The 72,089-nt window shown below is 40.1% G+C and overlaps 2 long non-coding RNA genes and 1 pseudogene across 3 annotated transcripts; all 3 read left to right on the top strand.

Moving 5' to 3' along the window:
• The first annotated feature begins 9,511 nt into the window (after window positions 1–9,511).
• Window positions 9,512–9,583, top strand: LOC122022073 (annotated as a pseudogene).
• A 30,802-nt stretch (window positions 9,584–40,385) lies between these two features.
• Window positions 40,386–41,677, top strand: LOC122018857. The gene is made up of 4 exons (XR_006121928.1): window positions 40,386–40,992; window positions 41,087–41,188; window positions 41,338–41,402; window positions 41,615–41,677. It is a non-coding gene; the product is annotated as an uncharacterized LOC122018857 (long non-coding RNA).
• Window positions 41,678–48,489: 6,812 nt separating this feature from the next.
• Window positions 48,490–63,116, top strand: LOC122018858. Of its 2 annotated transcripts, XR_006121930.1 has the most exons (4): window positions 48,490–52,272; window positions 52,348–52,440; window positions 53,230–54,038; window positions 63,062–63,116. It is a non-coding gene; the product is annotated as an uncharacterized LOC122018858 (long non-coding RNA). The 2 variants fall into 2 exon arrangements; XR_006121929.1 differs by lacking the exon at window positions 63,062–63,116 and having other exon boundaries at window positions 53,230–54,084.
• Window positions 63,117–72,089: the final 8,973 nt, after the last annotated feature.

The following is a 72,089-nucleotide window of genomic DNA, read 5'->3' as shown; positions in this document are numbered from 1 at the left end:
AACGGGCAAAGGAACTACTAGAACTCATACATAGTGATGTTTGTGGACCATTGCAAGTTCAAGCTAGAGGAGCGTATACCTACTTCGTGACTTTTACTGACGATTTAAGTAGATATGGATATGTCTACTTAATGAGACATAAGTCTGAAACTCTAGACAAGTTTAAGGAGTTCAAGAATGAGGTAGAATAACAACTTGGTAAGAAGATTAAGGCCCTTCGGAGTGATCGAGGTGGCGAGTATCTAAGCCAAGAGTTCATTGATTACCTAAAGGAGTGTGGGATAATTTCTCAACTTACACCTCCTAGGACGCCAGAGTGGAATGGTGTTTCGGAAAGGAGGAATCGCACACTCATGGATATGGTTAGATCAATGATGAGTCATGCAAGTCTTCCAATGTCATTTTGGGGCTATGCCTTAGAAACAGCAGCATACACACTTAACCGAGTTCCAACTAAGACAGTAGATAAGACTCCTTATGAGTCATGGTTTGGAAAGAAACCAAATTTGTCTTATCTAAAGATATGGGGTTGTGATGCTTATGTGAAGAATGAAAATTCTAATAAGCTTGCAGCAAGATCCATAAAATGTATGTTTGTAGGTTATCCCAAAGCTACAATGGGATATTATTTTTATCTCCCAAGTGAGCACAAAGTTATTGTTGCTCGGTATGCTACTTTCTTGGAAAAAGAATTTATTTCTAAAGAAAATAGTGGGAGTAAAGTAAGTCTTGAAGAAATTATAGACTCTACAAACAGGTTGGAAGATGAACAGTTGGACAATGAGACAGTGCCACAAGCACAAGTGTCTCCTTCATCCGGGACTGCTCAAGAAACACGAGATCAACGTAAGTCTACAAGAATACATCGAGAGCCAAACAGATATGGTTGGCTTGTAATCCAAGATGAGGAAGTGCTACTCATCGAAGATGATGAACCATCGACTTACGAGGAAGCAGTTGCTTCAAATGATTCTGAGAAATGGCTGGAAGCCATGAAATCTGAAATGGACTCCATGTACACCAACCAAGTTTGGGAGTTGGTTGATGTGCCAGTTGGGGTAAAACCCATAGGGTGCAAATGGATCTTCAAGAAAAAGATTGACATGGATGGGAACATAAGTACCTATAAAGCTAGGCTTGTGGCAAAGGGTTTCAATCAACGTCATGGAATTGACTATGATGAAACATTTTCGCCCGTTGCAATGCTTAAGTCCATTAGAATTTTGCTAGCTATAGCGACTTACAAGGACTACGAGATTTGGCAAATGGATGTTAAAACTGCTTTCCTAAATGGAAGGTTACAGGAGGAAGTATATATGGTACAACCTCCCGGTTTTATAAAATCCGAGAACGCCAATAAAGTATGTAAGCTCAAGAAGTCCATTTATGGACTAAAGCAAGCATCTCGGAGTTGGAATCTGCGATTTGACGAAGCCATTAAAGATTTTTCTTTCGTCAAGAATCCAGAAGAACCTTGCGTTTACAAGAAGGTTAGTGGGAGCAAGATTACGTTCCTAGTGTTGTATGTTGATGATATACTTCTTATAGGCAATGACATCCCTAGCCTAGAATCTACCAAGACTTGGTTGGGAGAGTGTTTCTCAATGAAAGATCTTGGAGATGCAACCTATGTCTTAGGTATTAGAATATACCGAGATAGACAAAGCAGGTTACTAGGGTTGAGTCAAGGTGTATACATTGATAAAATGCTGAATAGATTCGGTATGCAGGACTCCAAAAGAGGATATTTACCAGTGTCACATGGTGTGCATCTTTCCAAAGCTATGTGTCCAGGAACACAAGAGGAAAGAAGTAGAATGGACAAGATACCTTATGCTTCGGCTATAGGGTCCATAATGTATGCTATGATATGCACTCGACCAGATGTCTCGTATGCATTAAGCATGACGAGTAGATATCAGTCAGATCCTGGAGAGGGTCATTGGACTGCGGTAAAGACTATCCTCAAGTATCTTAGAAGAACAAAGAACATGTTCTTAGTTTTTGGAGGAGACGAGGAATTAGTCGTCAGAGGATATACTGACGCAAGTTTTCAGACAGATCGAGATGATCTGAAGTCGCAACAAGGATATGTGTTTTGTCTGAATGGTGCAGCTGTTTGCTGGAGGAGTTCCAAGCAAGAGACAATTGCAGATTCAACAGCTGAGTCCGAGTACATAGCAGCTTCAGAGGCAGCAAAGGAAGCTGTGTGGATTAAGAACTTCATAGCGGAGCTTGAAGTGGTTCCTAGCATTGTTGATCCAGTTGTGCTATACTGTGACAATAATGCGGCCATAGCACAGGCAAAGGAGCCAAGGTCTCACCAACGATCCAAGCATGTACTAAGGAAGTATCACCTCCTTAGAGAGATTGTTCAGAGAGGTGATGTGTTGGTTAGCAGAGTAGATACCAGCGAGAATATCGCAGACCCACTCACAAAGGCCTTACCTCTACAGAAACATGAGACCCATGTGAAGAGCCTAGGACTGAGAGTCCGTAGTGTTTGGCAATAGTGCAAGTGGGAGATTGTTAGTGTATGCACTTATGTGCCAAGACACTACTTATGTATTTTGTGGATAAATAATAATTATTTAATAAATGCAAGAATTTATCATTAATTATTTACTTTTCTGTACGTATATGATTAATGATAAAGTCCCACAGATTAATGGGTATATTAATCTGAAAGCAGTCCTTGATCGGATAGATATCTAGAGGGGACATGGATATCTAGATCAACGCTGAGTATGACTAGGTCGAGATAGACCGGAGGGATGGATATCCAAGTTGTACTTGGGGGTGCCTTGAGTTTAGAGGTACACTGGACACGATCCGCTCAAGAGGAGACCACATATTAAGCATCATTGGTTATTCCTCTTATGAACGAGTGTAACTGATCTTTTGACTTGAGACCTTCATTTATTTTATGCGTGTAGTTATGTGCTTTGACGCCGTTAAAAGCAGTCTTTAATCGGATTGTGATTAATACGGTAGTTGGGTGTATGACAAAGCGTAGAGAGAATAGTGTTGAGTCAATAGAGGATTCATCGCTCTCTTGGATTAGGAGTTAACATCCTGGCCGCTTGATAGAGATATTAGTGACTCAAAATCCATGGCCATGGGAGGAATGATTTATCATTCAAGAGGAGTCTATTATATCTTGGAAATCAAGTAAAACAATTAATTTGATAATGATGCATAATGTATCGAATTAATTGGGATGTAGGCTTTAGATGAAGAGATTGAATTACACAGTAATCGGTTCATAGTGGTTTACAGTTTATGACTGATATTAATTTTATCGCGTTGGGTGGCTAAAAACTGTTGCTAGACGGTTACCTTAGTCTGTGTATGGATTTACACTGCCTTCGTGTATAAAACCTAGAGGGTCGCACGCATAGCACGTAGACATGAACAAGAGTATCGGAAGCGAGTCGAGATCAAGATCAAATATGGATTTATTTGATACAAAGAAGAGAGAATTCGAATAGCCATAATCATGATGATTAATGGAGAATTCGAAAAGTCATCATAATGATAATTAATGAAGAATTTGAAGAGTTATCATAATGAAGGTCATAAATGAAGAATTTATGGAGTCTATAACTCTTCATCTTCCTTATTAATGAAGATCATAAATGATGAATTAATTGAAGACTTAACTCTTCGTATTCCTTGGAAGCTATAAATAGTCATCCTCGGAAAGATTCAATGTAAGGATTTCATTCTCTATGTTTCTCCTTCGTCAACTTCGTCTTCCACCGGAAGAGATCGGTAGTGCTTCCAAGACTTTGTCGATCCAAGTGGCTAGCACCTAACGGATCGTGTCGAGTTCGTGATCTAGTGCGCGTGGATACCGCTAGAGGAGTCACACGTGGGGCTCTTATCTGTCTTATTTGTCCGTGATATTATTCACACCTATCGAGGACTCGAGGTATGTTATATATAATTTTGTGCAAAACTATATGTACCACGAAAGATCCATAATTTATTATATGTCTTCCGCTGCGCTCCGAACCCAACACTTCTCCCCTTCTGTCTGGTCACACGACCGTGCAAGGTTGCACGACCGTGTTCTTCGGCTTGTTCCGGTGCATTGATAATCGCCATTTTTGCTCCGAAAGTTATCCTTGTCAACACAAAACCAAACAAAGAGCAGATATCCAAACAAAAGAGTATATATAATGAATACAAGATGAAAGAGGCAATCATGCAACGAATATATATGCATAAAGTACGTGAATGTGTGCTAAAACATGCGTAAATGATCATAATATTTGCGCACATCACACCCCCAGACTTGATCCTTTGCTTGTCCTCAAGCAAAATGCTACAAACTATGTTCCTGAGTTCCTGTAGTGTTTCATAATCCCTAGTGCATTCGCCTAACTCTATCAACTAATTTCATTGATAAGCATGACTGTGGAGTAACTCAAGTATGACCTAAGCATAAGTCCTTTGTGCTCGGTGCAGTAAGTAGCTCAAATTCTTCAAGTTTCAATTCTCTGTCCTAGTTAAATTATAATACAATTGAGTTCCTAATGTTCCCGGTGATAGACACTTACTTGCCACACACTTGGTTCGTTTTCCTTAAATTACACAAGGTCTCAAATGGTGCTTCTCGGAATCAAGAGAAACATAACATTCATTTCCCAAGTAATCTAACTCGGTCTCAAAGGGGTGAATTGTTACTTTCCACTCACGACAACTATTTTTTATCCCTTATTTTTATTTTTATTTATTTTTAGGTGCTATAGAGGTGTAGCACTTGTTACACATGCGATACATATATTGTGATTTAGATTTTTCCAAATGAGCTTCCATGATCCGAGGTTACCCAGTAACCAAAATGTAAATAAGGAATCACCAGGGGAACAAAAGTACTAAACAATTAGGATGAATCATAACTATTTCAAAAATATGTCTACCATTCAAGCTTAAGTACTTAAGTGTAGTGAAAATAAGGCCCTTATGGTTAGGCCAAAACTTATACCAAACTCCGTATAATACTTAGCTTATTTTATGCTACTAAAGATAGAGAAAGAAGATACACCAAACATACTAACACCATCTGGAAACTCATGAACTAAGAAAATGCTAGCTATTTTGCTATCGGACAAGTAGCAGAAAAAGTAGACGGTTGATGTTCTCAAATATGGCACAAAATTAAAGATAGGAAAGAAAAATACAAATGAGGTGTAAGTAGAAACAAATCAAATGTGAATAAATAAACAAGACTAAATAAAACAAAGCAAATAAAATATACAAAAACAAAAGAAAGACTCGACTCGACTCAGGTTGTGCAACAACACCCCCCTAGACTTAGACTTTTCATCGTCCCGATGAAATCAATACGGTGGCGGGGGTGGGGGATAAGGAGGTCATCGATGTGAGCCAGGGGGAAATCTAGGCATACCAGGAAGATGACCAAGGTGTTGATGATATTGATATAGGGCATCTACTTGTTGTCTAGTGATATTCATATCATCCATAAAATTTCTCATCCTTTCCTAGTCAACATTATAATCCTGAACGAACCCTGTCACCTGACTATAGAAGTCCCTAGTGAACTGAAAATGGTCCTGTACCTCCCTAAACTGGTCGTTAGATAGCTTGAAGCGACCCTCCAATAATCGTTGTTGGGTATTTTGCTTCTCATGAAGGGAGCCTAAAGAGGAACGGAAATCAGAAAAATCAAATCTAGAGGATCCCGTGCCATAAGTAAAAGAGTGTCTAAGAGATTCCAGATATCTGGAAGGCTGCAGGAATCCTAATGACGAGGGCTCTTGGTGGTACTCGGGTTCTTCTACAATAGAAGGTACAGTCTCGGGGTGTATATCAGTAATCACCCAATTCGCGGAGGTCGCGAACTGAAGTGCGCTCGGGGCAAGGAAGGGTAATGGAAAACCATTGGTTTTAGGGAAAGCAAACTCATTCTCATCTCGACAAATCATCTTCATAGCAAGACAAGAATCGATGTCGATCTTGTCATTACCATGAATCACCTCTAATCCATCAAGTGCACAACCTAGATTGAATGCTACTTGGGTGATTAATCTTCCAAACACTATCATCACCGAAGATGCCTTAGGTGCCTTCCACAAAGTTTGCAAGAAATGAAATCCCAAATCAAAATCAACTTTATTTAACATCGCCCAAAGAGAATAGAGTTATATCTTCTTAACCACCCCATCGCTCTCTCCTCGACCAAAGATCATTTTACTCATCACTTTGTGAAGGTATCTAAAGGTCGGGTTTTGCATCCGAGATTCTTTGGCTCTAGAGGGTTCATAAGGGTCTTGTGATTCGGTAATTGACATCCAAAATTCATTCCACTTAATACCACCATCAAATCCACATGAACCACCAGTAGGTAACCCAAAACAATCATTAAAATCACTAAAAGTCCACCAAACTTCTTTATTCATCATTCTAAAAGTTATGACCCCTGCGTAGTCATCCTCAGAAGGGAATTTAACATCTATCGAGCTCAAAAATTCAAGAACTAGGCGGAGGTAAGTCGGTGCATGGGCGTACATTATATCGTTCCAATCTAAAGTACTAATCATCCAATCTATGTCATCCCTAATTCCTAGCACATCTATAGTAGTGGGATCCATATATTTAGTGCATAAGATTTTTCTAGCGACAAGAATATCATATCTAGCTTGTTGCTCATGATTTCTAAAAATAATATTGAACTCGTTTTCGTTACCTTCGTCGCGTGCCACCTGCTTTCTTTTGCCCTTCGATGATGAAGCCTTCCCCTTGCCTTTGTCGCCTCCTGGTGCGTCTCCTTCACCAGATCCACCGCTTCCTCGACGAAGTCTCTTCAAGATCTGTGACATGGTGCAAGGCTTTGAGGAGTTTCTTGTGGAAATGGGTCTTGAGGATGGAAATAGTGAGGAGAAGGAAGGGAAAATAGGGAAGTTTCTTCTCTCTTTTTGGATTTGTGGCTTGAGGAAGTTTTAGATCTAGACGTAGATCTAAGCAAAAGTGAGCTCAAGAGGTGGGAAATCAGGGTTTGACGAAGTGTAGTAGAGAGGAGGAGGCTTTTGGGAGAGAGGGAGATGGAAATAGGGGTTTTTGGAGGGCTGGGAGGCGCACATGGGCAGGGGCACGACCGTGTCTTATAAACACAGCTGGGTCAAACGGGATACTGCACGACCATGCCGATTGGCACGACCTTCTTCTTTCTCCCCTCAGTCAAAGTGGCACGGCCGTGCCAGTTGGCATGACCCCTATCTTTTTCTCCTCTATATGAGTCACACGGTCGTGCCAGTTGGCATGGCCTGGATCTTCTCCCTCTCTGACAGGGCTGCACGGTCGTGCCAATTGGCACGGTCCGTGCCTCTTTCTTCTCTGCACAAGCCACACGGACATGGATAGTTGCACGTCCCGTGGCTTTAGTCTCCACGTTGGCTTCACACGACCGTGTGAGGTCACACGACCAGCTCCCTTAAGCTCATAGTGATTCACTCTTCATCATTTCGGCTCCTCCATCGCCTCCATGCCCATGAAAATGCTCATGGCCAGCTCGTGGAGGCTATACACATCCTGAAAATGAAATACCCAAAATAAAATACCAGACTAAAACTCACCAGAGAAATAGAACGACAAAAAGGAATGATGAACTAAAATGAAAGAAAAACTCTTGGGTTGCCTCCCAAGAAGTGCTTGTTTTAGGTCTTTAGCTTGACCCCGTTTCAGTTAATATGGACTAAATCGTGGAAGGACGACTCTCCTCCTAGGGTTAATGCTCCAGCCTGTGCCTTCAGTTTCGCTCGTGCAGGACAAATGTATTTCTTGTTGCTTGCTGGAGGGGAACTCTCATGGAAATTGCACTCCTCGACTTTGTGTGTTGATCTTGCGAAAATTTCCATGAGAAGAGGGGTTGTATATGAAGGAATCTGATAAATCAAATTCGATCTTTTCTTTACCGATCTCCAAGGATAACTTGTGACTTTTTACATTAATGATGGCTCCAGCTGTGGCAAGGAATGGTCTTCCAAGGATAATCGATATCTTAGGGTCTTCCTCTATATCCAAGATAATAAAATATGTGGGAACTATACATCCACCCACTTCAACTAGCACATCTTCCACTATTCCCATTGGGTATCTGCATGACTGGTCAGCTAATTATAGTGCCATAGTGGTCAATTTAATGTTCTGGAGGCCTAGCTAGCTTCTTGCATAAAGCGTACGGAAGTAGGCTAACGCTGGCCCCCAAGTCGCAGAAAGCTCTCGGTATGAGTTCAGAACCAATTTTGTACGGTATGGAGAAACTTCCTGGGTCCTGAAGCTTTGGTGGAGAATTCGTCACAAAGAGAGCGCTGCAATTCTTTGCTAATGCCACGGTCTCGAAGTCGCCTTTTTGCCTCCTATTAGATAAAATTTCCTTTAAAAATTTTACGAACTTCGACATTTAGTGCAGCGCATCTATCAGTGGTACTTCTATGCAGATTTCTTTGATCTTCTTCAGGAATCGGTTGAACTCTTCGTCTTTCTGGGATGCTATAAGCTTCTAAGGAAAAGGGATTGTTTGATTCTGTGGGGTAGCTTAAAGAGTTTCTTCAATCTTTTTAGTAGCCTCTTCTTCATCCCTATTTTGAGTCTGATTGGGCAATAGGAGAGAGGGCTCCTTCTCTGAGTCAAGCTCCTTCTGAGTAATGATTTGAGGATCTCCCACAGTATGTCCGCTCCTCAGCTCAATGCGGTTGCAATGTTCCACTGGATTTAAATCTGGCTTCCCTGGGAATGTACCCTGTGCTCTTGAGACGGACTGAGCTATCTGACTGTCTTGCATCTTCTGGTGTTTTTCAGAGTTTTCCAGCCTCTAAGTCAGTTGTTTGATCTTGTTCCTCATCTCCTTTTGCTCTGAGAGAGCTTCCTCAAGCATCTTTTTAATCCTGGAGAGTTGTGAAGGTTGCTGTTGTTGATAGGTCTGTTGTCCAGATTAGTGGCTCTGTTGCTCAGGCTAATAATTCTGATGTGCTGGTCCTTGATCCTGATTATTCCGGTATGAGAAATTGGGGTGATTCCTCCATCCAGGGTTGTATATATTGGAGTACGGATTATTTTGCCTCTGATTGTAGCTGGTTATTGCATCACACTGCTCAAGTTGGTTCATCTGTGCCTGTATCGGCCCAAAGGGGCAGGTGTCTTGAGCGTGATCCATACCTCCCAAGTGTCGCAAACACATGCTACTGCATTAGCTGTGTTGTTCCCCATGGCTTCAAATTTCTTGGTCAGAGCGTCCAGCTTTGCAGACATTAGTGTAACTGCATCTACATCGAATTTCCCTGACGCTTTAATTGGATTCCCCATAAAAGAGCCACTGGATCTTTCAGATGCCCATTGATGGTGGTTCTGCGCCACATTCTCTATGATCTCTTTAGATTCATTGAGGCTTTTGTTCATCAGTGCTCCTCCTGCTGCAAAATCAAGAGATACCTTCGTGTGATAATTTATCCCATTGTAGAAGGTGTGCAAAACCAACCATTTTTTAAAGCCATGATGGGGGCACTGTCTTAGCATACTCTTGAATCTGTCTCAAGCTTCAAATAATGATTCTGAGTCTATCTGTTTGAAGCTGGCAATCAGGTTCCTCATGTAAGCAGTTTTGCTGGGTGGGTAGAAATTATCCAGGAACTTCTGCTCACACTGCTCCCAGGATGATATGTTGTTCGCTGGAAGAGAGTTTAACCACTGTTTGGCTCTGTCTTTTAGGGAAAACTCGAAGAGAAGTAGTCTGACTGATTCTGGAGGGACCCGTTTCACCTTCATAGTGCCACAGATCTCGTAGAACAACTCTAGGTGGTGGTTTGGGTCCTCATGTGGTCCTCCTCCGAATTGATTTTGCAGGACCATGTGGATTATTGTGGGCTTGATTTCAAAGTTGTGGGCTTCAATGGGCAGTCGAGTGATGCTGGACCGAACCCCTCGTGCATATAGTGTCGTGTAATCTTTCAGCAATTTGTCGGCCATTTCTGAGGATTCTTGTGCTACTTGGAATGCCTTCTGTAGATTTCTTCTCTTCTGAAAGGTTCTGTCAATCTCTGGATCAAAGGGTAGTAGCTGTCCTGAAAGGTTAGCTCTACACATGCAATAATAAGATATGAAATATGATAGCGGAATAAAAAAATAATAAAAAAGAAATGAATACAGAAAATTAAGAAAAGAAAAGAAAAGAAAGCCTAGTCTAAGCCGATATGATTTTGCTAATGTTATAGACGCAGTCCCCGGCAATGACGCCAAAAACTTGTTACGAACCGTAAGTGCACGGATTCGTCGTCAGTAATAAAAATATCGATCCCACAGGGACTAGTTATAAGTACTAGCAATTGTTCACTAAGGGTTAGCTAGACTATCAATGGTTGTGAATAGTCTAAGGAAGAAAGGTCAGGAAGAAGAATCTAGAGCCGGTGAGTCGAAGTGTTCACTTGGTTATGAGGAGTTCTAGGAGGTCGGTTTCATTGTGGTGGTATTGATGTGTCATGTTTTATCCTACACTCGCTGTCCTTTAACATGCAATTACCGGAAGCTAAAGTGACTATTCTTAAGTACCAGAATAAAGAAGGACCCTAAGAAGTCCTTTATGGTTTTCCCCTGTCACTAGGGCACCTCGGCAAATCTTGAGGACACGACTCTAATTGGTAAGTTAAGAATAGTGGTTAAGAACTAAGTTTGGTCTCTCACTTCCTTGAGGAGAATTTGCCTCTCCTTTCAAGGAAGTATCCTAGATGTTCATGAACGGGTTACCCTTGTCACTAGGGCCCCATGGGTGTACGATCTAGGGATAATCCCTCTACGAGGTTAACAAGTTCTACACAATCAAGCAACATGCAATTGAGACAAAGCATAAAAGATCATCCAACGAATATAAGCATAATATGAGTTTACATCAAACGGACCCACAACTACTCCCTAATCCTAGAACAAAGGATCTACTCTATAAGTGTCGGAAAAATACCCAAAGACATAAGGTAGATAAACATACAATCTTCAGACACGGAGAAAGAAAGAAGGAATATGCCTATCCAATGACGACGAGTGGCCTTCGGATCCAATTCTCTGCTTTTGGGGCCGATATGGTGGTGGAAGATCACTAGAGGGAGGTCCAAGACAGTGTAGGACGGCTTCAAGATATTTCTCCAACTGACGGCTTGCTTCCCCCGCTCTCCCCTCGAGAAAAAGGGTTAAAACCGTTATATATACTAGGGTTCAACTGCAGCGACACGGTCGTGCCAAGATGGCACGACCGTGTTCATTCTCTTCTCTGGTGGCGCTGCACGACCGTGCCAATTGGCACGACTGTGTGGTGGCTGGCCTCGGTCCCTAGGGCACGGCTATGCAAGGATGCACAACCGTGTACTTCTTGGTCTCGGCATGGGGTGGCACAACCGTGCAAGGATGCATGCCCGTGTGTTGATCCGCCTCTGTCTTGGCCGCACGACCGTGCAAGGATTACACGGCCGTGCAAGGATTGCACGGTCGTGCACTGCTGCCCTTTTGTCTGGTCACACGGTCGTGCAAGGTTGCACCGCCGTGTTCTTCGACTTGTTCCGGTGCGTTGATAATCGCCGTTTTTGCTCTGAAAGTTGTCCATGTCAACACAAAATCAAACAAAGAGCAGATATCCGTACAAAAGAGTATATATAATGAATACAAGATAAAAGAGGCAATCATGCAACAAATATATATGCATAAAGTACGTGAATGTGCGCTAAAACATGCGTAAATGATCATAATATTTGCGCACATCATATAATTGACAAAATATTTTCTTTAAAACTCTTTCTTGTCGAATACAAAGTATGACTTTATTGAAATTTCTTTTAAGTCCCCTAAAATTTATTTCAAACTTTCTAACTTTTTATGTTATTTTCCTTTTTTTTTGATGTGATCATAGGAGGAGGAATACGTACAAGTTTAGGAGGAGATTTTAAAATTTTGAATTTTAACTTTAACATTTTGAATTTTGCAACATTATAAAATTTTAAAGTTTGCAACATTATACTTAAAGTTCCTAAAATATTATTATTGTAATTTCTTTAAAATACTTTTATTGTATTATTTTTACCCTAACTTGAACAAAGGTTGATGCACATCAAGAAGGGGGAGATTGTTGAGACCCCATGGTAGTTTTGATATGATCAACCAAGTTTAAGCTAGGTCCTGTTATGTTTGAGCCTTGTGTCTAAGTGTGCAGGAGCTTAGCAGCACAAGAAGTCAAGCAGAAGATGCAGCTAACGAGAAGGATGACACGGGAAGGGAGCCGACGGGCTTGGTGCATCCGAGGGGCGAGTGCTGCGGAAGAGTATGTTGGCGCAGCGGGGCCGACAAGAGAGGGTTGAATTGCTTGAAATACTAAAATACTCTTCTCATTCTTTCAACTCTATTTTAAAATGCAATAATAATAAAAAAAATAAAAGTTACAAAGAATAAGGAAGAGACTCAAGATTTACTTAGTTACAACCTAGGTGGTTGCTAATTCAAGGCGGTTGCAAAGCTTATTAAGAATCTCCTTCTCTGAAGGAGAAAAAGTCTTTTACACACAATGAAAGCTCAAATAGTTGCTAGGAAGTTAATACAAGAGTTGATATGTTATTTCCTAGCTCTAGGGGCCTTTTTATAGCTCCTGAAAATCCTATCCGTAGTTTGAGGGTACTTCCAAGGGGAATGGAGGGTGCCTCCAGCGAGGCAGCAACGGATAAAGGTTTATCCGCTGCCAACGACTACTTTAGCCAAGTCGAGGGTGTTGGATCATGACGCACATGAGAGGGGGGGATGAATCACGTAGTTTTTTAAAACTTGTTTTCTTTTAAAAATTAAAAGCAGAGTACGCAATGGAAAATAAAAAAAACATAACACAAGAAAACACAGGTTGTTTTTACTTGGTTCGGAGTCTTCGGAGACTCCTACTCCAAGGCCTAGGTCACGTGGACCTATTGATGGGCAATCCACTAAAAACCTCTTCCGATACCACCGGAAGAGAGAATTGAGTACAAAAGATTAGGTCAAGTGCAACACACTACACTTGCCCTTTTATAGTAATTAAGTACAAAAAGTTACCAACACTCTTATAAATCGAAATGAGAGCTCTTCTTGTGTTGATGTCTATCTGTCGGGTGTGACCAGAACTCCTTGGATCAGTTGTCAGGCTCAGCAGCTTTATAGTAGAGTTGTAGCAGCAATCGGGAGTTGTCAGAAGCTTGAATGGACGTGTAGTAGCTTATATATAGTTGTTGTAGTATAGCTTCCTCGAAACTGTCTTATAAAGGGCTTGGAGGGTGCCTTCCAAAGGCCTTGAAGGTGCCTCCAATGGGATAAAATCTATCCCGACTTCGTTACACCTTATCTGCGAATCAATCAAATTTTATCTGTGGAAGGCACCTTCCATAGCCATGGAAGGCGCCTTCTATGAACAGTATCGAGGCACCTTCCAAAGCCATGGAAGGCACCTTCGGGTACTGTTCACTCGAAGGCAGATTTGCTTTCTTGCCCTACAAACATGTGTCAGTCTAAATACCCTCCAAGACAAGTGTTAGCACCTAGCTCACTCATCAGGATTTCCACCTTCTAACTTTACTTATTAGGACCTGGCTTCACTCACTAGGACTTCCACTACCGAGCTTCACTCACTAGGATCTGGCTTCACTCACCAGGACTTCCACCACCTAACTTCACTCACTAGTACTTAGCTTCACTCACCAGGACTTCCACTACCTAGCTTCACTCAGTAAAGCCCATCTTCACTCACCAGGACTTTCATCCACTACCTATCTTCACTCACTAGGGCATGGCTTAACACACAAGGACTTTCACTTTGCCTAACCTCTAGTTAGGACTTCTCCTTACTAGTCATCTAATCTTGACTAGGCTACTCTCTTCCAAACATCAAGTCCTATTTGGATTAACCCTTGGTCAAACTGACCAGACTTGGGTGCATTATCAAACATCGAAATCCTAGAAGCCAATTGCACCAACAGAGAGTGCCATCCATAGGCATGGAAGACACCCTCTGCTTGAAGCAAGCGGAGGCACATGGGATGCCTTGGAGGTGCCTTCTATTTTTTTAGAAGGCACCTTCAGCAGATTCTCCAGCCTCCATATGGTATTGAGCTGCTCCGATCGTCTGGGTAATTGTGGCCTACCGAAATAGGGCTCACTCGAACCTAATTTCCATCATTTTCCTCGAGCAGGCTTCCGCTCCGGCTTCTCATCCCTCAAATGTCATGTACATTCTTCTTGTCCACCGGTGTACTCTACCGCAGTACTTCGTCCCTCGGATGCATTGAGCCCGTTGGCTCTCTTCCCGTGTCATCCTTCTCACTAGCTGCGTCTTTTGCTCGACTTCCTGTGCTCCTAAGCTCCTACACACTTAGACACATGGATCAAACCAAAATAGGACCTAACCTAACTTGGTTGATCACATCAAAACAACTACGGGGTTCAACAATCTCTCCCTTTTTGATGTGCATCAACCCAAGTTCAAGTTAAGGTAAAACAAATAGATAAAAAAAATTACAAAACATTTTAAATATTAAATTGCAATATAAGAAATTGCAAAAACAAGTATAATGCCATTTGAGTTAGAAATGTTCAAATTGAAAAAAAATCCTCACTCCCCCTAAACTTGTATCTTTCCTCCCCCTTTGATCACATCAAAAAAATACTAAGAAAAAATTCTGAAATTAAATCTTTGGGGGCACCTTAGTAAAAATAAATAAATCTTGCTAGTTAACCAATTTCTAAGTCATAAAATTTTCAAATAATTGACAAATATTAAAAGCATTATTTATCTAATTTAACAAGCTTATTAGTTTATCATTAAATATTTAATTTAGTAATTGACTTCTAGGCTATGACAAGACACTAGATCTTCCTGGTTATTAGATCATCAACCACTTCTAGACAAAGCCTTTTAAAGAATTTAAAATTTTAATTTTTCTGAAAGCCAAAAACAAATGTTTAATCTAAATAAGAGTTTAGAACCCAATACAGGTTTCTTCCTACTGGGCTAATCAAAAATTTAGGGGTATATAATTTTTTGAATTTTTTCTAATTTAGCCTTAGCGATGTTTAATATACCAGTTTTAACTTGCCATGAATTCTAAGTTTTGATTTTTAAAAGTTATTTAATTCTGAGGATGCATCTTTTTTTAAACTGTCGATTTGCATTTTCAAGTTATCATTTTCAACCTTTAAATTATTTAATTATCCTTTTAAATCATCATTCTCTTTTTTTAATTTTGCCAAATCTTTGGTAAGAATTTTAATAAACTGAAAGGACTACTTGGGGGGATAGAGCACGTACCTCACTTACCTTAAGTTCTGATGCTCCCTCTTCATCGTTGCTTTCTTCTGATGATCCTCCCCTTCATCTATGCTCATCTCTGAGCTAGTCTCATCTTCTTCTTGATAGATTGTCATTAGGGCTAGTCCAGCGTATGCTTCGATTTCATATTCGGAGGATGATGACTCGTCTCACGTGGCTTTGAGATTATGTTTGGGTCGAGCTGGCTTTCTATTCTTTTCCATGTCTTTGTTCTTCAGTTTCAGGCATTCATCTTTGATGTGCCCTTCTTCGTTGTAATTGTACCATCAGACGATCCTTCTATTTCGAAGATGTTTTCTCGTCTGCGATTTAAATTTAATAGATTTAATAAATTTATTGAACTTTCTTACCATAAGAGCCGCTTCGACTTCATCGATGGATGCTTCAGAGTCTTGATCTTCCATCTTTGCTTTTAGGGCAACATTGAGATTTATCTTTTCTATTTCTTTAGGCTACAATTCGAGATTCGTGAAGTTCAAAAGTGGAAAATAAATTCTCTAGCGTACTTACCTCAAGATCCTTAGAGATGTAGAATGCATCTACTAAGGACGCTCATTCTAAATTTCTCAGGAAGGTGTTGAGCGCACATCGGATTAAAATTTGATTTGTTACCGATTCTCCGAGATTGTTTAACTGAGTAATCAGTTCCTTGATTCGTGCTTGGAGTTGCGTTACCTTTTCTCCATTGTTTATCCTTAGGTTTGTTAGCTGAGTTTGGAGAATGTCTCGCCTTGCTAACTTTGCTTTCGAGGTGCCTTCGTGAAGTTCTAGAAACTTCTCCCAGAGATCTTTGGCGGGGTCGTAGCTGCCGATTTGATTGACCTCCTGGGGCGGAAGGACGTTGAGTGGATGGAACTTTGCTTTACCGTTCGCCACGGAGTCTGCTTGCTCCTTCTTCGTCCACTGATATTCTTCTTTCTTGGTTCCATACTGATTCGTAGGTGCTACAAAACTATATTTCATTATTAACAGAATTTCGAAATATATTTTGAAGAATACCTCCATTCGGAGTTTCCATTGTGCGAAGTCTTCGTCGAATTTTGGGGGGTGAATGCTTACACTAGCCATCGTCTTGATCTTGCTGCTTTAGTCGGCGGTTAATCCTTCTGAGGCGGTTGGACTCTGATACCACTTGTTGGCACAGTGGGACCGACAATAGTGGGTTGAATCGCCTGAAATACTAAAAATACCCTTCTCGTTCTTTCAACTCTATTTTAAAATGCAACAATAATAATAAAATAAAAGTGACAAAAAATAAGGAAGACACTCAGGATTTACTTAGTTACAACCTAGGTGGTTGTTAATCCAAAGTAATTGCAAAGCTTACTAAGAATCTCTTTCTCTGAAGGCGGAGAAGCCTTTTACACACAATGAAAGCTCAAACAATTGCTAGGAAGTTAATATAAAAGTTGATATGTTATTTCCTAGCTCTAGGGGCTTTTTATATCTCCTAGAAATCCTATCCATAGCCTGAGGGTGCCTCCAAGGGGAATGGAGGGCACCTCCGGTGAGGCAGCAGTGGATAAAGGTTTATCCGCTGCCAACGACTACTTTGGCCAGGTTGAGGGCGCCTTCCATGGGTATGGAAGGCACCCTCCATAAGCAAAAAAAAGGAGGGCGCCTTCCATGCCTATGGGAGGCGCCCTCCACTTGAATCAAGCAGAGGCGCATGAGGCGTCTCGGAGGTGCCTTCTATTCCTTTAGAAGGCACCTTCAGCAGATTCTCCAGCCTCCATATGGTCTTGAGCTGCTCCGATCGCCTAGGTGATTGCGACCTACCGAAATAAAGCTCACCCGAACCCAATTTTCGGTCTTTTCCTCGAGCAGGCTTCCGCTCCGGCTTCTCGCCCCTCGAACATCGCGTACGTTCTTCTCGTCCACCGATGTACTCTTTCACAGTACTTTGTCCCTCGGATGCACCGAGCCCGTCGTCTCTCTTCCCGTGTCATCTTTCTCGCTAGTTGCATCTTCCACTCGACTTCCTGTGCTCCTAAACTCTTGTACACTTAGACACAGGGATCAAACCAAAATATGACCTAGCCTAACTTGGTTGATTACATCAAAATAATCACGGGGTTAACACAGTACACCGGTGGACGAGAAGGACATACGCGATGTTCCGAGGGACGAGAAGTCGGAGCGAAAGCCTGCTCGAGGAGAAGACCGGGAAATGGGTTTGGGTGAGCCCTCTCCCAAATGGCCATAATCACCTAGGCGATCAGAGCAGCAGAAGAGAAAAAGGTGACTGTAAGTGCTACTGGAGGCGCCTTTAAAGGGAGTTGAAGGCGCCTACTCAAGGTGACGTGAGACGAATCATCTTCAGAAGAATTAGATGTTGAAGATCAAAAGTACCACAACTACCTCGCACTCATCGCAATAGGACCAAAATTAGAAAGCGAGTCGGAGCAAAATGATGAGTCCGAAGACGAATCAAGTCACGAGTCCGTACTTATTTTCGAAGGTTCGAACAAGGTATCTTCTATCCTAACCTCAAAATTCTTTAAAATTATCGCATATTTAGATAAAAAATTAATTAAATTTGAAAAACAAAATGAAACATTCTTTGAGGAAAATCAACACCTCAAGGAGCAGATTGAAAGTATAAATCTAAATTAAGTTGTAAAACTTGAGGAGGAAAACACAATATTAAAGAATGAAATTAACAAACTTAAAGGATTATTAGAATCCTTCATAACTTATTCTAAAGACTTGGATTTAATTCTTAAAATCCAAAAAGATGTATATAATAAATCAGGGGTTGGTTACAAATCCAGCTCAACAAATAAAACATTTATATCACTTATAAGTCAAAATAAGAGACAAACTAAAACTTGAATTTCGAAAGCGTGTCTTACCACGCAAGTAGAACTCAATAAATTATATATACCCAAAACTAAAATTTATTATCTAAAACTAAATTCAACTAAAATCCATTAACTCAAAACTAAAGAATCAAATAAAATTAAATAATAAAATAAAGTCAAACAAGTCAAACTCAAATAAATCAAATAATAAAATAAAGTCAAACAAGTCAAACTCATATAAATCAAATAATTACCATCATGTTTATTATAACTATAAAAATAAATGACATAAACCTAAAACATAAAAACTTAATAATTAATGGGGAGACTCTAAATTAGATGGCACCTCCAAAATAATAATTTACCCGACTGAGTAATTAGGATTAGATCAAATAGGGATAAAAGTTTAACTTGAAAAATAGCACTGGAGAAGTTTTGGATGATAGTATGTTAGGGAAGCTCTGTCTATTCATGTATAGAAAGATATGGCTTCGACTTGGTACATTTGACTTAGTGGAACTAACTGAAGCCACCCTCTACCAATCCTAGCTAGTTAGACTAAAGTTTTATTATTAAGTTCAATGGATAGGACTATTTGAAAAATCTTGAAAGCATGGTTACTCTAATGATGTTCAGATGACTCACCATAGCCTAGAAGTTTATCTGAAGAATGTCTATTTATTGAACTCAAAGCTAAACTTGAATCTAATACAAAGTTAAACCAAACCTGAAATTCAATTTAACTCATTTCACAAAACCATAGGATTCCTCTTGTTTGAAAATTTAGACTGGTGAGATGAATAAGGATAATTTAAAAGTAAATTAAATCTAACTAATTAAACTGAAATCAAATAATTAACTCATTAAAGTTTTGTGAAAATAAGTTTAAAAATATTTCTTGTGTCTAAAAAAATCTTAGATTAATGGGAAAGATATTTATTCAGATAATTTCTAAAATTCTAGGAAAATTTATTTACTTATATTTTCTAAAAATTACCTATTTCGTTAGTTTTCCAAAAAATTATTTTTGCCTTAGCCTAGATCAAACCCCTAGAAAGCATGATCCTATAGATCTAGGAATTGAGTATCTCACAAACACACTAGGTTACCCTAATTGTGTATATATAAACATAGAATGGTGTGAGATGCGTATGTATTTTGCCTGGACTTTAGGTGCTTGTATCAGTGCATCAACATAAGTCTGGGCAAAAAATACAATAGAATATTGATCAAATGAAGTAGTCCTTTTTCAGTAAATATCTAATTGGACATAAATACTTGATTTTACTAATCAAGTAAACACTGCTATCTTCTGATAGTTAGTTAGTAACTAAGAGTTAGACTGTTAAGAACCAATAATAGATGAATACTTTCAACTAAGCTTTATTACTACCACTCTTCTTAAATTTTTATCTCAATTAGTCCTCTAACCTTTGTTAACTTAATCTTTGACTTAATTACTAACTTAAATTAATCTTTAATTAATTAATTAAATTAACACAAAATAACCTTTAAACTTGAATTAATTAATCCTTAAATTAATCAATTTAATTAATCATTAATCAAATTCATACTTTTTCTTAAATCAATCTTTAATTAACTTCTTAAGTTAATTAATCATCAAAATTAATCTACGTTACTTAAGTTTCAACTTAATTTCACAACTAGAAATTAACTTACACAACTTATTTTATCAATTCTATAAATCTAGAATTGACCTAACCTAATTATTTCTTAACTTATTTAACTAATTAATTAATCTATTAAAACTCTCAATTAAAATCCTTAACCTTAATAACAAAATTAACCATTTTAACTTAATCATCTTCTTTACTTAATTTTCCAAGTTCACCTTATAAAAACAATTTAACTTGAATCAATTTGTCACTTAAATTTTTACTTAGACATTTTTTTTCCAAAATGTTTTCTCTTAGAAAACTTTGAATCTTTGAAAATCATTTTGACAAACACTTTAAAATAATTTTTGAAAAGTTCTTACTTCTGAAATATTTGAAAATTAACTTGTAAAATTTCTTAAAATATTTACTCCTCCCTCAACTAAACCTGACTTTTATTTAAGTTCCTTACATGGCCATTAACTCTTTGAAACTTGTTTGAATATCTTAGCTTGCAATATTTTCTTACTTATTGTTATGTATTATGTCTTTCATTTTTGATGTATGCCAAAGGAGAAGGATAGTAGGTTAAGTTAAAAAAATTGACACTTTTAAAAATTGAACTCACTTTTAAAACACTTTTTATTGCTTTATTGCATTTATTTTCTAACTTTAAATCGGGTTGTCACTATATCAAAAAGGGGAAGATTTTTGGTGCAGATTACACTAACAGTTTGATTTTGATATATGTCAAATAGGTTAAAGTTACATTGATTGTTTGTCTAACATTTCTACCAAGTATGCAAGAGTTGACTAATCTAAAGGACCTGACAACAGGTTAAAATCCAGCAAGGTCCGCAAGGCCCAATAGCTACTATGAAGTCTAGATAGGTTTGCAGAGCCCGATATCTGGCGAGAAGTCCGGTTGGGCCTGCGGGACCTGACAACCGGTCGAAATCAAGTTGGGTATGTGGACCTAACAACTGACGGGAAGACCTGGTGGGTCAGAGGCATGTCGAGAGACTGCAGTTGGTAATTGAAGGTAAGTAATTGGAGGAGAGATCTAGTGAGGGTGCATTCCCCATTGAGGGAACTATAGGTGTCGATCCAACTTAGATCCATTTGGAAAATCTAAGTGTAAAATACCGAAAATAGGCGAATATTAATAAGGGAATTTTCCGAAATTTTTGGAAATTTTTCGAGAATTTTTCGGAGCTCGTATGGACGAGTTAACGGGGATAAAAACGGGGTCCGGAAAAGCCTGTTTAGGCTACCCATTTAAGCGAGAAAATGTTATTTTCTTAATTCTTTTTTCTATTTTTCTTTTTTTTTTTAATTTCCTTCCTTTCTCTCTCGCTCAACCCGCGCGCCGAGCCATCCCCGACGCCACTCTTCCCTTTTCTCCTCTTTGCCCTAACCGCCCGAGCGGTTCCTCCTCTGATTTCTCTCCAATTCCCTTCACTCTTCTCTTCTTTTTCTTCTCTGCCGCGTCTCTGCACAGTGCCGCAGTCCCTCTCCTCTCTGCGCCTTCTCCACCCGACAGCACCGCCTGGTGCTCTTCCTCCTCGCCGAGCGACGCGCCGCCACCACCACAGCCGGCCGCCTTTCCAGTGTCGACATTTCTCCTCTTCCCGCGACGCCCCCTTCCTCGCGTGCCCTAGCGACACGTTTCCCCTCTGCCCTAGCGCCGGCCGTTCAGTCCATCTTCACTACGAGCCGCACCCCGACATACCTCAGTGTGCCCTAGACTGGGTCCACGGCTGTCGGCGCCCCTTTCCGGCGCATCCTTCCTTCCAAGCAGTGAAGATTTGGCCTAGAGCTCGAGTTCACCTGCACATCTCTTTCCTTTGCCCGATTCAGTCACGTAAGTTCTCTATGACAGTACTGACTAAGGGTTTCCGGTGACCGAATTGGAGGTGAGTTTTCCTCCTATATTTGGATTTAGGAGTAGGGTGTTATTCTTGCCGAATTTGACAACCAAACTGAGTTGCGCAGGGATCTTGTCACTTCCGGCCAGATTCGAGGATAAGCTGTAGCTTCTTGTTGGAACCAGCACTGTCCCATCGTTGGAGTTCTGTTCTGGCAGTGAGGGAAAAACTTTCGGAGCTGCCAAATCTGAGTAGTATCGCAACGTCAACCTCCAACAACGACCAGTAGAGAAATCCCTATATCTAGGTGAAATTTTGGATTGAGGTAAATATATTGTTGTTATATAAATATGGATTACATGGATAGTAGGATTATGTAGATTTGATTAGCTTTAGATTTATAATCTAATGCTATGATTAGGGTTAAGGCAATTAACCCTAGTTAACCATTGGATTTAGTAAAGGAAGGTTAAGATTAGTAAATAGATTTAGAGATTTTTATTTAGCTATATAGCTAAATATATTATCTGGTTGACATTATAGGACTTTGACGCGAGACGAGTATCTCGAGTCGTATTTGGACCAAATTAGACTTTTCGATTGGAGGCGGGTACTTTGACTTATGTCTTTTGATATGCATAATAATGTGTTTAACATATAGCAATAATTGTGTTATCCATTTATTTCGGTTGGTCACTACATGATCTGTTACATGTTTGCTTGTTTACTTATTATGCACTACATGCTATTATTTATCTGATCATACATGCTTTTAGGTAGTGACCCAACCACATGATACATTATGTTCAGGACCTAGAGTTTATTTGATACCCTATCTGTTTGTGTACCTTCTATTTGATTCATTATCTTGTAGTACACATTTTTATTTATGTATGGAGCATGCTATGCTATTTGTGATATTGCCATGTTTAGTGTCATGCATCATCTTGCATGATTGCATGTTGTGCAATTGTCTGCTCCATTATTATTGAGCACATCGCCAGTTACATGTATCTGTACACACCACCACTCATGGGTTAGTGGTATATCAGACAGGTGTGTGGCAGTTCTGCTGTTTGGCTCCGTTAGTCTGGTGACTCAGCGTGGTAGCCGGCAGACAGTTCCGCTCTGTTTGGCTCCGTTAGTTTAGTGTAGCAGCGTTGTAGCCGGCAGGCAGTTGGACTTTGTTTGGCTCCGTTGATCCGCTCATGGGTAGTGTGACTCAGCGCAGTAGCCGGCAGAGAGTCCTCCCCGTCATCGTGTACCAGGAGATGAGAGCATTACGCTCCCCCATTTCTTATTTCGGGGTAGGAGTATGTGTGTACTCCAACAGCATCCCGTTCACTCGGTCACTCATCAGGAGCAGTGATGTCAAAGTGCACGGTTGTCACAGCCCTACCCACTCGGACTCACCATTGTGTGTGAGATGGCTGACTGGCGTTAGGGGTGACCATGTCATTGGCATCATATGCATGATGCATTTATTGTTTATGTTTGTTGCATTTACTTGCTGCATTTATATGGATGCATATGATTGACATGCATACAGGATTATGACACTCTCGGTCTGACGACCCTGTTACCTTTTTACCTTGATCCTGGTTAGTACAGTTTTCTCCTGTTTTTGTTTCAGTTGCATTTATCCTTCTCGTATTTAGGAGACTGTACGCATGATTAGTGTTGTCTGTTATTTACTTTATTTTGCATATCAGTTGTACCTGCTGAGTGTTGGACTCACCCCGCCTTCATTGTTGTTATATTTTCAGGTTGAGGTTGTCCGGAGCAGTTCCAGTCGCTAGTCCCCATCTGCACGTAGTGCTAGTCCTCTGCTGGTTTTGAGTTGTTATTTTATCTTAGTTTCTCTATCAGACTTTGTTTTTAATCTTGTATTATTTTACTTATGGATATTGTATGGATTCTTATCGTTTGATGGATTTTTGGTATGATTTGGATTTATTCTACTACATGCCTGCCTGGACGGCAGAAGAGATGAGTTCATCGGATTTGAGCTTTACGAGTGTAGTTGAGTAGGGTTGATTTTGAGTCATGGTATTACTACTTTGGTTTGCTTACATTTATATAAACTGCATGGTGATGGTTTATTTACATGTTATTATTCCAGCCGCATGTGGCTGAGGTATATGAGGATGTAGAAAAGTTTCAGATTGTCCGCCGTATAGGGGAGATGCTGTCGAAATTTTCTCGGACAGGGACTCCTCCGGGGCGTGACACTAAGTTGAGATCTTGATTAGATTTTGGTCTTGAGGAGACAGAATCTAATTACTACCCTATCTTCTATATTGTTCTAACTCTGTTTTGCAGGGTAGATATAATTTTTATTACCCGGACTAACCTTTTCTTACAAGGAGAAGGATGTTGAAGAAAAGGGTCCAGGCACTCAAAGCAGGCTGGCGCAGACGGGGCGCTTTTATAGTCCCGTCCGAGTGCTTAGATCCCCTCCCAGGTGCCTCAACTGTATTGACGTGGCGAGCTCTTATCGAAACTTCATCTTTGAAGTTTATCCACCTCTGAGCACTTGGACCCCCTCCGGATGCTTAAACCATTGACGTGGGGTTCAGCCGGTAGTTATAACTCAACTTCTAGATAGATTTTCTGGTACAGGTGCCTAGACCAACTCCGGGCACCCGAACTACTTGGGTCCCTGGCCAAGCACCCACCCGCGAAGCTTGCCCAGGTGCCCGGAGCAATTCTGGGCGCCCAGATCACTTTTTGTCTTTCTCTTTCCTGCAATAAAAAGTTAGTCCATGCATAAAAATTACTCTGCAAAATAGAATTATCACATTAAAAATATAATCAAATTATGACTTAGATCTTATCTTCTCGAGATTAGGATCTAGTCAAGATCTCAGCTTAGATTTCCCAAATGAACCTAAGTTGGACCGACGTCTATTGTTCCCTCAACCAGAAATACGTCCTCTCTGGATCTCTCCTCCAGTTGCTTACCTCCACTTACCAATTGCAAACTTCAGGTCCCTTGATCCACCAAGACTTCCTGCTAGATTTCAACAAATCTAGACTTCCTCCTGCCAGATCTCAACCGATCTAAATTTCGTGCCACCTATTAACCTAGCAGGACTTCCTCCTGCCATATCTCAACCAATCTAGATTTTGTACCAGCTATCAACCTAGATAGACTTCTGCCTGGTGTTCCGGTCCTCTGGACCCATCATGTCCTGCACACTAGGTAAAACGGTTAGACAAACAACATATCTAACTTTAACCTCTTCATCGTGCATTAAAACCTGATTATCAATGCAACATGTACCAACTATCTCTCCCCTTTTTGATGTAATGACAATCTGAGTTAACGTTGAAAAAAAACATACAAGTAAACATTAAACATGTAATGCAAAATTTAAGTGAGTTGGATTTTTCTAACCTAACCCACTATCCTCCCCTTTTGGCATACATAAAAAATTAATACAACTCATTAAACACAAATTTCTAATTGTTCATAAAAGTTGAAAACACAAGTTACAAATATCTGTTTAACTAATGTTTAGAAATTTTTGAACAACTTAAATAAAGTTTTAGCAAAATGAATAAATTTTGTAAATTAAGCTTTTAAATATTGATTACTAGTTCTTAAATTTTGAAAACAAGTTTTATTTTGAAAACAACCATTGCAAGTAAATAGAGTTTACAAAGGTAAAGTTTTTGTTCAGAAAGACTCAGGTCTATTGTAGGGAGGAGCAAATAAAAAAAAAACTTAAAGTAATTTAAAAGTAATTTCTCAATATTTACAAAAGATTTTCAAAAATTTTGAAATTTAAATTTTGCAAAAAGCTAAGGGTGCATTTGGTTTGCACATTTTCCATTTTCATTTTCTAGAAAACGCGCATTTTCAAGAAAACAAAAAATGACTTTTTATCATTCTCTATTTTTTTAGAAAATGCTAGCTATTTTTTTTTAAAAACAGACACGAAAAATACAAACCAAACACCATTTTTCAGAAACACACATTTTTCAAAAAATGGAAATGAAAAACACACAAACCAAACGCACCCTAAACTTCCAAATAATTAAAAACAACATTTTTCAAAAATGTCTTTTAAAATAGATTTGTTAAAACAATAATTTTCAAAACATTTTACATAATATTTTCAAATAAAATTTCAAAGTAATTAGGAAAATTTTTGAAGGAATTTTATATATGGTCTTCCAATGTTAAAAATTAAAATTTTCAAGAGCAAAACATTTTGTAAAGATAAATTTTACAAGAATTTATAAAACTTTTCAAAGTATTTTCTAAAAACATCTCTCTAAATATTTTTCAAAGTATTTTCAGGAAGTTACAAGTACTTTTCAAAGTGTTTGGACTGCTATATTATTTTTCATTACAATTTTTGAAAGAAAATTATTTAAAGCCAATTTTGAAATATCTATTTAAAATATTTTTCAAAAAAAAAAACTTTAAGTAAGTTTTAAAATCCTTTTGTTTAAATAGCTAGTTTGCAAATAGTAGTAAGAAGAAAAAAAATTTAAAAGTAGTTTTTTAAATAGGCTTCCCTTGAATCCGATATTATTTTTAAAAAATAATATTCATCTAAAAATTATTTTTAAATATTTAACCATTAGTTACTAACTAACTATCAGAAGATAGCAGTATTCACTTAGTTAGTCAAGTTAAATATTAATGTCCAGTTAGAAATTTTCTGAAAAATGACTACTTAACTTAATCAATGTATTATTACATTTATAGCCCAGATTGGTTTTGATATACTGATATAAGTATCTAAACTCCAAGCAAAGATACCTATGCATTTAATGTCATTCTAAGTTTTTGAATAGACAATCAAGGTAGACTTAGTGTGTTTGTGAGCTGCTCGTTTATTAAATCTATAAGATCATTCTTCCTATAGATTCGATATATACTAAGGCCAAAATTGCCACGCCCCCAAAGGAATCTCTGCCAGACAAAAATTTGGCAACATCTCCCCTGTATCTGTGACAATCTGAAGTATCACTACAAACAAAATATACATCAACCACAAGCGGCTGGAATATATATACACAACCACGCAGTTATAATCACAGCCCACTTGGCTGGAATGAAACAATCACAACCACGCAGTTATATATAAAGCAACCCACAAGGCCGTACTAAAAACACAAAGGAAAAACGAAGGAAAGTCCACACAAACCAAATAAATACAATGCATGTCGACACGACTTAAACACAAATACAACACCAAAATCATAAGATAGCCACATGGCTAAACACAAATACAATGCCAAAAATAACATTAGGTGAAACTGTCTTCGGATGTGACGTAGGACCCGGCAGACAGGATACTCCGAGCGACACCAACCATCTACAAGCTATCTGAAAATATAAATGTATACATGCGGTGGTGAGTATAGGTAACTCAACGGGTAATAGACAAAATAGTGCATGGTCCATAAACAAACATGGAGATCACAAGTATACAGTCGCAGTAGGGAATAAAGAACATGATCATACTATCATAATCAATGCACCTAAACATATTTGACATAACAACCTGACATATAAACTGTACAAACTACAACTAATATAATGACAGATACATACCCAATCTGGAATCGACACATGGTACAATGATCAGTAAACTCACCGGATCTGCAACAAACCCACTCCAGACACCTATGCAATATAAATACAACTGCATATACATGTAAAATAAATGACATGTATGCAGCATGACAACCATATGCAACAAGCATATCTTAAACAAGTGCAACCACTCACAATCACATGCAACTAGTATCTACTAGGCATGTATGCAATATATATCCACAGATGCACCGCGCATCATATGCAAATATGCATGCATGCTCCATGGTCACCCCTGACACCTCTCCAGACACCATGACCCCGATATAACGGAGAGGCTTGGGTCCGTGACAAACCGTACAAGCCTCACGCACGTAGCCGCTATAAAGCGACTGAGGCGACAGTATACTATGTAGTTATCTAACTACATAGCTAAGGGTCCCTGACCACTCACAACTCAAGCTCTCTGACTACTGTACCCTCAAGACCCACTACTCCAGAGTGGTCGAGGCTGACAGAGTGACAACACTGAGCAGCTGAGTAAGTGCGACAGGACATAGCTCCACTCCCAGCTAGCACTCTCCATCAGTGGTAGAGTGGACAACTATAAAAGACTGACGACCCTCTCAACCACAAGGGAGACTAGTCGTCAGATGCAATGAATGATGAACATGATATATATATAATCATGATACAAACACCATCATCATCCATGCAACCTCTAAACCACATAAGTACTCCACAACATGAATATAATCGTCATGATACCTCCACATATCCCACCAAACACATGTACACACTATACATGTATAATCAACCAAAAATCTCCAAAAATCCCACTAGACACATGTACACAGAACATAGGTACGATCAACATGTATCCTACAGTAAAACACATCAGACACGTGTATACACCACAAATATACAATCAACACAACTCCTCCAAAAGTACATAACGAATACGTGTGTGTGTGTACATACAGTACGCAAATGTAAGGTCAACATGATGACTCCTATAACATATACCATCCTACGTACAATCCCCGTCATATGCACAATCAACATGATAATATAAACAACCTGACAATCCCTACAATCCATACTCTACACGTGTGAACATAGCAGAGTAGATATTAAGAGTAGAGACTGTATATGATATAACTAGAAAACCTCAAAGATCAAGCATAAGTATCAAGCAGAAAAACAACAAACGAACACGATATAAGATACAACAGCCTAATCCATCGAATAATAACCATGCACTAAGTATAAGAAAATCTACATATGTGCCAAGGAAGAAATACCCGCCTTTATCTGTCGACCGTGTCAAATAAACCAACTCGCGTCGAGACGTTCATCTCAACCAAAGTCCTGCAAATCCATGATATAACGATTTAGCTAATTACATATAAATTAAATAGCTAAATCAACTCTCCTAATCTATGAAGTGCAACTATAAATTGAATACGATCCTCGATTAACCACCTAACTAGAGTTAAGTCAGCTTAACTCTAATTAATCCATCATCCTCCTTAGATTTGGTTTAATTTCTCTAATTAACCCTAACCATTCCATAACCCAATTAGATTAGGTTTATACATGCATATCTCCAAAACTCACCCAATTTCATAATCATCTCACAACTAAAAATCGAATCCAATTCATATAATAAATCCATAGCACAACTTACCCAAGATACCCATCGGTCAACACGATCAAAGGGGTTCACTGCCGAGACTGGAATGCCAAACTGTGGATCACCAAACTGACCGAAGCTACATGAACAGCCAAGAATCAATCCAAAAATCCAATCGTACAACAAAGGATTTGCTGAAACCCTAATCCGCAGTACTAAACTCACCTTAACAGTACCTCAAATCTTCAACCAAAACCTTACCTGGCCACAAGAATGCAGAGGGCAGTAATCTGCCCAGAGGAAATCCATCAAGGAGCTATTCCAATGCCTCCCACGAATCCAGCATTAGGAAGAACATCACAAAGGAAACTAATTAGACCATCATCAATGAATCTTCAAGATTCCAAACGAACTTACCTAGATTGATCACCCCTGGTGGTGACAGTCGAACAAAACAGAGAGGAGGAAAAAGGTAAGGATGCAACCAGACCTTCTCGGCTAGAATCTGTTGTTCGGCGATGCAACAAAAATCTAGAGGTGGGTCTGGTCTGTGGAGGAGGCAAGGCTCGGGAGGGGATTGACAAAAGATAGGATCAGCGAAGAAGGTGTTGGATATTGGGGCCTAAATGGACCAATACGATTTTGAGGAGGAAAAATCGGAAGCCATCAATTGTTGAAAGTCGTAATTGACTTCAAAATTGAAATCTACGTTTCGCGTAGATAGATTTAGACTATTAATTTGCTCAAAACCGATTAAGGGTGAATGAGAAATTAATGTTCAAAGTCGGCCCAAAATAACGTTGGTTATTCATTAAGGAAATGCAAGGGAGAATAGTCCCACATCGGAAATTTCCGATGTGCATTCCTTACTTATTAATGATGTTGAGTTATTGGAGTTAACTCAGAAAAGTACCAGGTACTCTCTGCTCAGGGGCGAGCAGGTGCTCGCACCTGTGAGCCCGCCACCCGCCACGTGCGCACGTGCGCACGTGCGCAATGGGCGCTTTGGGCGCTTTGTAGGCGCACTTTGCACTTTGCACTTTGCACTTTGCACTTTGCACTTTGCACTTTGCACTTTGCACTTTGCACTTTGCACTTTGCACTTTGCACTTTGCACTTTGCACTTTGCACTTTGCACTTTGCACTTTGCACTTTGCACTTTGCACCGTCGCGAGGAGCATTGAGGAGCTTAAATTTATGCTCCAGGTGACATTGCAGTGCCTACATGGCACTCGGGTGACGTGTCAGGCTAGTACCTGACATGGCAGTGCCTATGTGGCATCCTCGTGGGCAAAGGGAGATGACTGGACAGTTGGTTGGGCGAACGGATGGCAGCCGTAGATCAACGTTGATCAAAGAAGTATGGTGGATCGCTTGTGATGCGATCTAGAGCGTTGGATCACAATGAGTCACGATCTGACGGCTTGGGATGAGACATGATCTGAAGCATCGGATCAATGGATCCAGATCCGATGGCTGATAGATCTGAGGGTCACAACTCTTAGATCTGATGGATGAGATTAAAGGGGCTATGTGAAGGGTTATAACTCTTCAGTCCGGACGGCCCAGATTAATCCACCCAAAGGTCACACCTCTCCCTAAAGCCTCTTCCTTCTGTATAAATAGAACCCTCCAGATTGGAATCAAATCACTCAACTTAATCTTCTCTTCCTCAAGTATTCACTCACTCATCTTGTGCATTCAAGAGTCCAAGAAGCCTACGAGAAGGTTCGTTGGTCTCGGAAGTCGGAGTGCTACGATTCCGAGACGATTGTCGTCGTTGTATCTTGGGGCAATTGGACCAAAATAACGTTGGTTATTCATTAAGGAAATGCAAGGGAGAATAGTCCCACATCGGAAATTTCCGATGTGCATTCCTTACTTATAACGATGTTGAGTTATTGGAGTTAACTCATAAAAGTACCAGGTACTCTCTGCTCAGGGGCGAGCAGGTGCTCGCACCTGTGAGCCCGCCACGTGAAGCCGAGAAATTCACCGGAGCCGACTTCAAAAGATGGCAGCAGAAGATGCTGTTCTACTTAACAACGCTAAACCTTATACGATTTTTGCGTGAAGACCCGCCAGTCGCTACGGACGGTAGCAAGGCTGCTTGCGATACATGGACGCACGGAGATTTTCTGTGTCGCAACTACATTCTCAACGCCTTGGACAACACGTTGTATAACGTGTATTGTTCATTGGAGACAGCGAAATCTTTGTGGGAATCGCTTGAGAAGAAATACAAGACCGAAAATGCCGGACTGAAGAAATTCATCGTCGGCCAGTTTCTGGATTTCAAGATGGTGGACTCAAAGAGCGTCTCATCTCAAGTCCAAGATATGCAATTAATACTGCATGATCTGGACGCCGAAGGAATGAAGCTGAACGAGTCATTCGCAGTTGCTGCGGTAATTGAGAAGCTCCCTCCGTCATGGAAGGATTTCAAGAATTACCTAAAGCACAAGCAAAAGGAGATAGGGCTGCAAGACCTGATCCTGAGGCTACGAATAGAGGAGGATAATCGAAAGTTATCCGATTCCAGAGGAACCAAGCGGACTATAGGCGATATGTCCAACCTGGTCGAGCCGAACGCTAAAAAGCCGAAGCAGTTCAAGAAGAAGGCACAAGCGAAGAAGTTCAAGGGATCCGCTACAACTGTGGAAAGGCAGGACACTGTCCAAGGACTGCAGACGCGAAGAAGCCAACCAAGGGGCCAAAGGATGTGCGAACCACGCCGCAACCTCTCTTGAGGACTTGGATCTCACTGCGGTTGTATTTGAAGCCAACTTGGTGGATACCAACCCAAAGCAGTGGTTCATTGATACTGGAGCAACTCGTCATATCTGTTCCGATAAGGCGATGTTCTCCAAGTATACTCCGATAAATGGCAGGAAGCTCTATATGGGTAATTCCACGACGTCGCCAATTGTCGGACTCGGAAAAGTTGTTCTGAAGATGACGTCCGGAAAGGAGCTAACACTCATTGATGTACTCCATGTTCCCGACATCAGTAAGAACCTAGTTTCTGGAGCGGCACTAGTTAAGGCCGGATTTAGGCTAGTGTTCCAGTCAGACAACTTTGTACTTACGAAGAATAATATCTTCGTAGGAAAGGGGTACCTAGAAAAGGGTCTATTCAAAATGGTTGTAATGCTTGTACTCCGAAATATTGATGGTAATAAAATAAATGCTTCCAGCTATGTTGTTGAGTGTTTTAATTTGTGGCATGATCGACTCGGACATATGCATAATAATACTCTTAAACGTCTCGTCAAATTAAATTTATTACCAAACGTCAATGTTGACGGAACACACAAATGTGAAGTGTGCGTGGAAGCAAAAATGACGAAACTACCTTTTCATTCGGTGGAAAGGTCAACGACTCCTCTAGAGTTAATACATAGTGATCTATGCGACTTGAAATTTGTGCAAACTAGAGGAGGTAAAAAGTATTTTATTACTTTTATCGATGACTGCACAAAATTCTGTTATGTCTTTCTTTTAAGAAGTAAAGACGAAGCCCTAGAGGCATTTAGAACTTATAAAACAGAAGTTGAAAATCAACTTGACAAACGAATTAAAATAATTCGTAGCGATAGAGGTGGAGAATATGGTGCACCGTTTAATGAATTTTGTTCAGAATCTGGCATTATTCATCAAACAACGGCACCTTACTCACCTCAATCGAACGGTGTTGCCGAACGTAAAAATCGGACACTAAAAGAGATGATGAATGCCTTGTTGATAAATTCAGGCTTACCTCAAAACTTGTGGGGGGAAGCAATATTATCGACAAATCACATTCTCAACAAAATCCCTCATAAGAAAAGTGATAAAACTCCTTATGAACTATGGAAAGGCCGCGAGCCATCGTACAAATACCTGAAAGTGTGGGGGTGCTTGGCAAAGGTCGAAGTACCTAAACCAAAGCAAGTAAAGATCGGACCTAAAACGTTCGATGCGGTATTTGTCGGATATGCCCATAATAGTAGTGCATATCGTTTCATAGTTCACAAATCAGACATTCCTGATATTCATGTGGGAACAACCATAGAATCTCGGAATGCAATATTCTTTGAAAACGTATTCCCAAATAAGAAGGGAAATGTTGAAAATGATAACAACGGAAGTTCAAACGAGAATGTCGTTACCGAACTTAGCTGTTATAAAAGAACTATTGACGATCAAAACAAAGAGCCACGTCGTAGCAAATGGGCTAGAGTTGAGAAATCGTTCGGGCCAGATTTCATGACTTTCATGTCAGAAATGGAACCAAGAACATTAAGTGAGGCTCTCTCTAGTCCCGATGCTCCAATGTGGAAAGAAGCTGTCAATAGTGAGATTGAGTTTATCATGAATAATCATACTTAGGAATTAGTAGACCTTCCTTCTGGTAATAAACCATTAGGTTGTAAGTGGATACTAAAACGCAAGTATAAAGCTGATGGATCAATTGACAAGTATAAGGCCAGACTTGTAGCCAAAGGGTACAAGCAAGAGGAAGGCCTTAATTACTTCGACACCTACTCACCGGTGACAAGGATTACGTCCATACGAGTGCTAATAGCCATTGCAGCACTGTATGACCTTGAAATACATCAAATGGATGTTAAGACTGCGTTCTTAAATGGTGAGTTGGAAGAAGAAATTTATATGGAGCAACCCGAAGGGTTCGTAGCTCCAAGAAATGAGAAAAAGGTGTGTCGACTTGTTAAGTCGTTATACGGACTTAAGCAAGCGCTAAACAATGGCACGAAAAATTTGACAAAGTAATGCTGTCAAACGAATTCAGAATAAATGAATGTGACAAATGCATTTATGTCAAAGACACACCCAAAGGCTATATAATCGTCTGTCTGTACGTAGACGACATGCTAATAATGGGCAGTAATCATGATGTAATCATGACTACAAAGAAAATGTTGACCAAAAATTTCGATATGAAAGATATGGGTCAAGCAGATGTTATATTGGGAATTAAAATTCTCAGGTCATCAGAGGGGATAGTTCTAACACAATCCCATTATGTAGAATCAGTATTGAAAAGATTCAATGCGTACGATCTTTCTACTGTAAAAACACCTATGGATCTAAGTCAACACTTAGCGAAAAACCATGGTGAGACCATATCGCAGTTGGAATACTCTCGGATAATAGGCAGTTTGATGTATCTTACAAACTGCACACGTCCGGATATTGCCTGTACGGTCAACAAGCTGAGTCGTTTCACCAGTAATCCAAACGACGCCCATTGGAAGGCATTGATGCGAGTTCTTAGATATTTGAAATATACTATGAACTATGTATTACATTATGAAAAATATCCCACTGTGTTGGAGGGATATTGTGATGCTAATTGGATATCAGATACAAAAGACTCCAAATCCACTAGTGGATATGTATTCACGATCGGTGGGGGAGCAGTATCTTGGAAATCCACTAAGCAGACGTGCATTGCTCGGTCAACTATGGAATCCGAGTTTATAGCACTAGACAAAGCAGCTGAGGAAGCTGAATGGCCGCGGAACTTCTTGGAAGATATTCCGAGCTGGGAAACCTGCTGCCGTACTAATCCACTGTGATAGTCAATCGGCGATTGGAAGGGCACAGAGTAATATGTATAATGGGAAATCACGACATATACGTCGTAGACATAATACCATTAGGCAGTTGATCTCGAATGGAGTGATTGCAATCGACTATGTTAAGTCCAAAGATAATTTGGAAGATCCTCTAACGAAGGGGTTGAGTCGAGATCAAGTATACTGCTCATCAAGAGGAATGGGATTAAAAATCTACAACTGAAAACGACTGTAGCGGTAACCCAACCTTGTTGACTGGAGATCCCAAGATCTTGGTTCAATGGGACAACAAAGTTACAGAAGTTGTGGTCCAGCACATTAGATAGTTTATCTCTATCCCAATCCTAGGATGAATTTGTGCTGTCCTACCTCATGTAGTGATGTTAAGCTTATGCTTTTAGTGACTTCTATACCTGATAAGGTGGAGTATGGTAGGATACTCTTGATAGAAGTGTCAGCTATGTGAGTGTGAAGACAGGCCGCTTCAATGAAACACTCATGAATCCAAGATTGTATCCATGGCCGAAACGGAACCAACCATGAGAACCTAAAGTAGGTGAGATAGATCTCTGTGTGGGTGTTATTGTCTTAGTATATACAAACAGCTGAGCAGTTCAAGACATCACGTTCACTGCGCAGCCTAGTATACTCGATAGCATTCCACTACGGAAGGTTCAAAGCCACAAGCTACCTCTCCCGATGCAGTGACTTATCGATTGGACTCTTGTAAAGTGTCAGCATGCATACACGCATTACATTAATTTCCATTCATGTGGGGGATTGTTGGATATTGGGGCCTAAATGGACCAATACGATTTTGAGGAGGAAAAATCGGAAGCCATCAATTGTTGAAAGTCGTAATTGACTTCAAAATTGAAATCTACGGTTCGCGTAGATAGATTTAGACTATTAATTTGCTCAAAACCGATTAAGGGTGAATGAGAAATTAATGTTCAAAGTCGGCCCAAAATAACGTTGGTTATTCATTAAGGAAATGCAAGGGAGAATAGTCCCACATCGGAAATTTCCGATGTGCATTCCTTACTTATTAATGATGTTGAGTTATTGGAGTTAACTCAGAAAAGTACCAGGCACTCTCTGCTCAGGGGCGAGCAGGTGCTCGCACCTGTGAGCCCGCCACCCGCCACGTGCGCAATGGGCGCTTTGGGCGCTTTGTAGGCGCACTTTGCACTTCGCACTTCGCGAGGAGCATTGAGGAGCTTAAATTTATGCTCCAGGTGACATTGCAGTGCCTACATGACACTCGGGTGACGTGTCAGGCTAGTACCTGACATGGCAGTGCCTATGTGGCATCCTCGTGGGCAAAGGGAGATGACTGGACAGTTGGTTGGGCGAACGGATGGCAGCCGTAGATCAACGTTGATCAAAGAAGTATGGTGGATCGCTTGTGATGCGATCTAGAGCGTTGGATCACAATGAGTCACGATCTGACGGCTTGGGATGAGACATGATCTGAAGCATCGGATCAATGGATCCAGATCCGATGGCTGATAGATTTGAGGGTCACAACTCTTAGATCTGATGGATGAGATTAAAGGGGCTATGTGAAGGGTTATAACTCTTCAGTCCGGACGGCCCAGATTAATCCACCCAAAGGTCACACCCCTCCCTAAAGCCTCTTCCTTCTGTATAAATAGAACCCTCCAGATTGGAATCAAATCACTCAACTTAATCTTCTCTTCCTCAAGTATTCACTCACTCATCTTGTGCATTCAAGAGTCCAAGAAGCCTACGAGAAGGTTCGCTGGTCTCGGAAGTCGGAGTGCTACGATTCCGAGACGATTGTCGTCGTTGTATCTTGGGAACGAATTGCAACAATCCGTTAAGCACCGTAGCGGAGCAATATCGTTTACGGAGATAGTGTCGAACACTAGCCTCGACGATCAGTTTGCATACTCCGGAATTTACCGGAAACAACAGAAGGCTTGTCCGGCAGTGGGTTGATCGCGACTGAAGTTCGATGCTAGGGCTCGGTTCCCCCTGTCGAAGATCTTCCTACGCAGGCGACGACCTAGAGAGGAAGACAACCCAACAACCTCTGATGATTAGCAGAGAAGAAAGAAGGATCAGTGGTCGCACAACGCTGATGCGATCGGGCGGTGTCCGCAGGCAGCACGGCATCAAGCGGCGTCAGCAGTGGAGATGGATCGGGGAAGATGGAGGTCGCGCGAGACTCCACATCGGCAAATCTAGGGCACGACGATGAGGGAGAAAGGATCGACAAATTTGTGGAGGAGAAGATCGAGTGGCGGAGGTGAGGGACGGTGGAGGAGAAGACCTCCATCGGCGGTGAACTCACGGCGGCTGGCGATCGGACAGAAAGAATCGCGAGAGAAGAAAGGGTATTCGTGTTGGGGAAAAGAGAAAGGTCGGAAATCGGCGATTTGGGTTGGGGAAGAATAATAAGAAAATGAATTTATAAATAAAACATTTTCTCTCTTAAACAGGTATCCCAAATAGGCTTTTACTATACCCCGAATTCATCCCCTCAAAACGGCTCATACAGACTTCATTTAAATTCCGAAAAATCTCTAAAAAATCTTGAAAAATTCGATAAGAGTTTTCGTCCAATAATATTTATTATTTATTGATCCTATCCGAACGGCTGACTCAACGGACGCTGGGCACGTGGCGCTCTCCTGGTCGATGATGTGGGTCTTCGACTGGTCGTACGAAGCTCCGGCGACCCTGCATAGAAGTCAGGCCGGGAAGGGGTTCCCGGCGACGACCCTCCGACGTTCAAGTCAGGCAAGCAAGTGGTAAAGAAAGTGGCTCCAAAGCTTGTAGAGTGCGTACCTCCGGCGAAGTCTGCGGCTCTTTATATAGAGCGGTGAAAGAGCCTCTACACGCCCACCGAGGCGTGTACGTGTCCGCAGCCCATACCTCGGTATGTGATTGTCAGAAAGCTTACCTGACGCCATACTGCAACAGTCCCATCGCGCCTTCGATGGGACAACAAGACACCCCGTTGTCAGACTAGGAGTATGGCTTAGTCATATGACTTGACGGCTGTCAGAAGATGTTCCTGTTCTCCTTTACCCACCGCCGGCCGGGACGTACGTCCGGCCGGCTGGACGGAGACCATCGTCCGGACGGCCTTCATCCCCTGCGGCGGCCGGGCGGCACGCCCCTCACGTCTCGCCTGTCGCTTGCGTTGAAATGCTGGGGAGACCTTCGGGCGAGTGCCTTCCGCTCGGCTCTTAGACATTGTTTCATTGAGCGTCGGAACCCCAACTTTAGTCGGGGTGCCTATTGCCTCAGCTATTCACCGGCTGGTCTGCCTATCCGGTCGGCCACTTCGCCTTTTGACTCCAGCGTGGCATGGACCCCTCAGAATGGGGGTCCCCCGTTCTAACCGCCGGATCATTTATTTTACGATATCTTACAAAAATAATTTTATAACACTGAAAAATATTTTTTAAAAACATAAATAAATAATTTTCTTAGAATTTCTAATTCACTTGAAAATTTATTTTATAATAAAAGTCCTAATCTAACATTCCAGTTTAATTCTTAAGTTTCTAATGTTAAATTTAATTTAAGTTTGAATTCATGTTTCGAGTTTAATTCAATTTAATTCAGTTTTAAGTTTAAGTTAATTAAATTGTAGTTTTTTTTTAATTATTTGTTTAATTAAGATTTAGATTTAAATTAATTAACTTAATTAATTAAACTTTAAGTTTAGGATTTCATTAAAGTAAGGTTTTCAAAATAATTGTTAAAGGAATAAAAATATTTTTTAAAGAATTTTTAAAATTTTTTAAAGGATTTTTAAAATATTTTTAAAGAATTTTAGATGATTTTTAAAGGATTTTTTAAATAATTTTAAAATAATTTTTAAAATGATTTTTAAAAGAATTTTTTAAAAAAATTAAAATAATTTTTAAAGAATATTTCTTAAAAGAAAATGTAATACGTTAATTTATTTTAATTTATCTTCATTAATTAATTTTATTTTTATTAAATTTATCTTAATTAATTTAATTTATTTTAATTTAATTTATCTTAATTTGTTTATTTTAATTTAATCTAAATTTAAATTAATTTAATTTAATTTTAAATTAAATTTTAATTTATTTTACTCATTATTCATCTTATCCGATCTATATTTTCAATCAAGGAACCTTATAATTTTGTGAGCTGAGTTAAGTTTAAATTTGAGGGGTTGGTTTAACTTGTGTTAGTTCAAGTTTAATTTTGGATTTAATAGGCATATATTCTTTGGATAAATTTCTAAGCTATGATTTGTCACCTAAACATCATTAAAATAACCACGCCTTCGAAATTTTCTAAATAGTTCTACCCACTGAACTTAGTGTAAAATTTTGGTCTAACTAGTTATGATTAGTGAGAGGTACCTTCAGTTAGTCCCACTAAGCTAAATGCACCAAGTTGAAGTCATATCTTCCTAGACATGTATAGACAGAACTTCCCTAACCTACTATCATCCAAAACTTTTCAGTACTATTTATCAAGTTAAACTTTTTTGTCCCTATTTAACCTAGTCCTAATTACTGAGTTAGGTAAATTATTGCTTTGGAGGTGCCAACTAATTTGGAGCCTCCCCTGAATTATTAAATTTTGGGTTTAGGTTTTAGGTTTATGTCGATAGGTATATAAAATTGATTGAGTCCTACTTGCTCGGTTAGACAAACTTTTAGAATTCAAGCTTTCGTTTGTTTCTTATTTTTGGCTTATAAGTGATATAAATATTTTATTTGTTGAGTTGGACTAATATCCGAGTTCGGATTTATTGTACATAGCTCATTGTGATCTAAGTATCATGTCGAGGTACTTGGATCGTGTTGTGAATTTTTCTAACAATTCTTTTATATTGGTTACGTCAGTTTTCAATTTAGAATTTTCTTTCTTAAGTCTTTCGACCTGAGTTGGGTTAGTCTTTTCGATTTTGAAATTAAGTTGTTCCTTAATGTGTTGATTTTCCTTAAGGAGTGTGTCATTTTATTTTTCAGATTTAACTAATTGCTTATTAAGACAAGCAATAATTTTAAAGAATTTTACAGTTAAGATAGATGATACCTCATTCAAACTTTCAGAAACGAGTGCAGAGTTATTACTGGATTCGTATTCAAACTAGGGATGACAATTTTACCCGAATCCGATGGGTAATCCGACATCCAACCCGAATGGAGGAGGATATGGAGGAGATTTTTATACCCGATTATAGTAAATGGGTATTCGGGTATGAGTATTTCGGGTATGGGTATGGAGGCGGATGTGGTAAAATCCTACCCATATCCTACCCGATACCCCATATATATATATATATATATAAGCCTCATTTTTTATTGGGAAAGAAAAAACTTTAGCACGCTTTTCCTCATAGAAAAAAAGACTTAGTTTGTCTCTTTATTCGGTCATCAACACGTATCTCATCTTTTTTTCCACGGGAAATATTCACCAGATCGAAGGAGCGCGAGACGAGGAAAAGCTGACAAGTACATCGAAATATTTTTTTTTAAATGAGAATGGTATGGAGTAATAGGATGATGGGTAGGATATGGGTACCCGAAACTCCGACGGGTATGGGGATGGGTATGAAAGTTAAATACCCGATGGGTATTGGGATGGAGATGGGTATAGATATAATAAATGAGGATGGATATAGAGGATATGAAATCCTACCCAAATCTTACCCATTGTCATCCTTAATTCAAACTCATCATTTTCTGGTAAATTTTAAGTTCATCCATTGATAAATTTAATTCATTTTCTAGTCCACTCCCAAAATGGAGGTGTAAAATACAGAAAATGGTAGAAAATAATAAGGGAATTTTTAGAAATTTTTAGAAATTTTTCGAAAATTTTTCGGAGCTCGTATGGACGAGTTAGCGGGGATAAAAAAAGGAGTCCGGAAAAGCCTGTTTAGGCTACCCATATAAGCGAGGAAGTGTTTATTTTTATAAATTCCTTTTTCTTTATTTTCTTCTTCCTTGCCGTTTCTTCCTCCTCACCGCGCCCGACACCCATCTGCCCTAACCGCTGCTCACGGCAGTTCCTTCTCCTCTCGCGTGAGCCGGGACCAAAGAGAGGTCGGCGCTTCTCTTCTCCTTATTTCTTCCCCCCACGCCGCCGACTCCTTCCTGCCGACGCCGCCCTTCTCTTCTCCTCCATCCCTGCCCAAGCGCCGGCGTGCACGAGCCACTGCCGGTCGAGCCGTTGCCTGTGCCCTCGTACCCTCTGTTGATCTCCTTTCTTTTCCGACGACACCACACGAGCGCCGACTACCTTGCTCCTCACGCGCGCCACCACCGTCCTGGCACCACTTCCTCTTCCTCTGCCCTAGTCTCACCGGCCGGTCTCACCAGGAGTCGGTAGACGCTCGGCTGCCCACAGACCTCGCTGAGTAGAACCCTACCCGACGGTTCACCATCGACGATCTGCCCTTGCCGAGCCTAGTTGATCTGGCCGCAGTCACCATCGGCTGCCAATTGATCCTCTTCCATCTACTTTCCATGCCTTAGTTTCCTAGTGCTGGGCCTTTCTTCCTGCATCACAGCAACATCTGGAAGACATCAGAGAGGAAGCTCGAGTTTGAATTCAGGTAAGATGTGTTTGGTTCTAGATTGGTAGGATCTAGTGATATTTTCTGTTTTTTTTTTAAGTGTTAAGCATAGTGGTGCGACTTATTGATGTAGCTTTGGCGAGGAGGTTAGCCATTCGTGGATAGCTGCTGCCACCAGATCCTTTGCTTCGGCTGTGGATCATCGGTTGAGGTTTCAGAGTTGGATTAAATTTAGGTAGGAATTGGTACATACTTAATTGCTTATGTGTTTGAATTAGGTGATTGATTATGTAGATGATTAATCATGTGTAAATGGAATTAAGTTTGGATTCCATGTGTTGATAGATTCAGTAGTCACTACAACTTTCTCTATTTGTTTTTCAGCGGCAACTCTTGATTCGGCAGTAACCTTTTTGTTTGTGGATCAATAGCAGTGACTTGGAGTTGAGGTAAGATATAGAGTTTTTGATCATGTTGTCAATGATTGATGGATAGGTTAATAACTAATGTTAACCTAGGTATATGTATTGAATTGGAGATAAATTGAATTACTAGCTAGTTAGATTGATTAGGGTTTTAGCCTAATTTAGCCTTAAGGATTTTATTTAGCTATGCATTTGAGTTGTAGCTAAATAAAGATGTATGTATATTGGTGACACAGGACTTTGATACGAGACGAGCATCTTGGCGTTGGATTTGACTGGATTGGACTTGCTATTTGAGGCGGGTACTTCTTGACTTATCTTTTATGATATTGTCAATTGGATATGCATAGTATTTTATAGCTACAAGCAATGATCATGTTTGTCTTTGGTATGTCACGGTTTGATACCCATAGCATGTTCTGTTTTGTCGCTTGTTATGTATCCAGATTTATACCTTGTGATTATTGTCATGAGTTCCTTAATTCCTAGAGTAAGTGACATACCATGCTTTACTGAGTTTAGGACTAGATTCTGGATTTTTATTATCTGGCATGTGTATCTATATTTTTATATCATATCTGATCTGTGTACCTAGACCTTTTGCTTTGATCCATGTACATTGTTGGTACATAATTTATGGAGGTGGATATGTTTAGGACCTAGGTTGTTATACCATAGAGGACCTGTATACCCTAGATCTGTGGATTTGACTTACTTGTACTAGGGTACACATTTCTATATATATATATGGATTTAGTTCAGGATATTGTCATGCTTAGTTTCATGCACCATTCGCATGATTGCATGCTGCGTGATAGGCTGCTCCATTATGGTAGAGCATATCGCCAGTTTCATCATTGTTCGGTGCTCCGTTGGTCCACTCATGGGTAGCGTGACGCAGCGTGGTAGCACGTCAGTTTTGCTCTGTTCGGTGCTCCGTTGGTCCGCTCATGGGTAGTGTGACGTAGCATGGTAGCACGTCAGGGATCCCTCCCCGTCATGATGTACCAGGAGATGAGAGCATTGCGCTCCCCCATTTATGATTTGGGGTAGGAGTATGTGTGTACTCCGACAGCATCCCGTCCATTTGGTCACTCATCAGGAGCAGTGACGTCAGAGTGCACGGTTGTCATAGCCCTACCCCCTCAGTCTCACCATTGTGTATGAGATGACTGACTGACGTTAGGGGTGACCATATCATTGGCATCATATGCATTTATTCCATTTATTTGCATGTGTTTGCTGCACTTATATGCTGCATTTTGGTGGATGCATTTGTTTGACATGCATACAGGAGGCATATTGTGTATCTGGTTTGACGACCCTTTTGTTCTGGATAGGAGTTCCTGGTGAGTACAGTTTCTCAGTTACCTTTCAGTTTTGTATATTTCTTATATATGATTAGGAAGCTGTATTCCATGTTTATTGCTGTTAGATATATCTTACTAGCATGTCTATTGGTATTCGCTGAGTTGTTGAACTCACCCCCGTGGATACTATCTTTTTCAGGTACTAGGTTGGTTATGATGTCGCTTGGAGTATCCTGGCTACTGGTTGATAAGCGAATCTGTCATATCCGTTAATCAAATTGTGCAAATGTATATTCCACTCAACCCCTTATCTACACAATAATGTTGTAGTAACGAGCCCAGGATCGAACCTCGAGGAACAAACGATAGGATGTAATCTTAGGATCGTATTTATTCTTATTTTTGGGGGTTTTAATATGAAAATGGAGGTTTGAACTTTGAATCTAAATCTAACAAAATTAAAGAACATAAAATAAGAACTAATCTAATGCATAAAGTAAACCTAACTAGGTGTCACCGATTAGTCCAATACGCATTGTCACACTACGTAATGAATTTCATCAACAACACACTAAAACTAAGGTATGAAATAGCTGGACAATAATGAAACCTAATCTTAAGCAACAATTACAATCTTAACTACCGAAACTAAACCACTCAACAGTGCTACAATTAAGCTAAAGCAGAATTAAGAACAATTTCAAACTCTATTGAAACTAAATTACCCAATGCACTTGAATTAAAACAATTAATCTAAAGAACTATGATTACTGAATCAAAATATAATAAACTGAAATGTAAATCTATCAATAGTAAAAAGAATGCAAAAATTAAATCCTAAACCATCTCAACACTAAATCTCTTCTCAAGGCAACTTCTCCTTGCGGTCACACAAGGAAACAACAGAGAACACTCCAACTGTAATCGAGGAAGACAACCTCAGCAACTAAACTCAGCTCAGCCTTCACCAGCACCATCGGAGACCACTCCAAACGAATCTGATGAAGATCGATGCTGCCAACCTCAGGAAATCTGCAAATCTGCGACTGCAACCTCAGATCTGAAATGGAGCTGAGTCAACAATTCTCAGAGAGCTTCAGGTTAAGACTTGAAGGGTTTAGCTTAGGAAAGAGTATCATTTGGCAGTGCAACAATTCTGAAGAAATCACTGATTCATTTCACTGGATCAGGTTCAATGAAGTTATAGAATCCTGATTCTAGGAAATTTCCAACCTTGAATTACCAGTATCTTCCAGAGAGAAGCATAACAATTAGCATTGAATAGATAGGAGAATCAACTAAATGAGTTGCATGGTTAGAAACAGCATCAAGTTTCTGCATTTCTGTAGAATTTCAGACTTAAATCTTTGATTCCAGAATTAAGATCTAGACCCTTAAAGAGTGCTATTCAGGAACATTCTCAGCATTAGCATATAAACACTTAACTTACATCTTTGAATCTGATTGCTTTGCCATGTTTATGTATCCTTGAGTCTTGAGAATTCTGTTGAATCTCAAGTTTTGAAACTGAATTACACTTCTGAACTTGTTTTTCTGAATTCAGATTCAGATTCATATTCATATTTCTGAACTTGTCTAAGTGTGGGGAATTTAGCTGAACAAAGGTTTCATCTATGACTACTCAAGTGTTCTCCCAAGATTCTTACTGATTAGGAATTTACAATTTAAGTTTGGCACACAACAATTCAACATCACTTGCAATTTTGTAGACCGGCAGAAATCAGAATCAGAGTTCTAATTGCAGACATCAGTTTCAACAACAAAATTTGGCATACTAGCATTTCACACACTGCTGAATCTTCCTAACATTTGGAATCTGAATTTGTATACTATCAGTTTTGATACGTCACTGCTTCTACATTCTGAAATTGTTCCTCTTCCTGATTCTGCAACTTCTTAAGCTTCCATTACTGAATAGCCAGATTGTATTCACAGGAATTATAGAAAAGCTAAAACAATGAGGTCAAGGATGGCAGATTTCAAGATTTCGTGTCAACTAATCATCATTTAGCCATCAAAAATTTCAATTCTTCTTCGTCTTGTTTCTTAAGACCCCTATCAATGCATACTCAAATGCTTTCCAGGTTCTAGCAGTTCTAACTCATTCAAATTCAATTCCCAAATTGGCACAAAAATGACCCAATTCATTTCTGCATAATTCAGAAATTTGATGCTAGTAGAATTCTTCCAGTAGATTTATAAAGAATGCTATCATGGTGTAAACAACAATTTCTGCTAGAATTTCAAAAAGCTTCAATTACTTCTCAAAAACATCACGGGCTGATAATGATGAATTTGTTTCTGAATTCTGTTTCCAGCATTTGTTCAGAATCCAGTAGAGTTTTTGAATTCTTCTTCTCTTATCTTGCATATGTTATGAAGAGTAATCATTCCATTTGTTTCCAACACATTCTTAAAATTCAATTAAGCTTCCCTCATTTAGACATTGCATTCGAAATCTTGATTCAAATTTGATACAGTATTTTCAGCCCTGAATAGAATAAATTCTTGCAGCAGTTCTGTTTCTTTTTCTTTGATTCTGACTTCTCTTTTCGCTTGATTCAGAACCTCAAATCCAGAGGAAGCCAATTTTATCACTTAGCTCTTCACAATTCAATCCAATTTGGCACAAAAACTGCTACATTCTTCATTCTGCAGAACTCTGCACTTTTTTTATTTCTGTTCATGCAACTAGCATTCATTTTCAGAAATCTAATTTCAGCAGGGGTCCTCCAGAATTCAGATTATGCCACTCCCATGAATTGATACACCTCTTTAAGCCACACTTCTTTTAAATCTGTAGGTTTTTGACAATTAATGGATACTTGGTACACAACATTTTAAATTGATGCACAAATCAAACCTTCTCAGAATAACATTTGTCAGATAGCTGGTATTTAGTTTCAGAAATCATATTCCTCGTTCTGACAGATTTTTAATCACAGGAATTGCAGAATTATTTCCATTGGTTGCACACCTCAACCCGATTGTCTATTGTTGCAAATCATGTAGTTGTACAGATTTGAATTGGAATGTACAGTCTAATAGCAGAGTATCAGTTTCAGTTTCGATTTCCTGTTCTTGTTCTAATTCCAATTCAGGATCTCTCTTACAATTTGCTGCAGCTGATAACTCACTTCTTAAATAAGAATGAAGAGTCAAACATGGCTATGTCATGGCTTGGATCTCTTTAATAGCAACATCAACTCATTAATTCTACTTCCAGCAGCTTGATTTAGCTGTAGTTCCCAAATTTCAGTCTCACAATTCTGTTTTATAATTAGAATTCTGTCCAATCTAATCCTCAGAAAATCATGGAATGAAAAGAACACCATATGTTATGAAAATACCTTAGCTTCACTGTTTTGTAAGCTACTCATAGCATTTTTGGTACACACTTGATAACAATCTGAAACTGAAATTTCTGCCCATATTTCCTTAGTTTCAGTTTCCTTCATTAGAATTCCTTAACTACACAGAAGTAATTCTCAGATTGAATTCTTCACACTTCTTATGAGCCATCCATACATTCACAATACTCCTACTCACACATTGCAAATGCTCAACAAGTCAGGACTACCTTTTGTCCACAATAGATGCAATTCAAATCCAACACAGAATTGATAAATTCAATTTCAGAGCTCTGATTACAGGAATATCAAGAGAGCAATTTAAGTAATTCAAACTCTAGGAAATCAATTTCTGCTTGCAGAATTATAGAGAATTGAATACTCAAAAGAACTTAATTCATCTTCCTACTTCCTAACAATTCGAGGTCAGCAATCAACATAGGCAAACAGTTTCTATTTCTCTGTTAATGTTATTTTAGAAACTCAAAATTAGAATTCAACTCATGGAATCAATTAGCACCACTCTTTTTCATGCAATGATTCACTTCATTTTTTTTTTTCCAAAATCCACATCATTCACTAAAATGTGCCCATTAATTTAGTTTAAGCACTTGATTATGTTCCAAAAATTTCAGCAAATCATACAGTTGAAGAACTACAGTCATTACCATATCATGCTCAAAAATCCAAGATCAATCTTCATGAAGCCATCAAAAATCTTCAAAACCTCTGATTTAATCCAAAACCTTCCCCCACACTTGAAATTTATTCATCTCAAACAATCCACTCATCAAGAAAATCAACCGAAACTCTCAATAAAAGATTGACAAGCAAAGAGATTCAAGAATTATAATGCTAGATAAAAATGTTTCAAGAAAATTGTGGAGAAAGAAATGGAAAATATGATGGAACAAAAATGACAAATATCCTTTATTTTCTTGCATACATATGCCATTGTGATTTTGAAAAGAAGCAAAGCAAGTTCTAGAGTTTCAATTGCTATGAGTGCATGCCACACAAGAGAAAATAATAGTGTATAGGCTTTAAATGGTCCTCTCTAGGTATTTTTATTGCACTCAAGCTCAATTGATCAAATTGGAATCCACCACCAAATTAACCAATATCAAGTAAGTAGAGCATCCAATCATGTCACATGACCTAAATTGATGATCAAATTTAAGTAACTCTTACCATCTTAAATATATTATTTAGAAAATTCCCATGGAGACTTTTATTCAAATGAAACGCTATGTATACTAAACAAAATGCAATGTATGAAAATAAAATGCAAATGAAAAGTATGAAACTAAAGACACGTATAAAGAATTTATTAACAAAGCATGAATTAAAATGCAAAAGGAAGTGAAATTGGAACCAACTCCCCTTTCATTCCTGGTTGTTGAAGAAGGTTAAGAAGTAGAATCCACCCCGGAAGTGGAGGAATCATGGTTCCACTTAAATTCTTCTTATTACTCATTTTTCCTTTCAAAATTCTCTCTGGAGGTCTGAGGTGGTTCAGTTTAAGTACCCACTCCAGAAGCTTGTATTCTCCTACAACATCATTAAAAGAAAAGACCTCCCATACACATGTGGGATAAAAAGAAAATAGGAGAACATTAGTGTGGGTAAAAGATATTTCAAGAAATGATTCACATCTAATAAAATCAATAAATGGTACCTCTATGAAATTTTCTGATGTATTACAAACAATACTTACCTTATCATGTTGAAAGGTACCTGGAGTGGAGACTGTTACCTCTTTCTCATCAAGTAATTGCTCAGACTCTAGTTCTGGAGAATGTACATCTTCATGTAGTGATTCTTGGGTGCTTGGCTGCATAGCACAAGTCCCTACACTTACATCCTCATCTCTTGGTGATTCTTGAGGTAATGCTTCCAATAAGCATTCCCCTACATTTAACTTTTCTTCTGTATCAATACCTACATTATTCACAACATCTAAAGCAACAGCATTAGTAGAATCAGAAATATGAACAACTACATCATCATCACAAATAATTCTAGAAAATTCTTGTGAATGAATGGGAGTAGGGTCAGGCCTGACAGAATCACTACTTTCCATCTCCTCACTGGCGTTCTGTGCTTGTAACTGAGTAATGGATGACGCAATCTGATTTAACTGACTCAGAATATTCTGTATCCTTGCAAATTGTTGCTCTTGATGCTCACTCATTTGTTGCATAATTTCATTAAATTTCCACATTGATTCTTCAATTTGTTCTTATACATCCTCATACTGATATTCAGGCGCATAAATCCCAGTCTAAGGCTGATAATAATAATTCTCCATCCCATCTCCAAAATACAGATAATATGGATCCATGGTCAAAAGAATTTCCTGTTCTTACACTGACAATTAGCAAATAAAATTAGAAGACTCAGGAACAAATAAAATCAAACACATGGATATATAAGCATGAAAGCAATTAAACAACAATATTTTTAAAGTTTTCCAAAATAAAGAACAATCCTAAAATTACCAAACATTGCATATATTCCCCGACAACGACGCCAAAATTTGATAAGCGAATCTGTCGCATCCGTTAATCAAATTATGCAAATATATATTCCACTCAACCCCTTATCTACACAATAATGTTGTAGTAACGAGCCCAGGATCGAACCTCGAGGAACAAACGATAGGATGTAATCTTAGGATCGTATTTATTCCTATTTTTGGGATTTTTAATATGAAAATGGGGGTTTGAACTTTGAATCTAAATCTAACAAAATTAAAGAACAGAAAATAAGAACTAATCTAATGCATAAAGTAAACCTAACTAGGTGTCACCGATTAGTCCAATACGCATTGTCACACTACGTAATGAATTTCATCAACAACACACTAAAACTAAGGTATGAAATAGCTGGACAATAATGAAACCTAATCTTAAGCAACAATTACAATCTTAACTACCGAAACTAAACCACTCAACAGTGCTACAATTAAGCTAAAGCAGAATTAAGAACAATTTCAAACTCTATTGAAACTAAATTACCCAATGCACTTGAATTAAAACAATTAATCTAAAGAACTATGATTACTGAATCAAAATATAATAAACTGAAATGTAAATCTATCAATAGTAAAAAGAATGCAAAAGTTAAATCCTAAACCATCTCAACACTAAATCTCTTCTCACGGCAACTTCTCCTTGCTGTCACACAAGGAAACAACAGAGAACACTCCAACTGTAATCGGGGAAGACAACCTCAGCAACTAAACTCAGCTCATCCTTCACCAGCACCATCGGAGACCACTCCAAACAAATCTGATTAAGATCGATGCTGCCAACCTCAGGAAATCTGCAAATCTGCGACTGCAACCTCATTGTTTTAGTTTTTCTATAATTCTTGTGAATACAATCTAGCTATTTAGTAATGGAAGCTTAAGAAGTTGCAGAATCAGGAAGAGGAACAATTTCAGAATGTAGAAGCAGTGACGTATCAAAACTGATAGTATACAAATTCAGATTCCAAAAGTTAGGAAGATGCAGCAGTGTGTGAAATGCTAGTGTGCCAAATTTTGTTGTTGAAACTGATGTCTGCAATCAGAACTCTGATTCTGATTTCTGTTGGTCTACAAAATTGCAAGTGATGTTGAATTGTTGTGTGTCAAACTTAAATTGTAAATTCCTAATCAGTAAGAATCTTGGGAGAACACTTGAGTAGTCATAGATGAAACCTTTGTTCAGCTGAATTCCCCACACTTAAACAAGTTCAGAAATATGAATATGAATATGAATTTGAATTCAGAAAAACAAGTTTAGAAGTGTAATTCAGTTTCAAAACTTGAGATTCAACATAATTCTCAAGACTCAAGGATACAGAAACATGGCAAAGCAATCAGATTCAAAGATGTAAGTTAAGTGTTTATATGCTAATGCTGAGAATGTTCCTGAATAGCACTCTTTAAGGGTCTAGATCTTAATTCTGGAATCAAAGATTTAAGTCTGAAATTCTATAGAAATGCATAAACTTGATGCTGTTTCTAACCATGCAACTCATTTAGTTGATTCTCCTATCTATTCAATGCTAATTGTTATGCTTCTCTCTGGAAGATACTGGTAATTCAAGCTTGGAAATTTCCTAAAATCAGGATTCTATAACTTCATTGAAACTGATCCAGTGAAATGAATCAATGATTTCTTCAGAATTGTTGCACAGCCAAATGATACTCTTTCCTAAGCTAAACCCTTCAAGTCTTAACCTGAAGCTCTCTGAGAATTGTTTTCTTGAACTTAAAATGTGCTCAATAAAGCGTGACTTGGTGGAATTCTGGAGCTAAATCTGTGCAACCGATTTTGATCTGTTAAATTCAATTGGAATGTTCTTTTAGATTAACTTCTTCAAATTTGTTTGCCTTATTCAAATTCCTGAAATTTTGAAAACTTGAGATAGCTCAATTGGTTAAGCTTTAATGAATCTGATCTCTGGAATTCTGAATTGCGTTGAATTTATTGAGCTAGAATTGATGAAACTTGGAATTCTTTCAAGTATGCATTGATAGTGACCTTAAGAAGTAAGATGAAGAAATATTAAGATTTTTGGTGGCTAAACAATGCAAAATTGATACAAAGTCAGAATTCTGTATAAGGATCCAGATCTGAAATTAACTGTGCTACTTGGGGTTAGATTTGTGCCATTGAACGAAAATGTGATTAAGCCTTGCTTTAGATTAAATGCAAAAGAGGATGAAAATAAAAAGAAAATTGAAGAAAAGAGAGTGCAAATGAAAAAGGAATTGGCTATTTTCTGAAATTGATACTGGGAATTTGTTTCTGAATATGGTTTGTTAGTTCAGTTATGGAATTGGCTTATGCTGGAATTTGAATCTAAAAAATCATAAATAGAGAAAGTGCAGGAAACATAAGTGCAGAACATAGAATTTGAAATGCTGAAATTGAATGCAGAAAGGAATTCTTATTTCTGAATTGTATCAAGCTGTTACAATGTTTCTTGATCAGTAAGAGTTCAAGTAAGTCTTTGATTTGTAATGCAATTGAAAATCAGGAATCAAATGCAGAATTCATAATGCAATTTTATTTCTAGTCAAGGCTGATTCCTGAATTTGATGTTCATCTAAGAATTTGCTAGACAATTTTTGCAACTCATAGAACAAATTCAGAAATCAGCTAGCATGAATTAGATAATGAAATCAGGGGATGCTGGAATTGGGAACAGAGCTGCAGAATGGCTGTGATTTCTGCAAAATGTGATTCTAGTGTCTGCAGAAATGAAGATAGCTGCTGTACAGGTATCATCTCTTGTACCAAACTCTTTGAAGCAGATTTCAATTAATTGAGTAACTCAATTAGTTGGAATTCATGAGCTCCAACAAAAACAATTATTGCAATGTTCCATGTCAACACTCTAAAAGGTTGCTCCTATACTTTTATCTGATTTGTTTCTGCTGCAATTGGGAGAACTTGTAACTACAGAACACTTCAGAAACAGAGGAAGAGAATCATTCCTCTGCAGAAATGGAACTTATGCAACAATTCTGAATTTACAATTCAGTATCAGAATTTAATATGAAGATGAAGAGTGTGTTTGGAAATTGAATGAATTTAAAATCAGTAGTATGCTAATGGTGACTGAATTACCAGCTAGTAACTAGAAACTTGCAGAACCTGGAATTTTCCCAGCTGTGCTACTGTGGTGAGTGCTGAATTTCTGGAAGTTGCTGAAATATTTTCCTTACACTTAAGTTCATCAAGACTTAAACTTGAAACTAACACTGAATCTGATTTCTGGATTTGAATGCTGCTGAAAGAAGTTTGTATTTTCCTGGTTCTGAAACTGAGCTACAAATTTCAATATTTGTATTTTGGAATCTGATGTTGGGTATTTTGGATTGGATTCCTGGGTTTCTGAGCTTGTGTTATAATTGGTTTTGAATTATTATTCCATCACTTAATGTGTTGAAAAATTCAGAATTATGCATTGCACAGGATTGAAAGAAAATCAGAATTCAGATTCTGAAATTTTAGTGGTTGTTTCTGTCCAACTTAAATGTTGGTTTTCAATATCCTGTGATGTTCCATACGTTCCATGAAGTCACCCTTATTGACTCAAAATCTGTGAAATGTGTAGAGGTTGACATGCAGGAACAATTGTTCTAAGTCCAAGTGCCAAGTTCTTTGCAGATTTCTGATTTGTGTGTGCCAGCTTTGTATTGAGCTCCACACTGTGGGTCTTTTCTGTTTTCAGGCCTGTTGCTATAACCTTACCTTTGACTCTTACATTGTTTCCATGTTTATGCAGAACTCGAGGTCATTCATAAGCAGGGAGGGAAGTGACAATAGCTAGGGCTGTAAATGAACCAAACATTCGTGAACAAGCTTGGTGTTCGGCTTGGTAAGAGTTTGTTTATGTTCGTTCAATATACATAAGATTAATTAAACAAACAAGCTTGAACAGCTCGTTAAGCTAAACAAACAAGCTTGAATACATATGTGTTCAGCTCGTTAACGTTCGTGAACAACGTTCGTGAACAATGTTCGTGAACAATGTTCACGAACCATATTTATTAATAAAACTCTTTCAATATGCTAAATAAATAATAAAATAAAATAAATAAATTTAAATTATCAATCTTAATAACTAATCAAACAATTAAAAGTTTCAAACAATCAAACAAGCTTGAATCGAGAGCTTGATAACATCTAAACGAACCAAGCTCAAACCAAGCTCAAGCCAAGCTCGAACCAAGCCCAAGCCAAGCTTGAATTGAGAGCTTGATAACATCTAAACGAACCAAGCTCAAGCCAAGCTTCAAACAAGCTCAAGCTCATAAAAAATAAACCAAGCCAAGCTTGAACACTCATTTCAAAAGCTTGGTTCATTTTAAGCTCGGCTCGGCTCGGCTCGATTATCTTATCAAACAAACTTGAACACCCCAAAGCTCGGCTCGGCTCGACTCGTTTACAGTCTTAACAATAGCCATAGATAGCTTTGATTTCAGGAATTGCTGTTGCTGTGATAGAATGAACTTCAATGTTTTAGGTTCATGCCAAATTTGAGTATCGGATTTAGAATTTGACAGGAAATTAAAATCTATTTTATTTTCTTGTGAGTCAAGACCTTTCAGATTCAAGAATATGAACTTTGAGATTAAACCTATTGAAATTGATTCCTGAAATGCAGAAATCAGATGTGCTTGATAAGATAAGCAGGGAAGGGTGGTTCCTTTGTCTAAACAACTTGTATCTTCATTGACTTACGATTCCAGCAATTGATATTCCAGAGCTAATGAAACCCTGTCCAAACTTGTGACACTAATTTCTGAAGATACTCAGTCTTACAAGAAATGAGTAAAGTAGTTGGTTAAGGAAAGTGGCATTGGAGGTGTTTTCTTGCAACATGATAAGGAGATAAATCAAGATAATGGATATTCTGTTGATTTCCAATTTGTGGATTACTTGTTCCTTCAATTGATGAGCCGGCAGTTTATAAATGAAATGTGATGCAGTTGAGATGCAGGATTTGGGAAGCATGCATAAGGTGCAGAAATTTATCAATGAAATGAGGAATATGTTGTATTCTGGATTTATGGAAATTTGATGTTGGAACCCTGTTTCTTGCTGATTCTTATTGCTGCTTAGTTCAACTAAGGTCTTCTTAATTGCTGCTGGCAGTATATCCATAAAAGCTGCAAATGAAGATAAGTAAAGAGTGGCTGGAAGTGTATCAAATTTCTGAATGCAAGATTTGTTTTATTGTCCGAGACGACCAACAATTTAAGTGTGGGGGAGGGAGCTCTTCTCTATAAGATGATTGTGATTTAAGATTGTTTAGATTTCAAAGTGCTGGAAATGAAGTAAAAAAAACAGTGAAGAAAATTTTTTTGGCAAATCAAAGTATATCAAATGTGGAGGTAGAGTATCAAGATTTTTGGCTGACCATCAAATTGAAGGGGAGGTTAGCTTGATCTTTTGAATTGGTAACGACAAATGGTATTCATCTCTTTTCACATCAAAATGGTCAACTCATCAAGTATATTCCTCCAAAACTCTCATCTTCTCATATACTTCATTGAACTCTTTTCTTTTGCCTATTTCATTCACTTCACTTGTTCTTTTTGATTCCATTTCAATTCTTGTTGATAAATCCTTTTGATTCATGTATGCTATGTTTTATAGTGGTGGAGAATTAGAAAATAAGCAAACTTATGGTAGTGAAATGTTGCGAGTTGCGTTGAGTGAGCTCCACTTATATGCATGATTGAGTGTGAGAGATAGAATAGGTGAATACCTTGTGAGATTGCAACTTGCTTAATTTTTCAATTGGATTGAAACTACCATACCTACTGATTATTGTTTGGATTGTATCCATGATTGTTAGTGATTTTTAAATGGTCTTAGTTAAATTCTTTTTACTATCTTTTAGGTATTGCTAGGGAATTTTTCGTGGAGATGATTTTTAGTTTTCTTTACTTTCACGGGACGAGCAAGAATAAGTGTGGGGGATTTGATAACCATGATTTTAATGTATCATTTTGATTCATATATGCATGGTTTGATGTTGATTTCATAGGTTTAAATCATGGTTACATCACATTTTATGCATTGCCTTTATTTTTGGACTTAATTGCAAATGATCTTATTTTTGTGTTATTTGATGCTAATATTTGATTCTTATTTCGTAGGCATCAAAGGATCGTGGATGTGGATCTATTCGAACCGAAATTGGGCTCGAATCGGAGTTCAAACGAGAAGATCAAGCTTTGAAGTATTATGGGTCGTTTATCAAGAATAGGAGAGATCTGAACCATCCGTTGAAGATCTGGCCGATCCAACCTAATGGGGGAGCAGATCTGAGCCATTGATGAAGATCCAGAAGTTTTGATCTAGATCTGAGTTCATCTATCCATTGATCCAGCCTGAATTAATCTGGACCGTTCATTGAAGACTGGGCAGATATGGGCCATCCAGTGATGATCTGGTCGATCCGACCTAAGGGAGGGTAGATCCAGACCCTAGATGAAGACCAGTACCTCCGAATCAGATTTTGGATGACTCTTCACCATTGATTTAGCTTAAAATCATCCCAGCCGTCCGATCAGATCTGAGATTTGATTCAAAACACAGAAGCTACAGTGTTTTCCAGTGTTGATTCTCCACAGCGCTGTTCTTCGCGTCCCGCGGCGTTCTCCGAGATTCCAACCCCATCTCGAATTCTAGATCAATTTTTCGGAAACTTCATCGACGACGACATTCTCAGTTCTTGCGACCAGCTTCCGGCCATCTGAGCTTGCTCAAAGGTGGTCCTGTGGCGAGAATTCTGCTCCGCAAACCTCTGCTTCTGCCGCTATCGATTTTGAGGTGTTCCTCCAATCGATGGTTCCGTTTTCCATCCGAGAGCATTGGTGGCGTTCCTCCACTGCTTCTGGATCATTCCTGACGACAATCCATCCACCATCAGCTCCATTTCAGATCTGAGGTTGCAGTCGCAAGAACTGAGAGTGTCGTCGTCGATGAAGTTTCCGGAAAATTGATCTAGAATTCGAGATGGGGTCGGAATCTCGAAGAATGCCGCGGGACGCGAAGAACAGTGCTGTCGAGAATCGACACTGGAAAACACTGTAGCTTCTGTGTTTTGAATCAAATCTCAGATATGATCAGACGGTTGGGATGATTTTAAGCTAAATCAACGGTGAAAAGTCATCCAAAATCTGATCCGGAGCTACTGATCTTCATCTAGGGTCTGGATCTACTCTCCCTTAGGTCGGATCGACCAGATCATCACTGGATGGCCCATATCTGCCCAGTCTTCAATGAACGGTCCAGATTAATTCGGGCTGGATCAATGGATAGATGAACTCAGATCTGGATCAAATCTTCTGGATCTTCATCAATGGCTCAGATCTGCTCCCCCATTAGGTTGGATCGGCCAGATCTTCAACGGATGGTTCAAATCTCTCATATTCTTGATAAACGACCCATAATGCTTCAAATCTTAATCTTCTCGTTTGAACTCCGATTCGAGCCCAATTTCAGTTCAAATAGATCCACATCCACGATCCTTTGATGCCTATGAAATAAGAATCAAATATTAGCATCAAATAACACAAAATAAGATTATTTACAATTAAGTCCAAAAATAAAGACAATGCATAAAATGTGATGTAACCATGATTTAAACCTATGAAATCAACATCAAACCATGCATATATGAATCAAAATGATACAGTAAAATCATGGTTATCACTGGTCCCCACTCACCTCAGAAAATCTATCGGTTTCATTTATGTTTTGTTTATTTTATGTGTCAGTGTGTTTAGTTTGTGCTCCGGTTTTGTTTCCGGAGTGTTAAGTTGTTATGTGGTATTTTGTATTATTGTTGGTTGTGTATGCCTAGCCGGCTAGCAGTTTTGTGTTTGATTTGTATTTGGTTTCTGTCATTTTCCGTTGTGTTTTGGTTTTGGTACAACCGAGTGGGTTGTTTTACATATAACTGCGTGGTTGTGTTTTTATTGTATCATCTGAGTAGGCTGTATCATATAACTGCGTGGTTGTGTGTATATTCCAGCCACCTGTGGCTGATGTATATTGTGCCCGTACAGGGGAGGTGCTGTCGAAATTTCTTCGGACAGGGACTCCCCCGGGGCGTGACAATTTAGTGGTATCAGAGCAGGTTTACGATACTTGTTATGTGTTCTGGATTTTCGAGATTTATCTGATACTAATTTATTTGGTATTAGAGATCGGCTTACGAGTCTTATTTTCCCTGTGTTTCGGATTTCGTGTTTTAATCTTCTCGATGTGACTTTTCGAGTTTTGGGACCTAGCAGCAGCAGGACTAGGAGGTATGTTGGTATACTGTTATTCTACCTTTTTGTTAGTATATGCACGTTGACTATTACAGTTTATGACATGTATTAGCATTCTTTATTTAGTATCTGTCTAGTTGATATAACATATATTTTATGTGTTAGGTAAACCACTGATCATGGTCGACTCTAATAAGGATTTTAGTTTCTGGTGATTTTCGATATCATATCACCAGTAGTTTTAGCTTCTGTTACTACTAGTTGGTTAGAGGTTGGAGACATATACCAGTCTCTGTTGTTATTGGCTAGGTGCTAGGTAATGACTAGTAGTACATATTTTTGTTGACTCAGCCAGTAGTGTACTGATATACTTTAGTTAGTTTCGTTAGTAAATGATTGATTTACTCTGGTTAGATTGGTCAATAGAAGACTTATTTACGCTGTCGACTTGGGTAGTCGTAGATCGATTTACCTTAGTTGCTTGCGGAGGATTTGTGTACATTCATTAAATTTAGATAGTCGATCACCGATTCATTTGTTTTGGTTGGTCTGATCAGTAGGGGATCGACTTACTCTATTTTATAGAGATGCTGATCTTTGGGTTATTTGTGCTTAGTTTGGAATCTAGAGCACATTTGAGTACATGTTTTGTACTGACGTGGAAAAGACTGAATTGACCATATACCATTGTCGATTTTGGTCAATCTATAGAGGATCGATGTATCCTATTCCATGGGTATGTTAATTAGACTGTATGTACCTAGTTGGATAATATAGAAGGTAGCATAGGGAATATCAAGTTGATTGAATTAAATATGCTGATTCTGCATATCTATGTGGTGGATACATATGATTATTATGTGTTGTAGGAGTGTTATGATGGACGGTCTAATTGCATGTAGTGGGTGTATACTTTTCTAGTTGTGATTGTTGTGGGTTTCTAGTAGATTATACTCGAGTGGTCTGATTGGTTTATTGGAAGTATTTTGTCAATTAAATCTGGGTTGTGATATGTGCAGATGTGTTCGGTGTAATATTCGAGGTATCTTGTTCATTATATAATTGTTCTGAGTGTACACTCGTGTCTATTATGATTTGTTGGAAGTATTACGTTGATTATACTCTTGGCATAGGTGTGTATATGTCATGTCAGTGTTGTTTGAGGTGTATTGTCGATTATACCTATGTTGATATATGCACACGGGTTCGGTATGCATTGTTGGAGGTATCACAATGATTTATACCTATGTTGTGAGTATATTTGATGTGTACTAATTGGAGGATTATGTCAATCATCCATATGTTGTGTGTGCACGTGTGCCAAGTGTATGGTTGGTAGTATCATGATGATTCTACCTATGTTAAATGTAGAATGTTAAATATCTACATTATGATATTTGTTGTATTACCCTGTCAACTAATTCTCCTATTAGTGGGTGACCGACCCACTAGGATGATGATAGAGTTGACTATGGACTTGATTTGCTTACTAGGTTGTTATACCCTAGGCTACCCATAGTGATCTATGGTAGCGAGATCTCATGTAGTCTCTAGCTGGATAGTTAGGTGCCTTGGGTACTTATGTATTATTTGTGGTGGAGCGTTGCTCCCACACGTGTTATGGATTGTTTGTGGTGGAGCGTTGCTCCCACATATTGCGGATTGCTTGTAGCGGAGCATTGTTCCCATATTTATTGCAAATACATGTTTCGGATTATTTGTGGTGGAGCGTTGCTCCCACATATGGAGGATTTCTTGTGGTAGAGCGTTGCTCCCACATATGTGGTATTTCGTGTGATGGAGCGTTGCTCTCACACTGGAGGATCTATTCTTTGGTGATTTATATCGTTGGTGATCAGATCTGTTTATTGTCGAGGATCTTATGGTTAGGAATGGCTGTGATACGGACATTATGTGTTTTGGTTTTACCATTAGGGCTTGCGGTGCCCTAGATGTTATCATGGACTCGATGATTTGGGTATCACTAGGATGTTTGGATTGGTTTCCATTGTCCTTGTTGACGATGTAGTGATCTATTTCTGATCCGAGGTGGGTCACGTACACCATCTTCGCATAGTTCTAGAGATGTTTCGACGGAAACGTCTATATGTGAAGATCAGTAGTGCATATTTTGGTTGTCTTCTGTGAGATGTTTGAGACACACGATCACCAGTAGGAGTATACCGTGGTTCCACAGGAGATAGAGGTTGTTATAGTTGGGAGTAGTCGTAGTCTATACAGGAGACTCGCAACTTCCTTGGTCTGGCTTGATATTACAGACGATTCGTTGGGGGGTTTTCTACGTATTGCTATGCCATTGACACGCCTGACCAGGAAAGGCGTGAAGTTCACGTGGTTCGAGGACTACGAGACCAGCTTCCAGGAGCTGAAGCGGAGACTAGGGTCGACTCCGATTTTGGTTTTACCTTCTAGAGAGGACGGATTCGTGCTCTATACCGACGCATCTCTACAGGGTTTGAGCGCTGTTTTGATGCAGCACGGTAGGTAGTCTCCTACTTCTCGGCAGTTGAAGGAGCATGAGGAGAACTACCCAGTACATGACTTGTGACTGACCGCCATTATTTTTACCTTGAAGATTTAACAGCATTATCTGTACGGTGTTACATTTGAGATTCTCACTGACTATAAGAGTCTCAAATATCTGTTCACTTAGAAAGAAACTTAATCTCCGACTGAGGAGAAGGATGGAATTCTTGAAATATTACGATTTGTACCAATAGCTATTACCCGGGGAAAGCTAATGTGATTGCCGATGCACTCAGCAGGAAGTCCAGAGGGACTTTGGCTTGCCACCGAGTTTCAGTTACAGACTTGGTTCAGGGTTTCTCCGAGTTAGACCTTGAGGAGCAGGGACAGACAGAGCAGGGTATTCTGGTTACCATGGTTGCTCAGTCGTCGATCAGGACGAGGATCCGAGAGGCTCAGGCTGGTGATCAGCATTTGTAGTTCATTGGCAGCCAGATAGCTTCCGGGTAGCAGACCGAGTTCACACGAGACGAGGAGGATATTATATACTTCCGAGGCAGATTGTGCGTACCTCAGTCTCATCTGGTCTTACAGGAGCTACTTCAAGAGGCTCATCGCTCTCGATTTGTGATCCACCCAGGCGTGCACGATGTATTCCACGTATCCATGCTGAGGAGATACGTACCCGACCCGACGCATGTGCTGACAGATATCTCAGTTCCAGTTCAGCCTAACGTCACTTATGAGGAGATTCCGGTATGGATTATGGACCGTAAAGAGCGTCAGTTGCGGAACAAGACTATCCGACTGGTTAAAGTCGGATGGCAGCATCATATGGACGAGGAGGCTACCTGGGAGCTCGAGGATACGATCCGAGCTCGACATCCTCACCTTTTCACTTGAGATATGTGATTTAATTTACCATTCAGCATTTATACGCTTTACCTGTTGTTAGTATTTGCTGATGGTAGATACCGAAATTTGGGGACCAAATTTTTATTAGTGGGGGAGAATGTAAAATACCGGAAAATGATAGAAAATAATAAGGGAATTTTTTGGAATTTTTGGAAATTTTTCGGAAATTTTTCGGAGCTCGTATGGACGAGTTAGTGGGGATAAAAAAACGGAGTCTGGAAAAGCCTGTTTAGGCTACCCATATAAACGAGGAAGTGTTTATTTTTATAAATTCCTTTTTCTTTATTTTCTTCTTCCTCGCCGTTTCTTCCTCCTCACCGCGCCCGACACCCATCTGCCCTAACCGCTGCTCGTGGCAGTTCCTTCTCCTCTTGCGTGAGCCGGGACCAAAGAGAGGCCAGCACTTCTCTTCTCCTTATTTCTTCCCCCCACACCGCCGACTCCTTCCTACCGACGCCGCCCTTCTCTTCTCCTTTGTCCCTGCCCAAGCGCTGGCGAGCACGAGCCACTGCCGGTCGAGCTGTTGCCTGTGCCCTCGTACCCTCTGTTGATCTCCTTTCTTTTCCGACGACACCACACGAGCGCCGACCACCTTGCTCCTCACATGCGCCACCACCGTCCCGGCACCACTTCCTCTTCCTCTGCCCTAGTCTCACCGGCCGGTCTCACCAGGAGTCGGTAGACGCTCGGCTGCCCACAGACCTCGCTGAGTAGAACCCTACCCGACGGTTCACCATCGGCGACCTGCCCTTGCCGAGCCTAGTTGATCTGGCCGCAGTCACCATCGGCTGCCAATTGATCCTCTTCCATCTACTTTCCATGCCTTAGTTTCCTAGTGCTAGGCCTTTCTTCCTGCATCACAGCAACATTCGGAAGGCACTAGAGAGGAAGCTCGAGTTTGAATTTAGGTAAGATGTGTTTGGTTCTAGATTGGTAGGATATGGTGGTATTTTCTATTTTTTTTTGAAGTGTTAAGCATAGTGGTGCGACTTATTGATGTAGCTCTGGCGAGGAGGTTAGCCATTCGTGGATAGCCACTGCCACCAGATCCTTTGCTTCGGCTGTGGATCATCGGTTGAGGTTTCAGAGTTGGATTTAATTTAGGTAGGAATTGGTACATACATAATTGCTTATGTGTTTGAATTAGGTGATTGATTATGTAGATGATTAATCATGTGTAAATGGAATTAAGTTTGGATTCTATGTGTTGATAGATTCACTAGTCACTGCAACTTTCTCTATTTGTTTTTCAGCGGCAACTCTTGATTCAGCAGCAACCTTTTTGTTTGTGGATCAATAGCAGTGACTTGGAGTTAAGGTAAGATATAGAGTTTTTGATCATGTTGTCGGTGATTGATGGATAGGTTAATAACTAATGTTAACCTAGGTATATGTATTGAATTGGAGATAAATTGAATTACTAGCTGGTTAGATTGATTAGGGTTTTACCCTAATTTAGCCTTAAAGATTTTATTTAGCTATGCATTTGAGTTGTAGCTAAATAAAGATGTATGTAAATTGGTGACACAGGACTTTGATGCGAGACGAGCATCTTGACGTTGGATTTGACTGGATTAGACCTGCTATTTGAGGCGGGTACCTCTTGACTTATCTTTTATGATATTGTCAATTGGATATGCATAGTATTTTATAGCTACAAGCAATGATCATGTTTGTCTTTGGTATGTCACGGTTTGATACCCATAGCATGTTCTGTTTTGTCGCTTGTTATGTATCCAGATTTATACCTTGTGATTATTGCCATGAGTTCCTTAATTCCTAGAGTAAGTGACATTCTATGCTTTACTGAGTTTAGGACTAGATTCTGGATTTTTATTATCTGGCATGTGTATCTATATTTTTATATCATATCTGATCTGCGTACCTAGACATTTTGCTTTGATCCATGTACATTGTTGGTACATATTTTATGGAGGTGGATATGTTCATGACCTAAGTTGTTATACCATAGAGGATATGTATACCCTGGATCTGTGGATTTGACTTACTTGTACTAGGGTACACATTTCTATATATATATGTGGATTTGGTTCAGGATATTGTCATGCTTAGTTTCATGCACCATTCGCATGATTGCATGTTCCGTTATAGGCTGCTCCATTATTGTAGAGCATATCGCCAGTTTCATCACTGTTCGGTGCTCCGTTGGTCCGCTCATGGGTAGCGTAACGCAACGTGGTAGCACGTCAGTTTTGCTCTGTTCGGTGCTCCGTTGGTCCACTCATGGGTAGTGTGATGCAGCGTGGTAGCACGTCAGGGATCCCTCCCCGTCATGATGTACCAGGAGATGAGAGTATTGCGCTCCCCCATTTATGATTTGGGGTAGGAGTATGTGTGTACTCCGACAGCATCCCGTCCATTCGGTCACTCATCAGAAGCAGTGACATCAGAGTGCACGGTTGTCACAGCCCTATCCCCTCAGTCTCACCATTGTGTGTGAGATGACTTACTGGCGTTAGGGGTGACCATGCCATTGACATCATATGCATTTATTGCATTTATTTGCTTGTGTTTGCTGCACTTATATGCTGTATTTTGGTGGATGCATTTGTTTGACATGCATACAGGAGGCATATTGTGTATCTGGTTTGACGATCCTTTTGTTCTGGATAGGAGTTCTTGGTGAATACAACTTCCTCAGTTACCTTTCTGTTTTCCATATTTCCTATATATGATTAAGAAGTTGTATTCCATGTTTATTGTTGTTAGATATATCTTATTAGGCATGTCTATTGGTATTCGCTGAGTTGTTGAACTCACCCCCGTGGACACTATCTTTTTCAGGTACCAGGTTGGTTATGATGTCGCTTGGAGTATCCTGGCTGCTGGTCCCCACGTCACCTCAGAAGATCTATCGGTTTCATTTATGTTTTGTTTGTTTTATGTGTCAGTGTGTTTAGTTTGTGCTCCGGTTTTGTTTCCGGAGTGTTAAGTTGTTATGTGATATTTTGCATTATTGTTGGTTGTGTAAGTCTAGCCGGCTAGCAGTTTTGTGTTTGGTTTGTATTTGGTTTCTATCATTTTCCGTTGTGTTTTTGTTTTGGTATAGCCGAGTGGGCTGCTTTACATATAACTGCGTGGTTATGTTTTTATTGTATCAGCCGAGTAGGCTGTATCATATAACTGCGTGGTTGTGTGTATATTCCAGCCGCCTGTGGCTGATGTATATTGTGCATGTAGAAATGTTTCAGATTGTCACCCGTACATGGGAGGTGTTGCCGAAATTTCTTCGGACAGGGACTCTCCCGGGGCGTGACCGGAGGGAATGCAACTTCCCATCTGTCTTTCATCATGTCGTGAGTGAGATGGCGAGATGCGGCCTTGACACGCGGTCACTGACGAGGCTACTATGAGGTACTGAGCAAGGCGGCCCCAATATCAAGAATGAGGCTATCATGAGATTGTGGGTGTTGTGCGGAGGTCGAACCTTCATAGCATAGAATGATCTCTTTATTTGTATTAGAGACTGATGATTTCTACTTATTTTAGGTAGAGATTATTAACTCCTACAATTAAATACATATGGAGATACCATCATCTGACCTAGATCTCCTCTGCGATGTGCAGCCTTGCCAGCCTCACCCCTCGCCTTTCTCCTCTTTGTAAATTTACTTTAATTTTTTTATTTCGTCCATCTTTTTCCCTTTCCGGATGATATATTTTCAAGTGGATTCATTTATCTTATTATTGGTCTGCATCTCCGAATAAACATAACATGAAGGTAATTTCTTAGTGTAGGGACGAAATTAAAAATTTCATATTACGATGAAAGATGTGTACTTATGTTGAGAAAGAGAGAGAGGTCGTGTCATCGCCCTCCATTCATCCCCTTATTCATCCTTCTCCGTTTACTAGGAATTGTTGGGTGTTGACTACCCATGTAACAAAAAAAAAAATGATTTTAGGTCGGCGACATATGAGTTTAAATTTAGTGGTTAAAAGATAAATTTATTAGGATGATTAAAAATGAGATTTTAATTTAATGGTTAATTCTACTGGTTGGAAATTTACCTTTGCTATACAATAACTACTTGCTCCTCGCAAATAATAGTGGTAACATAAGATGGTTTTGCATTTTTAAATTATTGTGCATTTTTAATTTTTATACTTTTCATTTAAATTATTTATTTTTATGATGTTTTTAATTTCTTTACACTTGATATAATTGTTACTATTAATATCGGAAGCACCCGCTAATCAAATATATATTCTGATATTGATAAACGTTCAAAGTTAAGGATTGTTGTAATCTAATAATATTACCTGACTGTGCAAGTAAATCCTAATTAAAGCTAGGCAAAGAAGTCATAATCAAGGGATTGGGCAGAAAGTCCTAGTCTAGGAGACAAGGCAGAAAACTTGACAGATCGAGGATATCGGATGAAAGTCTTGGGGTCACAAACAGGAGTTTGGCAAAAGGTAACTCTCTTAAGAGGAGTAGGTGAGGGTGTGTTCCACGTTGAGGGAATAGTAGAGTTCGATTCGACCTAGAATTTGAATGAAATCCAAGGTCATAACTAGACAATCCCAATACTATTTTGTTCATTATGATTATTTATTATGTTTGTCTTGCTAACTCTGTGATGTAAGAAATCAAAAGCTGGAAGTTGGTCAGAAAAAGTGCTTCTAGGCACCTGAAAGGGTCCAGGCTCTCGAAGGTCCAAGCACTTGGATGAGCCTGAACCTTGTCACTAGTGCAGATAAGGTGTCACACTCCGATTGATGACACACATTAGCATGTAGGAGCCCGAGAGTGGTCCAGGTACTTGGATCGAGATAAACTTGAGCGGATAAAACTTCGGTGAGGTCACACTGCATCAGGTTGATGGGGGCGATCGGGATAGGTCCATGCATCTAGACAAGGTTATAAAAGAAGGGTTTGACTAGCACCTTAAAAAACATCATTCCAAACATCTTCTGTGCTTGCATGCCACTTCGAAAAGCACTCCACAACACAAAAACATTGCTCCAACAATGACACAATGACACTCAATCTTCTATTCTAAAGTTGTTGATATACTTTGATCCTGTCCGAATGAAGGAAGTTGGAAAGCTAGGAATGGGGTGGCCACTGACAGGAAGAAGACTTCGATGATCCTGTAAAACAAAATCAAGACCAGGGAAGGGGTCCCTGGCGTTGTCCCTCCGATGCTCAAATTAGAATAGAGGAAGAGAGTAAGAAAGTAGAGAATCGTAGAACTCAAAAATATTTTTCTTGTCTGTTCCTCATACCTGTAGACCCTTTTATACCTTTCTGGATGACCTTTCGTCTTTCCTTATTTAATGGTGTAGTTTAATGACAAACCGAAGACATCTTTGTCTTGTATTCTCTTCATTTATTAACAGATGTCGTGGTCCCCTTCGCTTTTTCTTCCCCTTATTAATTGTCTTTCCCTCCTGCGTAGTGTTATTCCTTGCGCCAGTCGGACGGTCCGTTTATGAGTGCAATGCCAACGTCGTATCCAGAACCGATCGGACTCCCTTATCAGCCCGTAATACAAGCATGTTCGGCATGGGTTCCTAGCCCATTCGGCGGGTCGATTAATTAGAGTATCGACAACCGACCGTTTGGCCGACCAAACAGTAATCCCTCCGATCAGCAGAGGCACCCACATTGATTGTACCTTGCTTACCCTTATGCGTTGACCTCTTTGACTTTCCTTTAACATGGCAATTGACTTGCGCTAGGTAGGATCTTCTTATCGCCGCATCACAAGCCTCCCCTTTAAGTCTACTCGAAGGAGGCTGCAAGTCCGACTGACTAGACAAAATGTGTTTTAGTAAATTTGAGGTCCACTCGGCCCGAACGCTCCATTGTCCGATCGGACTATGTCGATGCAGGGTTCAATTTTGTGGCTCGTTCCTTGTGTTGATCGGGAGGATGAGTATGAACACTTGAAAAATTCTTTTCCTCGAGTGGGCACGGAGTAGGCTGATATCATCCAAATATCTTGAAAACCATGCAAATCCTTGATGATTATGACCGAGCATAAGACCATACCTTTTGTAATTAAGCTCATTAAATGCATCCGATGACCGAATGCCACGTGTCAACTATTGCCACCGCACGCTTGATGTGACAGGCGGATATTTTCCTGTCCCGAGATGTGCCCCGTTTCAAAATCAATGATTAGATCTTCATCTAGGTTTTCGTGAAGCTAGATCGGATAGCTGAGGTCGATAGGCCGCAGGGCTTATAAGCACGCTTTCTTTGTCATTTTTCGCACTTGCGTTTTCTTCTTCGTTGCAGTTTTATCTTCGCGAAGGAGCATCAGTGCTACCACCTCCTGTGTCTTCTCCGACGATCCTAGCAACCTTTCTAGTAAGCCTTAACCTTCCCTCCATCGAATCTGTCCAGTGTTTGTGATGTCTTTTGTTTATTTCAATCGAACTCCTTGATTTCCCGCCACTATTCTGATGGCAAGCTCTTCCCAGCCTACCGCCTCCATCCCCGGACTCTAGTATGCATCCATTGAGTTCAGGTTTGATGGAGGCGATCCTGAGAGTTTAAGAGATGTTTTTGAAATTCCCTCTAGCTATCAAATTGTCCTTCCTTTAGCTTTTGATCGCTCGAATGAGCCACCTCCAAGCTTCATTTGTTTCTTCCGGGACCAATTTATCGTCTGTCTGCGGTTCCCGATCCACCCTTTTTTCTCAGCAATTTGTAAATATTTTCATATTTCCTTACATCAATTGGTTTCGAACTCCTTTCGGCTGCTGTGCGGGGTCGTTGTTCTATTCCACCTGCACGACATTCCCCTTACTGCTCAGCTCTTCCATTATTCTACTATCCCAAGTTGTCCGAGCTGGGGACTTTTCTCTTCCAAGCCCGAGTGGGCCTTGTTTTCTTTGATAAGATGTCATCCTCCAATAGATATTGGAAGGAATATTACTTTTCTGTTCACTTTCCCGAGTGGCCGGACTTCCTGACCAGATGGCAAATAGAGGCGTCGAATCCTCTAAAGATCAAGAAGTATAAGAGCCGCTCGGACTACTTTCACGCAGCTTCTTGCTTGGCCGATCAGAAGTATTATATACACAAGTTGCTGCTAGAGGGTGTCCTATATATGTTCAGTCTGAGCCCGATCCACACAAGGCTCCCGTGCAGCCTAGGTACACTCTTTCTCGGCTTAATTTTTGAATCTAACTGATTTCTTCCTTTCTTTCACAACCGAAGTCATGTTGCGCGCTCGTCTGGGAGGCAAAGCCAAGCTCGCCAACGCTGAGATCAACGTGGCGGCCATAGCCGAGTTGGAGAGCCATGGTCTGTCGTCAATCGGATCACAAGAAGACTCGCTCGGGGAGAGTGTGGGGTCACAGCCCAAGGAAGCGAGGCGTCCAACTATACGATTGGTGGTGAGGCAACTGTTGTAGTGAGTCCACCCGAGCATCCTCCGGTAATTGTCGTAGGCGAGGGCTCGGAATCGGCTTCTTCTGGGGAGCCATTAATAAGCTGAAAGAGACACCAAGTGGAGATGACCGCCCGCTCTACTGCGTCAGCTTCACAGACTCCACCCAGGACCAATCTGCGTCCTACATCTGAGCAGGGCGCAACCACCACGCAAGTGCTCGAGCAAGCGATGGCCACCACACATGCGTCACCTTCGTCCGATCGCACGCCATCCTTATCCGGGTTGCCCCAAGGGACAATCGTTGTGCCGCATGTGTCCTTTATACCTCCGAAGATTCATAAATTTTTCATCCGGTCGGCGCAAATGTCCCAGTCAACTGGTAGGGCAACCTCGGCCCTAGTTGTTCCGAGTGGCTAGCGCCACATAACTGCAGTCATCCATCTGCCCACAGATGAGTGGCGTGACACTGCAGGCGCTAAGTCTCGAGCTCTGGAACATTAAATAATAATCCAAGGGTCACTTGCATAAATCTGGGTCAACGCTCATGCCCGTGCAGCGGTCATGCCCCTAGGGGCGCTCACTGATAGTCATACCCAGATGTCTACTGGGGTAAGTACTATGTATTTATTATTATTGCTGCTTGGCTCTTAATAAATGCCTTCGCTTTCTTACAGTACTGGGTGGAGAGCTTAGCCATGTACCAGCAGCTCGCCTTTTTGGGAGGAAATTAAAAAGCTACACACTCCGAGTGGTCAGGCAGTGGCTTCCCAGGCACAGTTGGAACAACTGAATGCTGAACTGGCTTAATTAAGAGTCAATCTGGGTACAAGCTCCAAGCAGCTGAAGGCCGAGAAAAAGAAACACTCTGAGCAGGCTACCCAACTGGCTCGACTAGAGAAACAGGTTAGCTCTTCTGAGACGAAGCTAAGTTTGGCTAACACTAGGAAGCTCCGAGCCATGAGGACTTGGATATTAAAAATAAGGAGTTCAAGGTGTTGGCCGAAAACCTAAAAGAGACTGAGACCACACTGCAGGCCGAGCGTGATGGATGACTGGCCAAGCAGACTGCAGCAAAGGCCGAGCTCGACGTCAAGGATGAGGAGTTGACCAAATTGAAGGAAGAACTGGCTGCCTCCCAGACGACCCTAGTGACTTATCAGGGAGCCGAGACGAGTATGTTTGATCGTATGAAACAAGCCTACATTTGCTCGGATGCTTTTAACGACAAGGTCGTCGATCGGACTCTTCGTCTGTTTGACCTGACGATAGAAGGGACGTTCGACGAACTCCAGGAAGGCGGTTATCTCCCTGCCGCTCTATCAATCAAGGTCATCAGTCGGGACCAGCTGACTATGTCGCTTCCTGATGATGTATTAGATTATCTGGAGTGAGCCACTTGATCATGTTTTGCCTCAAAAGTGTCAATGGATGCTTGTCCGTCCGGCTAGCCTTTATTTTTTCATATTTAAATTTCGCCCGACCTTGTGTTTCTTCCAATCCGATTGGCAATGATTTATCTACTTGGCCATTCTATTTTAAAGGTTAAAAGACTTCGCGTAGACGAGAGTTTAAGGTCGTCGCTCGACCATTAACGTAAATAGGATTAAAAGACTTCGCGTAGACAAGGGTTTAAGGTCGCTGCTCGACCATTGACGTAGATAGGGTTAAAAGACTTCGCATAGATGAGGGTTTAGGGTCGCTACTCGACCATTGAAGTAGATAGGGGTTTAAAGTCGTCGTTCGACCGTTGACGTAGATAGGGGTTTCAGGTTGCCACTCGACCATTGATGTAGATAGGGGTTTAAGGTCACCGCTCGACCGTTGATTAAGAATAGGGTTTAAGGTCGCCGCTCGACCGATGATGATGACAAGGGTTTAATGTCGCCGCTCGGCCACTGATGTCGACAAGAGTTTAAGGTCGCCGCTCGACCGATGATGATGACAAGGGTTTAATGTCGCCGCTCGGCCACTGATGTCGACAAGAGTTTAAGGTCGCCGCTCGACCGTTGATGATAAGAGTTTAAGGTCGTCACTCGACCGCTGATGACGACAAGGGTTTAAGGTCACCGCTCGACCGCTAATGTCGACAAGGGTTTAAGGTCGTCGCTCGACCGCTGATGACGACAAGGGTTTAAGGTCATCGCTTGACCGCTAATGTCAACAAGGGTTTAAGGTCGTTGCTCGACCGCTGAAGACGACAAGGGTTTAAGGTCTTCGCTCGACCGTTGATGACGACAAGGGTTTAAGGTCGCCACTCGACCGCTGATGTCGACAAGGGTTTAAGGTCGCCGCTCGACCGCTGATAACGACAAGGGTTTAAGGTCTCCGCTCAACCGTTGATGTCGACAAGGGCTTAAGGTTGTCGCTCTACCGCTGATGAGGACAAGGGCTTAAGGTTGTCACTCGACCACTGATGACGACAAGGGTTTAAGGTCGTCGTCGACAGCTAATGTCGATAACGGTTTAAGGTCGTCGCTCGACCGCTGATGTTGACAAGGGTTTAAGATCGTCGCTCGACCACTGATGATGACAAGAGTTTAAGGTCGCCGCTCGACCTTTATCTTTGCCAATCAGGTAAATCGTCCAGAGAACTTTGTTTTTTATTTCATGTATGTCCTATAACTAGCACATGTATGCAAAAAATACATTCATGTTTGCTTGCGCACCTCTCATCCGAGCCAGTAGGATTGGAGATGAGTTGCGCTCCATGGCCGATCGAGCTGTTTTCCATTTTCGTCCTCAAAGTAGTATGCCCCTGAGCGGAGTTTCTGCACGACCTTGTATGGTCCCACCTATAGTGCTTCAAGCTTGGTGACGTCGCCAACCAGCTTGATTTTTTCCATACCAGATCACCGACCTGGAAGAACTTTGGGATCACCCTCCTGTTGTAATTCTGCCACATCCGCTGTCGATAGGCCATTAGCTAAGTAGCTACTTTATCCCGCGCCTCATCCACCAAGTCGAGCTCCATTAATCTTTGCTCGTCATTTTCCTCGTCATAGAGTCGCACCCGGTCGGATTCCACTCCTACCTCTACAGGAATCATAGCTTCTCCTCCGTACACCAGCTGGAATGGTGTTACGCTAGTCACCTCCTTTGGAGTCATGCGGAGTTCCCACAAGACACTTGAGAGCTGATCGACCCAGCTACCCCCTGTGTGGTCGAGACGAGTTTATAAAACTTTGAGGATCTCCAAATTTGCAATCTCCGCCTGGCCGTTGCTCTGGGGGTAGGCAACTGAGGTGAAGGTTTGCTGGATGCCATAGCCTTCGCACCATTCCCTAAGCTTCTGACCTCCGAACAGCCTCCCGTTATTCGAGACGAGCCGGCGAGGGATGCTGAATCGACAGAGGATTTTCTACCAGATGAACTTGATGACTATCTGCTCACTTATCTTGGCCAAGGTCTCAGCCTCCGCCCATTTTGAAAAATAGTCCAGAACAATGAGCAAGAACCTTCGCTGACCCGTTGCCATGGGAAACGGTCCCACTATGTTCATACCCCACTGGTCGAATGGGAAAGCTACCGTGGATGACTTCATTTCTTCGGTTGGTCGGTGCAAAAGATTGTGATACTTTTGGTAGGGCAGGCAGGTGGCTGTCATCCGAGCGACATCCTCTTGGAGAGTTGGCCAGAAGTACCCGGCTAGGAGAATCTTTCGAGCTAGCGATACGCCGCCCAGATGGCTTCTGCAAGAGCCTTGGTGAACTTCTTGCAAGATGTACGCTGCGTCCTCTGGTCCCACACACTTGAGCAAGGGCCAAGAGAAGGCTCTTTTATACAGCTGATCTCCGACCAAAGTGAACCACCACTACAAAAATAGTCGCAAATAACGACTGAATATTCCGTCGGTATTCCGTCGGTAAATGCCTTTTCCGACGAAATACCGACGGAGATTTATCTATCGGAAAGAATTGGGTCGGTGGTCAATTTACCGACGGAAAATATATTCGGTCGGAAATTACCGTCGGAATTATAAACTCCGTCGGTAATTATTACCGACAGAAACGTTTTCCGTCGGAGAAAAGGGCCAACGGTGGGTGACGGAGTTTACCGACGGATTATTATTCCGTCGGAAATCACCGACGGAAGCTCAAATTCCGTCGGTAAATTGCCGACGGAAGCTCAAATTCCGTCGATAAATTGCCGACGGAATTCATAATTCCGTCGGTGATGTATCGTAAAAGTTCTATTCAAAATTCGATATTTCTCGACGGAATAGTAATTTCCGTCGGTGTATACCGACGAAAATCATAATTCCGTCGGCGTATACCGACGAAAATCATAATTCCGTCGGTGTCTACCGACGGAAATCATAATTTCGTCGGTAGACACCGACGGAAATTACTATTCCGTCGGTAGACACCGACGGAATTATGATTTCCGTCGGTATACGCCGACGGAAATTACTATTCCGTCGGTGATTGTATCGTAACTACCTGTTACGATTCGATAAATTG

Source organism: Zingiber officinale, chromosome 9A, assembly GCF_018446385.1.
Source record: "Zingiber officinale cultivar Zhangliang chromosome 9A, Zo_v1.1, whole genome shotgun sequence".
In the NCBI taxonomy this organism is placed as follows: Eukaryota; Viridiplantae; Streptophyta; class Magnoliopsida; order Zingiberales; family Zingiberaceae; genus Zingiber; species Zingiber officinale.
The sequence above is the reverse complement of the archived record's forward strand: the minus strand, read 5'-3'. Positions and strand labels throughout refer to the sequence as shown.